Genomic DNA, 72,089 nt, shown 5'->3' on the forward strand with positions numbered 1-72,089 from the left:
AAATAAATGATTGAAATGACCTATTGTAATTGCCTAACAATCCAGCAGTGATATGTTGAACAACCACTGATTAAACGTATATTCTGTATCAGGCTATGAGCTAGGTATTGGAGAATTTAAAAAAAAAAAAGGAAAGTGGACCCAGTCCCTGCCCCAAGGACTTTATAATCTAATTTGGGAGATGACAAGTACACAAGTGATTATACAAGATAGGGCGATTGCAAAGGAGGGATAAAGATATATAAAAACAGATTAAATATTTAATCAATTTGTTTCTCCCATCTTGGATCAGAAAACATGGAAACCAAGACAGACACTTCTCTCAATCTCCCCATATTGTCCTTTCTGACTTATAATCACCCACATACTTTGATGATTACAATCATTTGTCCATGTTTACAATCAGGCCTTTCTTTTTAGACTGACCTATTCTCCTTCTCCTGTTACCCTCAGGGACATTGGGACCAACAATATAATTAGCAACACCAAAAAATAGCTTTTCCTCTGCCTTTTACAATGAAGAACCAAAGCAGGGGATAGGAGATCTGGAAGTTCAGTTTTTCTCCTGCCTGCCAGGGCAGCAATAGTCTTTTCAAGGTGAAGAACTCTTAGGAAGAATAACAAATTGCCTTTAGCAATCCATACCATGTAAGACAGGAGGCCTTGAAGAAGCAGAAAGACAGCCCCTACTGCACCCTACCTCCTTTCCTGAGGTAAGAATTTTTAGGTTGGAGTTTCCCAATAATGCCCTTGGGGGTGGAAGGCTGCCTTATTATTCATGAACATAGAGTACTGACATGGGTTGTCCTTAAAAATAAGAGGAGATAATCCCATTCTTCTGCATTCCTAACAATGGTAGTCCTTCCTCAAAGCTTTGTGAAAGGCCCTTGTGAAAAAAAAAAAAGACAAAGGACTGATGAGACTGGATGAAAAGAGGAAGGATAGTTGTGTTGTGTAGTAACCTGGAGTGGAGAGAGAGAGGGTCCATAGTCACTCATATTTTATATTTCTTTGTAGGCTCTGAGTCAGACCCTGAAGCTACTATACCTGGCTAAGGTGAAAACACATATTCCCCTGAACCATCAGTTGACTAATCTGGCATTGTCTGTAATTCATGGCTGACCTGGATCGAGAGACCTTCTGTCACCACAGTGCCATCTACAAAAATGCTGGTGACGAAAGTATTGTGGGAGAGACCACTGGAGAAGTGACCCAACACGGAGCTAATACGGCTAAACTCTGGGCATGCCACTCCAACTGTCTATTCTTCCTGGGTCCCCAGGGGACACTGGACTAGGATGGCTGATGGGCTTATGACAGGACGTGCTCCAATCATCCCCTTCTGGCCCCATGGAGTCCTCCCCAATCCCCCAGCCATCCGGGAACTCCTCTACTTTGGGGATGCTCCCTCTACCCCAGGGCCTCCCAAGGGTCAATGGTAGCCCAGAGGCAGGGCATCGGGATATGGCCTCAGAGTCTGTGGCCCTTTTCTTCATGCTCCTGTTGGACCTAACAGCTGTGGCAGGTAATGCAGCTGTGATGACAGTCATTGCCAAGACTCCTGCCCTCCGCAAATTTGTCTTTGTCTTCCACCTCTGCCTGGTGGACCTGCTGGCTGCCCTGACCCTTATGCCATTGGCCATGCTCTCCAGCTCAGCTCTCTTTGACCATGCCCTCTTTGGGGAGACCGCCTGCCGCCTCTACCTGTTCCTGAGTGTCTGTTTCGTCAGCTTGGCCATCCTTTCGGTCTCTGCCATCAATGTGGAACGCTACTACTACGTAGTGCACCCCATGCGCTATGAGGTGCGCATGACCCTAGGTCTGGTGGCTTCAGTGTTGGTGTGTGTGTGGGTGAAAGCAGTAGCCATGGCCTCTGTGCCAGTGTTGGGGAGGGCCTCACCAGAGAGTGGGCCCCCCGATTTCCCTCCTGGCTGCTCCCTCCAGTGGAGCCACAGTGCCTATTGCCAACTCTTTGTGGTGGTCTTTGCTGTGCTTTATTTCCTGCTGCCCCTGCTCCTCATTCTTGTGGTCTACTGCAGTATGTTCCGTGTGGCCCGGGTGGCTGCCATGCAGCATGGGCCCTTGCCAACATGGATGGAGACTCCACGCCGGCGATCTGAGTCACTCAGCAGCCGTTCTACTATGGTGACCAGCTCAGGGCCCCCACGGACCACCCCCCATAGGACGTTTGGTGGGGGGAAGGCAGCAGTGGTCCTACTGGCTGTGGGGGGCCAGTTCCTACTTTGCTGGCTTCCCTATTTCTCCTTCCATCTCTATGTTGCTCTGAGTGCCCAGCCCCTTCCTACACAGCAGGTAGAGAGTGTGGTGACCTGGATTGGCTACTTCTGTTTCACGTCCAATCCTTTCTTCTATGGCTGCCTCAACCGACAGATCAGGGGGGGAGCTCAGCAAGCAGTTTGTTTGCTTCTTCAAGCCATCCCCCGAGGAAGAGTTAAGGCTACCCAGCAGGGAGGGCTCCATAGAGGAGAACTTCCTGCAGTTCCTTCAGGGGACTGGCTGTGCCACTGAGCCCTGGGCTCCTCACACCCCAATCAGCCCAAAGCAGGACCCACCAGCTGTGGACTTCCGAATCCCAGGCCAGATTGCCGAAGAGACTTCTGAGTTCTTGGAGCAGCAGCTTCCTAGTGACATCACTGTGTCAGATGGCTATCTCCATCCGACTCTCTCTCCCCAACCTGAACCATGATGCACCCCAGAGCACCTGGAGGGAGATGGGGTTGGGGGGCAGGGGATGAGAGCAAAGACTGCTTTGCCAGATAGTCTTCTTTTAGCCAGCTGTGGCCACTAATGGGGTCCTGCATATGACCTATGCCTACAGCTTTGTGGAACAGAGAGGAAAGCCTTTGGCTTCAGTGGGAATGAGCTAGGGGCTCTCTAGAGGAAGGGGCTTAGGTGTGGTTACAGCATGTAAAAAGACATAAAGGGAAAAACCTTCTATTAGTGAACTCCTCCTTCTGCCTCAGGACAGGGGAAACTCTAGCAGTCAAGCTTGAAGGGTACAATATGGTATACATACCAGATGACTTCCAGAGTTACTCTGGGCCCAGCTGAGCTAATTTCATTTGTAGTGGCATTTTCTGGTGCAAGAACTGCACCAAGGGAGGCAGGGAATGGCCCCTGGCCTCCTTTCATTTCCATATTAAGTCAAAAAACAACTGTAGCTATGTGTTCCGATTTCAGTTTTTAACTTTTTAGTTTAATATCTAAGATTTATCTCCCTCGGCGGACTAGTCAGAGTTATCCCCTCCAAGACTGAATGGAGCCAGAGCCAAATAGAAGGCTGGGAGGGATGGAGGGAGCAAGGGGTAGAATACAGGGGAAAAAAAGTGGATCTAGACCCCAAACCTAGGTTGTAAAGAGGGTACTGGAGGAGGCAGAAGAAAAATCTAAACCCTCTGAATAATAGAAAAGAGTAGGATAGATACTCTCATACTGGTCCTGCAAGCTTTCCCCAAACCCTTGGCTCCCTTCTCTTCTATCCCTTGGAAACAATCCTTTTGCTCTCCCTGCCCTTTTACCATGAGGATAAAGAGCTTGGGTGTTTATCTAACTAAAAGAACATAGCATAGCCTGAACCCCTGAAGGTTTAGGTAGGGAGACTGGGAATCTGGTAAGTTAGCAGGTAGGGGTACTGGGAGGCTGGGAACTAGATACTGGAGAGAATGGGAACCAATAAATGAGGGAATAATTGTAGGATTAGTAGCCAGGTGGTCACCCTGACCAGTAACATTGATGATCTTTCCCTTCCAGGACTGGCCTCTCTGATCTCCCTCCTCATGGCAGTGATCCACCTCCAGCCCCCTGGACAATCTGGTACAAGAGACAAAGGTGGGGCATGGGGGAGAATGGGGTTTCCAGACATTGGCATGGCCAGTTAGTTCTCTACTTCTGCCCATCAATCTCAGAACCCTCTTCAGTGACAAAAACTTAAATGTCTCTCCTACCAAGAGCCCTGGGCGGGGCAGAGAAATTAGGACACTGAGCTCAGATGTCAACCAACTGGAACTTGAATAATAATGTGTTTGGTAGTCTCTACCGGTGGCCGGAGCATGGACCTGCCAAATCTTAGAGGGAGGGATAACAAGTGAAAACAGGGAAAAAAAAAAACTATCTGTAGCCTCCTGTGCACTCCATTCTTCCTGGTTTTACTGGTGGATAGGGTGAACCTACAGGATCTCAACATGGTCATAGGGCTCTGCCAGGTCCAAAGGGTGACCTGGCCAGCATCTGACCAAATTTCTGGCTCTTTCATCAAAATGGGAAAATGAGTTCATTCTTCCCTTTGAGTAGCCAATAAAATGTTTTCTCTTAAAAAAAAAAGTTATGTTGCAACCACCAATGATTCCATCAGTTCAATCCAGCACATATCTATTGAATACCCATAAAGTATTTTTGGGCAGGGGGTATGCTTGTGTTAATTCATGCCTGGGAGAAATTAAAGTTCAATTTGATTTATTAGTAAGTATATAGAAAGCATTTGGGAGATATACAAATGAATAGATAATAGTCCCTGCCCTCAAGGTGCTGAATGACCCAAATGTTTTTTTAAAGGATAACTACATCAGAGAATGCTGTATATATGACATAGATTTCAACAAAGCATTTCTTAGTCTCATGTTTTTCTTGTCATAGTCCTAATGCTATGTGGGCTAAATGAGACTACAGCTAGGTAGAGTCAGACTTTATTGAGCGATCATATCCAAAAGGTAATCAATCACGCTATGCCAACTTAAGAGGAAGATTTCTAGTAACGTGCCCAAGAAAACTGCCCTATTCAGTGTTTCTGTCAATTATTTGAATGAATCCCTAGAAGTTGTGCTTGTCAAATTTTCATTAATACAAAGCTAAGAATGACTAACAAGTTGAATAATGGTTAGAATCCAAAACACTTCAACAGGCTAGAACAACAGGCCAAATTGTGTAAAAAAGAAAAATCGAATAGAGATAAGTTTTATAGTTGGGTTCAAAAAAATGATCTTTTAATGAGTATTGGCTAGGCAACTGTTTATATGAAACAAGATCTGGGGGGTTTTAGTTGATTGCGTGCTATAAACATACATGGAAGCAAAAGAACTAATGTGTTCATAGTGTCATAGATCAAAGGTAGTGAGAATTTGCCACAAGATTCAGATGAAGTAAATGAGGGCATTTACACTGGGGAGAAAATGGGGTGGGAAGGGTACATTTGTAGGGTTGCCAGGTACAACTGATTAACTTGTTCTGCTTCGCCCCAAAAGGTAGCACCAGGAGCAAGGGGTAGAAACTGCAGGGGAAACTTCTAAATGGGTTTCTAAATGATTGATGCTGCCTAAAAAGTGCCTGACCTGCCTCCCAGTGTGGTGGGTTCCCCCTTGCCAGACATTCAGGAAGAGGCAGGAAAAGCCTAGATTCTTTTATCTAGGATTCTGAGCTTGTAGATCCCTTCAGACAACCATCTAAGGGGCTCTTGGGAGGGGGAAAGGGACTAGGTGTAAAAACTTGACAGGGCAGAACTCTGGGAGATGTCCACCAGACTGTGTGGCATTGATTAGGCACCTACTCCTCATCTACCCTCTGGAGGAACTCCACTTGGCAGGAGGCAGGGCCAGGGAGGGACTTTATAATTTTGGAAAACCATTTCTTTCTTCCTATGCCAAGAGCCGATACACCCCTCCTGCTCCAAATACGGCTTCCTCCAGAGCAGCCAGCTTGTAGCTCCCACAAAGAGTCAGCAGGTGGCAATGGAAGACACAGAAATAGGAAGCATGGCCTCCGCCCTGGCCCCCAGTGCCTGTCAGCCATTTTGTTAACTCATTTTGACCATTCAATGGGCAATTTCACCCAATTTTTTGGCTTTTGCATTTACCAAGCACTTAGTAAGTGGGAGGATTTTAAGGCACCTCAAGTTTTCTCATGCCACAATCCCCAATGGAGTTTTGTGAAAAGGCTAAGGGCAGCATTAGAGTCTTGTTCTTCTATTTGTCATGTGACCTAAGGAAATTTCTTTAATTGCTCTAAACCTTAGTATTTTCATCTGATGGGAGATGAGAGTTACCCTATCTGATATATTTATTATAAGAGTCCAAAGTGATGAGGCTATTAGTGCTAAGCTCCAGGATCAAGGAGCCAGGGCCTTTCAGGGCCTCCAAGGCAGAGACAGTTTAGGAACTCAGGTCCTCTGATTCTAGGGTTCTTCCCAGGGGACATGCCATAACTAGGGAAGCACACCTTAGAATGACATTTAGTCTGGCCCTGTCTGCTCGTTGTCTGAGATCCCCTGTGGTTTTCTGCCATGTCTCAGTGCCTTGATATAGGTTGTGCTTAATAAATGTCAATATTGCTTTATATCCTGTCCCAAAGATGCTCAATTAATGAAGAGGGACTGTTGTCATCTTCTATTCTGAAAGTTATTCCTGCCTCAGTCCCTGAATTCCTCAGTTCAACAGCTGCCAAAGGAGAAGGGACTGAAAAGCACAACTCTCAATACACACCTTTCTTATTTCAGTGTCTTAGTTACTCTCAACTCAAAATAACAACTCTCCAGGCAATGCAAATGCCTTATAATCAGGTCTCTTTTTGGTTTTATTCTCCTAGACCAGCTCTACCCAGCCTTGAGGAATGAAAGGAAATCTGTTTGAATACAGAGAAGTTGGTAGAATGGTCTTTGCTCAATTTCAGTTAGAGTAGATGAGGCTATGTCTCTGGCTGGTCTACAATATTTCTGAAGGAATCAACCTTCGCTGTCAGCCAGCAGAGTCCCTATTTAAATTTACAGTCTTGTTGGGGAGTTGAGACTGACTCGACTTAACAAATAAAGCTGAAAAATACAAAAGAAATGGCTCCTATACTTTAGTGGTCTGTCATGCCCTTAACTTTTTGGATGTCCCTTTTCCTCTCATCCCTAGGCTATTTCAGAGATATGTAGGAAGGGTATCTGCAAAGTTCTGCTTGTGCACCAGAAGTTGTAGTAGCGTTAACTGTAACTACCAGTAACAGAATGCTATGAAAGAAGTCTAGAACTTTAGTGGAGAGATTATATTACTTCACTGGAATCGCTCAGAATACCAAGCACACAAGAAGTTCAGCAAATGAGGATGGTGAGACATCGTTAACAAAAACAGCACTGGGATTGAGGTTCAGGAGCTATAATGTGCTTACTAGAGCTGGTGTGAGCTCAAGGGCAGGGCTGCAAATCTGGTGATCTGACTTCCAGAGCAGTTATTCATTTTTTTTATTTTTATTTTTTGCAAGGCAATGGGGTTAAGTGACTTGCCCAAGGTCACACAGCTAGGCTGGATTTGAACTGAGGTACGCCTGACGCCAGGGCCTGTGCTCTATCCACTTAGCCACCCCACATTCTTTTTTTTTTAAGGCAGTGGGGTTAAGTGGCTTGCCCAAGGCCACACAGCTAGGTCATTATGAAGTGTCTGAGGCTGGATTTGAACTCAGGTACTCCTGACTCCAGTGCTAGGCCTAGCCGCCCATTCTTAACTGGTCAGCACCAGCATCTTCACTGTTTGAAGGAACGATTTTCTGCCAGGGCTGAGTCAGGCTTGGTCTGAAGGAAGGATACTAAGTCATTGCTGTTTGTAATGTAGCAATGAAAGGTTTGGAAAACACTTTTCCTGTTTTTTTTTTTTTTTTTTTGGTTTTTGCAAGACCATGGGGTTAAGCGGCTTGCCCAAGGCCACACAGCTAGGTCATTACTAAGGGTCTGAGGCTGCACTTGAACTCAGGTCCTCCTGACTCCAGGGCCACCCCGCCATCCCGTACTTTCCCTGTTTTATAACAGCTGATTTTACAGAGATAGTGCTTTATCTGTGCACGCTCCCTGCTGAGAACCCCAAGGGGCGGTAAGGGAGGGTGGCGAGGAGGCAGGCTGGGCCGCCGAAGCGGCTTCACATCCGGGTCGTTCCTGCGTGGCCCGGCCGCCTCCCCGGCCGCGGCCCTGAAGCGAGCTCCAGGGTGAATCCCAGCTCTCCCTCTGCGAGCATCCTCGGGCCTGGGGCCGCCGCGACTTCCCTCCCCGGCCCTCGCGTAGACGAGAGCCGGCCACCGGGGCGGCGGGCGCCCTGGGAACGGGGCCTCCGGGGCCCGCGCGGGGCTCGGAAGCCCCCTGCCTCGGCACTTCCCTTTCCTCCTTCCGCGAGCCCAGTTCGAACGCCAACGGCCGCGGGGCGTCGCCGGAAGTGTCGTCACCGCCGGATATCCGGTTCCCCGGGGGCTGCGGAAGGGGACGGACGGGGCCTCCGCCCAGCAGGAGCAGCCGCCGCGGTAACCCCCCGCGAGAGCCGCCGCCGCCGCCGCCGCCTCTGCCTCTCCCCCGGGCCCCGAGCCGCAGCCGCGTGAGTGCCCCCGGGCCGGGCCCCCTCTCCCGCCGCCGCCATGGGCTGCACGCTGAGCGCCGAGGACAAGGCGGCGGTGGAGCGGAGCAAGATGATCGACCGCAACCTGCGGGAGGACGGGGAGAAGGCGGCCAAGGAAGTGAAGCTGCTGCTGCTGGGTGAGGAGGGCGCGGGCCGGGAGGGCGGGCCGGGGGCGCGCGGGGGGCTGCGGGGCGGGAGTCCGCTTCACCCCCGGCCCTTGGGGCGGCCGAGCGCTTCCTGCTTGACCTCCCCGCGCACCCCCAGGAGGAGCCGGACCAGTGGGGTTTGGCCGGCCGCTCCGAAGCGTGCCACAAACTTGAGAAGCGTGAAGGATGCTCTGGCAGCCAGAGAAAGGGCTTTTGTTTTGTCTTGTACACGAGGGTAAAGGAAACTTGGGGTCTTTTTGCTGCAAATGACAAAGAATTCCATTTGAGCTTCACAGACCACTGGCTCTCGTACCTACTCTTGCCATCTCTACGGGGGAGGAAACTGAGGTCCACGAATCCTCAGCAGTTTAAACCCAGCTCATTCTCGGCTTCTCTTACCTTTCTCTACCTTGCTTAATCGTATAGAAAACAGGAATTTGGGATAGTTAGCAAAATGAAAGGAATAGGGGCGGCGAGGTGGCACAGTGGATAGAGCACCGGCCCCTGGAGTCAGGAGGACCTGAGTTCAAGTCCGGCCTCAGACACTTAATAACGACCTAGCTGTGTGGCACCTGGGCAAGCCACTGAACCCCATTGCCTTGCCAAAAACCTAAAGGGAAAAAAAAAGTGAAAAGAATAGAAGAAAAATAGATAGAAGCACCTGCTTGGGAGAGAGAGACAGAGAGAGGGGCAGGACCCTCCTCAGGTAGAAGGTAGCGGCTTCCTAGCGAGGTTCTACTGTTCTACGTGTGTCATGCAATTGCTTGACACACTTGCCGTCAAACAAGTTCTTTTTTTCTTTTTTTTTGTATAATAGAGGGGAGGATGACTGAGTAACTTCACAGGAGTGGATCAGGAGATGTGAAAAGATAGCCTTCCTGTAAGAGTGGGTTGACCTAAAGGAAAGGGATGATTTACATAAATCAGTCATCAAAGCTGGCATAAACTATAAAATGATGGACATTTTTTTATTTGAAGAGTTTTTCTCTTATCTTTTCTGACAGCCTTAAAATAAGGTCTCAAATCAGTGGTCCTGATAGCTGAAATTTAGTTTTAGTGGTATTTCTTTGAAGTGAGATATATTTCTTCCTCAGCAAGATTGGATTTTTGAAGAATTTTTGTATCAAAAATTCTAATAATCATCCAGAGTATATTTGCAATTAGAGATCACATTAATTTTGTTTTTAGGTTGTTTTTTTTTTTTTGCAAGGCAAATGGGGTTAAGTGCCTTGCCCAAGGCCACAAAGCTAGGTAATTATTAAGTGTCTGAGACCAGATTTGAACCCAGATATTCCTGACTCCAAGGCTGGTGCTTTCTCCACTACACTACCTAGCCGCCCCAAGATCACATTAATCTAATATTGTTTCTACAGGTTCATGAGAGAGGAATAAAAGAATCTGAAGGTTTGGAATAGTTTCTCTTCCCCCCTCCCCTTCCCTTTTTTTTTTGAAACAGAATTACTCCTGAGAATGGAGTAATCTTCCTAAGGGAAATTACATAAATCTCATGATGTTGAAAAATAACTTTAGAGAACTCTCAGCATAAGGTATAATGGGTTGTATTAGACCTTCACAGATTTGCCAGAGACCTCAGTTGTACTTATGTTTTCATGGTTTGAATATTTTCAGGTTGCAAATGTAACCTAGACTATACTATACATTCCATTCACATAACTGGGTTCTCATAAATCACCTTTTGACTCATGTACTCATTCTGAGATTTTCCTAGGAATCTCAGGATTTGATTATGAAGAAAGATATGAAAATCAAGTCAACCTCTTTCCCACTGCACCTGTTCAGTAGTAGAGGAAAGGGTACATTGTAGATTGCTCCATGGTGTCGTGACCCTATCTCTTGCTGTTCTTTTAGTTACAAAGTCTTCATTATTATTGCTTTAATTTTTCAAGACCCTCAGTTCAGGAACTCTGCTGGGAATCCTCTTCTGTGCTCCAGAAAGCTGCACAGGAGTACTTAATGTTTTACTATTGCCTTGGCTAGAGCCATCTCTTTTGCCATGAGTCACGTGGTTCCCTTAACACATCTGCTATACCTGTAGTGGACTTCATGAATAAACTTTTTCTCCAAGGGGACACAATTTCATTTCATTGTCTCTGCCCTGGCCCAGTTTTATTTCCTGTTATAAACTCATTTGTTTCTTTTTTATGAGCCCATATCTTGACCTGTGGGTCAGATCTATGACTATATGAAAGCCTTAATCCAGTCATTCCTTTCTCTTTCCCATCCCTTCATGCAGTTGTTATTCAGCTTCAATGAACTATTAATGTATACTCAGACTGAATATAAAAACCTGTCTGAATGAGGTGTCTATGGGGAATGTTCACACCTAATAAAGTCTCAAAATTTTATCTTTTAATATTGTATTTTTCCAAGTTTACTCTTGTTCACATCATCTTCACTATTTTGGTAAAAGCATTTTTCATCTATAGTGTTAACAATAAGTATTGTATCTTAAAGTTTGAGTGCCTAAATCTCAGATTTAATATAAAAAGTATTAAGCGTTTTACTCTCTCCCTTTTTTTAAAACAACTGTTTGGTAGTAAACTATATAGTTTAACATGGGTTAGCTGATGTTGGACATTGGTCTCTAATCTTTAGTTTTTATAGATTATACAAGAAAAAAAAACTTCCCTATTCAAGATGTAAGCAATTTAATTCACCAGACTAATCACAGAACTCTAGAACCTGGTCTTCAGTCTTAACTGAAGTCATGAATTCTTCTGCAACATGCCTAATAATAACAATAGTAATAATAACTGACAAATATTACATTTTTTTCAACAAAACTTTTAATTTATTTTTTCCAGTTACTTGCAAAGAGAGTTTTCAACATTTGTCCTTTTGCAAACCTTTTGAGTTCCACATTTTTCTGCCACCCTCCTTTCCCTTCTCTCTCTTGATGTAGGTTGTAAATGTAGTCTGTTTAATATATTTAACTTCTTAAAATAGAGCATGTTACATGTATTATCTTATTTGAGCCTCCCAAAACCTTGGAGAGGGAAGCTCTATTAATACGTATGACTTATCTTCATTTCACAAATCAAGAAAATGAGACTGAGAGAGGTTAGAAGAACTTCGCATGAGTACTAGACATAGTACTCATTGGAACCCAGATTTTTTTTTTTTTCCTCAAGAAGAGCAGTGCTCTATCTACCTTTCAACAACTTCTGAAAGATTTCTAGTGATAGAACAGTCCTGAGAAAGTCTATTCCAATTTTTAATGTCTATATTATGGTTTTTTTCCCTTTTTTTAGGTGTTTTTTTTTTTTTGCAAGGCAATGGGGTTAAGTGGCTTATCCAAGGCCACACAAACTAGGTAATTATTAAGTGTCTGAGACCAGATTTGAACTCAGGTACTCCTGACTGGGGCTCTATCCACTGTACCACCTAGCCACCCCATTTTTCCTTATGTTGAACTGAAATCAGCTTTCTTCTAACTACAATTGATTGTTTCTAGTCCTGCCTTTGGGGACCTAGCAGAACAAATATAATTCTTTCACACAGCAGTCTTTTAGATATTTGAAGCCTGATATTTTGTTCAAATTTTTTCCCTTTAGGCTAAACATTTCCATTTTCTACACCTGATCCTCATCGAATGGTTTTGAGTCCCCTAATCATCCTGGTTTATCCTCCTCTAAAACAGCACCTAGAGTTGGTCTGATCTAATAGATTTTTGAGCCACCACAACACATTACTAACATATATTAATCTCATAGGTCACTACATCTTTTTCACATTGTGTTTTAAGAACACCTTCCCTTTCTCTGCTTTTTGGTTCCTTTTTTTAATTGAGCAGATGCAGGGGTTACTTTTATCTCTATTACATTTCATGTTATTGTCTCCACCTCAGCATTTGAACCTGTCAAATACTTTTTGAATCCTAATTTAACCAGGCAGTATATTTTACCTCCCTCTGCAAATTTGATAAGATGTATATGTATATGTATATGTATATGTATATGTATATGTATATGTATATGTATATGTATGTAAGTGAAGGACAGATGTTTGGTATCTATATCTTTCTCTTAATTCATTAATCTGGTAACCCTGTTTTAAAAAAAATAGGTAGCTTGATTTGTTCTTAATAAATCCAAGTTAATATATATTGGAAAGATCATTGGATTTGGAGTCAGATGTTGTAGATTCAAATTCTGGACCTTTTGTTCACTATTTTTGTGACCTTAAACAAGATGCATTGCTTCCCTAGTTCTCTGTTTCCTCATCTCTAAAAGAATGGGATTGAATTAGGTGATATCTCTTCCAACTCTGTCTTATTTTCTAGATTCCTTTCTAAGTGTTTACAAGTTGTCTCATTGATAATCTGCTTGGGAAATTTGTCTGGAATCAACTTCAGACTCACAAGACGTAATTTTGATACATTTGAGTTCTTCCTTCTTTTGAAAATTGGGATAGGATATAACTATGAGTCCCTGGTGTCACCTCTTCATTGCAGGTGTTGAGAGGTCTTTGGCCTGCTGCTTGTTCTGCACTCACAGCAATACATAGCTCCTTTCTCCTGTCAACTCCCAGGCCCAGCATGACCTCCTTCCTTCCCAGCCTCCATTTCTTGACATCCCTGGTTTCCTTCAATGGTCAGTCAAGCACTGCCTTTGATATGAAACTTTAATCCCCTCAGTGGCTCTTGCATTTGTTTATGTGTGCACTCATGCACACACATGTTCTTTCCCATTAGAATACATGCATTTGGAAGGCTTACCTTTATTTTCCTTTTGTCTTTGCGTACTCAATGTGGAGCACAGGGCCTAGCACATAGTAAAGGCTTAAGAAATGCTTTTTGGTTAGTTGATTATGATAGTGGGCAGTCCTTTCTAACCGTTCTTTGAGAACTCTGGGATTTAATTAATTTGGGTCACCTACCCATCCAAGTTGTAACCTAACCTGCTATGTACCCTCATTATCTCCTCACTTATTTGGGGTTTCAGTTTCTGTTAATTATTTTTGTATTGCGCTTCTCAATCTGAAGATCATTTCTTATGGGAAAGCAAAGAAAAGAAAAAAGCAAATTGAGTAGAGATATAGATGTCTGTCCATTTTCATCTTCCCTCTCCAGCAAAAGCCCCCGTCTTCCTTGATCTTCTTGCTCCTCACACCCCTCATCCTCCTAAAAAAAGTCCTTTTGTAGTCTTCAGTATTTATTTAACCTTCACACTGAGCTTAAGGCTTTATTTTCTTTTTACAGCATCTTACTACTCTTTTTAAAATTTTTCCTCTGTTAGTTTTTGCTTCTATCTCTTGAATCATTAAGCAATATGTGCCCTGCAGACCCTGTGCTTGGATATAAAGAAAAAGAAACATGGTCCTTGCTCTCCAGGAGCTCACATTCTGATGATGAGACAACATGGAAACAGCTCTGTACATAAAAGGTGTAATGAGAATAGCTTCTAGAGGAAGGGACTGAAAACTAGGGAGAGAACAGGCCTCCTCAGGAGCTGGGCTTTCTGCTGATTTGAGTTTTCTGTTGCAACCATTTCTCTTTTCCTTTTCTCATCTGAATCAGTTTTGACTATAATGATAGAATTTTATTCTAGAGTCTTAATCCATGTGGTCCCACTTTTCCTATTTCTGAATCTAGGTTGTGAAGCTGCTGATACTCATCTCCTTATTACCATATACTAAGATGGAATGGTCCCCGACTTCCAAGGTTTTGGTCATTCTTTACTTTCTTACTGTTAATTAGATCCAGCTTAGTAGCACCACCTCTCATGTTTTCTTTTGAAAGATCATCAAGGAAAGTAAAACATTTGTCATCTTCAGTTTGAGCAGAGAGATCTCCAGCAGGATAACTCATATCACAACCCCCATCACAACTATGTGTGCTACTAATATTGAGATGACTCAGGCATTCCTTATCCAATCATTTCCTCTGGGTTGGATGGTTTGTAATAGTCTCACTATTAATCTTTTAAAAAATTTTTATTTTTTAATCCTTGAAATAACAGGTCATCTCCATTATCAGCAAATTAGGGTGACACCCCCGTCCCTCAATAATATATGGCTGCTGAGTCCTTCAAGATTCCCAGTTAGGTACATCTGAAAATATTTGACTCTGCATTTGAAGTTCATTACCTCTTTATCAGAAAGTGAGCAGAGCATTTCATCATTCTTTTGAACTCATAGTTTATCATTGCCTTGATAGAGTTTTAAGTCCTTTCAGAGTTGTTTGTTTCTGTAATGTTATCAGATAAATTGTTTTCTTAGTTCTGTTCACTTTTCTCTTTGTCAGTTTATAAAGGTCTTCTCAGTTTCCTCTCTCAATAGCTAGATGTGATACAAACTCTATGACCCTGAACTTAACCTGACTGCCTCAGTTTCCTCATCTGTTAAATAGGGATGACACCCACCTCCCAGGGTTATTGTGAGGATCAAATGAGGTATTTTAAAAATGTTTTGCAAACTTTAAAATGCTATATAAATGCTAGCTATTAATTATTTATGACACATTAATAAAAAGTTAATTTTACCATTATTTACTTAGCCATTCCCTAATAGCTGGTATCATTTGTCCTCCTTTAATCCTTACCCAAATGTTTCCCAGCATACCTCTTTATCTTCAAGTTTGTCACAAAGGCAAGCTTCATCTTCTTCTTGTGCTGGCTGTACTTCACTGGCTTCCATTCCATCTTTTTTTTTTTTTTTTTTTTTAGGTTTTTGCAAGGCAGATGGGGTTAAATGTCTTGCCCAAGGCCACACAGCTAAGTCATTATTAAGTGTCTGAGGCCGGATTTGAACCCAGGTACTCCTGACTCCAGGGCTGGTGCTCTATCTATTGCACCACCTAGCCGCCCCTTCCACTGCGCCACCTAGTTGCCCCTTTTCCATTCCATCTTATCTGTTCCTTTGGAATACAGTGTACCCTTGTTCAAAAAAAATGTAATGGGAAGAGACTGTATGTAAAGTTCAGAGATCTGGATTCAAATCAGAGTTGTCTCAAGAGATCTTGGACAAATCTCTAACCTTTCTGAGTCTTAAAATCTTTAGCTGGGGCGTCTAGGTGGCAGAGTGGATAGAGCACCAGCCCTGGAGTCCGGAGTACCTGGGTTCAAATCCGGCCTCAGACACTTAATAATGACCTAGCTGTGTGGCCTTGGGCAAGCCACTTAACCCCATTTGCCTTGCAAAAAAACCTAAAAAAAAAAATTTTAACTGTAAAATGCACATATTACCTGTACTGACTTTGCAGCATCATAGAGGGTCAAGCACCTTTGTAAAGCTTAAATTCATTACTTCTTAAAATTCATTACATTGCTTCTAAAATTAGGTGAAGATAATGAAAAACCTCTGAAGTTCATATTTTTGTAAATGAAATTTATTTTGCTCTATTAAAAAATTTTGGGGGGGCAACTAGGTGGCACAGTGGATAGAGCACCAGCCTTGGAGTCAGGAGTACCTGGGTGCAAATCTGACCTCAGACACTTAATAATTACCTAGCCTTGTGGCCTTAGGCAAGTCACTTAACCCCATTTGCCTTGCAAAAACCTAAAAAAAATTTTTTTTCTTTATCATTTTAAAACTCTTAAAATTTGGTTTTATTTGGATAGGTTCACTTGGTTAATTTGAAGATGGACTGATCAGATTCTCCAGTGTTTTCGCATTGTGTCTGTGTGCGCAAAGTCTGCCCCATACAGACAGGAGGGAGCTTGATTTGCATTGTTGTATGTCTAGGATAATAATAAAATGTTTCACAAGTAGATAGATGGCTAAAGCTATTGGTATGGAAATTTCAGAGGTTTATAGTGGGTCATTTTGAATGTACTAGGGGAAAGCTGGGAGGGAAAGCTGGAACTTCTGCTTGGGGCTGCACAGATTCAACACTGTCTTTATGGTTACTATTAATTGATGAGGTATTCAAGGGAGATATATAGAGTCTCCCCCCTCCCCCCATAGTGGACTAAAACATCTTTTAAATTTGTTTCTTATCTAATAATCATGGACACACACACATATACGCTTATGTTTATCTCCACGTTGAATTAGCTTCACAGATCACAGATTTTATTTGTTAAGTTTATGCTTTTGAAATAGTGATGCCAACAAAGCGGAGTAGAATGGTCTGGTTAGTTTGCCACTGTAGTGGGTAAAAATCCTCTTGGATATGGTGAAGCATATTAAATCCTCTAAACATAATAGTTCTGTATTGTGGAAAAGGCTATAGTTATTCTGCACTGATTTGAGGATTGTAGATTCAGTCATTCTAGGGATTAAGAGAATTCAGTTCAATTAAAAAAGGTAGTGAATCAGTCTGACAAAAAAAGCTAATTTAGTTTAAAATTTAGATTTCTTCTAAAAAATGAATAATAACCATGTCAGAAAGCAAGGTTTAGTTATGCAGATAATTCACTAAGTTGGTTAGCAGCCCTCAAGTCATTTGCTAGACAAACATGTATATATCATTTGTAATTTAGTATTTTTAAAAGAGAATTATATTACTCAGTTTTGCCATTCCACTAAAATCATACTCTGATAATGTCTCATCATTATGTACAGGTGATCTTTACCATACCTGTGGAGCCCTAACCTTGGTGGGGATTGCTGTCCTGGAAAGTTTAGAATGAGTGTGTTCCTGTGGGGAACTTATTGGATGTTTGTTGCCTGAGAACCAGCCTAAGTCCTAAGAGTGTTGGCTACTACAGAATGAGGTGTTTTTTTTTTTCTTTTGGGGGTGAGTGAAGGTATTTACTACAATTAAGGCTGTCTACAAAATTATAGAGAGTTTGTTAGTGGAGGGAATCATAGCAAGAGCTCACATTTACATAGTGCTTTTATCTTATTTACTCCATACAACAATCCTGTCTTACAGGAACTTCAGATATTATTATTTTTATTTCACGAATTAGAAAAAGCATATCTTAAAGGTTAAGCAACTTTTCCAATGGCCCACATGTCATGTTAAGAGGCAGAAGTTTCAACTTAGGCCTTTCCTAACTTAACTCCAGCATTCCTTCCACGATACCACAATGGTTTAGTTAAATTATAGATCCTTGAAGTTTTAAAGTGTTAAATAGTATAGTTATTACTATTGATTTTAAGACAAACAGGTTTCATTATTTCATCAGTGGTGCTTTGAAATTTCTTCTGATATCAAGAATCCTCTTATCTTGGAAGCCAATGAATTAGATACCTCTATGAAGACTACTTCACTCAGAAAATTAAGTAAAACTATTAATATTTTTTCAAAGTCAGGAAATATAAGAGATGTGATAATTTGGTTGTTACCAGTATCAGTAAAATATTGCTCAGATGTTTGCACTTCATAGTATGGATCTTTTAATAAAATTTAAGGCACTTTTGGAAGAGAAACCTGACTTTTTATTTATCTCTTCAATATTTTTTAAATTTATTTTTATTAAAGATATTATTTGAGTTTTACAATTTTCCTCCCAATCTTACTCCCCCCCCCACAGAAAGCAATCTGTCAGTCTTTATTTTGTTTCCATGTTGTACCTTGATCCAAATTGAGTGTGATGAGAGAGAAATCATATCCTTAAAGAAGAGACAAAGAAGTCTTAAGAGGTAACAAGATCAGACAATAAGATATCTGTTTTTTTTCCTAAATTAAAGGGAATAGTCCTTGAACTTTGTTCAAACTCCACAGCTCCTTATCTGGATACAGATGGTACTCTCCTTTGCAGACAGCCTAAAATTGCCCCCGATTGTTGCCCTGATGGAATGAGTGAGTCCTTCAAGGTTGATCATCACCCCCATGTTGCTGTTGGGGGGTATGGTGTTTTTCTGGTTCTGCTCATCTCACTCAGCATCAGTTCATGCAAATCCCTCCAGGCTTCCCTGTATTCCCGTCCCTCCTGGTTTCTAATAGAACAGTAGTGTTCCATGACATACATATACCACAGTTTGCTAAGCCATTCCCCAATTGAAGGACATTTACTTGATTTACTTGATTTCCCATTCTTTTCCACCACAAACAGGGCTGCTATGAATATTTTTGTACAAGTGATGTTTTTACACTTTTTCATCATCTCTTCAGGGTTTAGACCCAGTAGTGGTATTGCTGGGTCAAAGGGTATGCTCATTTTTGTTGCTCTTTGGGCATAGTTCCAAATTTCTCTCCAGAAAGGTTGATGAGTTCATAGCTCCACCAATAGTGTAATAGTGTCTCAGATTTCCCACAACCCTTCCAACAACGATCATTATCGTTTCTGGTTATATTGGCCAGTCTGAGAGGTGTGAGGTGGTACTTCAGAGAAGCTTTAATTTGCATTTCTCTAATAATTAATGCTTTAGAGCAATTTTTCATATGGCTATGGATTGCTTTGATCTCCTCATCTGTAAATTGCCTTTGCATATCCTTTGACCATTTGTCAATTGGGGAATGGCTTTTTGTTTTAAAAATATGACTCAGTTCTCTGTATATTTTAGAAATGAGTCCTTTGTCAGAATAATTAGTTGTAAGGATTGTTTCAAGTCCTGTAACCATTTGGATCTTATCTTGATATAGGGTGTGAGGTGTTGGTCTAAATCTAAGTTTCTTCCATACTAACTTACAATTTTCCCAGCAGTTTTTATCAAAGAGACAGTTTTTATCCCAGTAGCTGGACTCTTAGGGTTTATCAAAAAGCAGATTACTATAATTGTCTCTTGCTTTTGAACTTAGTCTATTCTACTGGTCCACCACAATACCAAAGTGTTGTTTTTTTTTTGCAAGGCAAATGGGGTTAAGTGGCTTGTCCAAGGCCACACAGCCAGGTAATTATTAAGTGTCTGATACCGGATTTGAACCCAGGTACTCCTGACTCCAAGGCCCGTGCTTTATCCACTACGCCACCTAGCTGGCCCCTACCAAACAGTTTTGATGACTGATGTTTTATAATATAATTTTAGATCAGGTAGGGATAAGCCCCCTTCTTTTGTACTTCCTGGCAATTCTTGACTTTTTATTTCTCCATATGAATTTACTTACAATTTTTTCTAACTCCTTAAAGTAATTTTTTGGAATTTTGATTGGTAGGGCACTAAACGGGTAGTTTAGTTTTGGTAGAATTGTCATTTTTATTGTATTAGCTCTACCTATCCATGAGCAGTTGATATTTGCCCAGTTATTTAAATCTGATTTAATTTGTGTGAGAAGTGTTTTATAATTGTTTTCAAAAAGTTTCTGAGTCTATCTTGGCAAATAGACTCCCAGGTATTTTATATTGTCTGAGGTTACTTTGAATGGGATTTCTCTTTCTAGCTCTTCCTGCTGTATCTTGCTACACATATATAGAAAAGTTGAGGATTTATGAGGGTTTATTTTATAACCTTCAACTTTGCTAAAATTGCTAATTGTTTCCAGTAGTTTTTTGGATGATTTCTTGGGATTCTCTAGGTAGACCATCATGTCATCTGCAAAGAGTAAGAGTTTTTGTCTCTTCCTTCCCAATTCTAATTCCTTGAATTTCTTTTTCTTCTCTAATTGCTGAAGCTAACATTTCTAATACAATATTGAATAGTAGTGGTGATAATGGGGACACTTGTTTCACCCCCTGATCTTATTGGGAATTCTTCTAGCCTCTCCCCATTGAATATAATGCTTGTTGATGGTTTCAAATATATACTGCTAATTATTCTAAGGAACAGTCCATTTATTCCTACACTCTTTAGTGTTTTTAGTAGGATTGGATACTGTATTTTGTCAAAAGCTTTTTCAGCATCTGTTGCTATGATCATATAATTTCTGATAGGTTTGTTGTTGATATAATTGAGTATACTAACAGTTTTCCTAATATTGAACCAACCCTGCATTCCTGGAATAAATCCTACTTGATCATAACGTATTATCCTAGTGATAACTTGTTGTAATCATTTTGCTAAGATTTTATTTAAGATTTTTGCATCTATATTCATCGGGAAGATAGGTCTATAATTTTCTTTCTCTGTTTTAACTCTTCTTGGTTTAGGTAACAGCACCATATTGGTTTCATAGAAAGAGTTAGGCAGAGTTCCATGTTTCCCTATTTTTCCAAAGAGTTTATATAGAATTGGAACTAATTGTTCCTTAAATGTTTAGTAGAATTCACTTGTGAATCCATTAGGCCCTGGAGATTTTTTCTTAGGGAGTTCAATGATGGCTTGTTGAATTTCTTTTTCTGAGATAGGGTTGTTTAGGTATTTAATCTCTTCTTCATTTAACCTGGGCAACTTATATTTTTGTAAATATTCATCCATTTCACTTAGATTATCAAATTTATTGGCAGAGTTGGGCAAAATAATTTCGAATTATTAATTTCCTCATTGGTGGTTGAGTTCACCTTTTTCATTTATGATACTAGCAATTTGGTTTTCTTCTTTCTTTTTTTAATCAAATTGACCAGAGGTTTATCAGTTTTATTGGTTTTTTCATAATATCAACATATCAACTTTTGGTTTTATTTATTAATTCAATAGTTTTTTGCTTTCAATTTTATTAATTTCTCCTTTAATTTTAATTTCTACTCTCCTTACTAACCCCCCCCCCCCATTTTTATCTTTTTCAAGATATACAGGGAATTTATTTCCCTGTTGTGGCAATTCGAGTTTTATGCTCCTGGAATTTTTTTTTAAACTATTCTGGATGTGAATGAAATTATCCTCTTTCTATCTTTCCAGTGTCCTCTAACTCAGTGTTATTCTGCCTACAATGAGATCTGACCTGTCTCCCATCTTAATACTTTAAGGTTGGCTGTTTTCCATGCCTGAAATGCATAGAATTCCTCCTTTAATTCATCTCTTGGAATTCAGATTTTCTTTCAAGACTAAACTCAAGCAACCAGTTTCTGGGAATCCTTTCTTGAACCCTCCTCACTGCCTGTATATTTCCTTCCAAAACAACCTCAGGCAATATTCATTTCATAGATATGTTATGTGCTTATTTACCCAAGATTTCTACCTCCATTAGCATGGAATCTTTCATTAAAAAATAAGTAATGAGGGCAGCTAGGTAGGACAGTGAATAGAACACTGGCCCTGTAGTCAGGAGGACCTGAGTTCAAATGCGGACTCAGACACTTAATAATTACCCAGCTGGTGTGACCATGGACAAGTCACTTAACCCCACTGCCTTGTGAAAAAACTAAAAAGAAAAATGAATGGAGGGAAGGAAGGAGGAAGGGAGGTAGGTGGTACAATGGAAAGAGCACCATTCCTGGATTCAGGAGGACCTGAGTTAAAGGTCCGATCTCAGATACTTAATACTTGCTTAATTGTTGTGACCTAGGCAAGTCATTTAACCCCAGTGCCTTGCAAAAACCAAAGGAAAAACAAAATGAATGAATGAATGAATAAAATATGTAAGCCCCTTATGGCAAGGATTATTTTGATTTTATCTTTCTGTTCCCCTTTGCTTGTTTATGACAGCATATAGTAAGAAATGCTTAAGAAATGTTGATTGGTTGTAGATTTTTTTTAAGATAATGGAAGCATCTAGTAGTTGTATATATATGCTAGATACTCAGCTCTTGAATTCTACATCTTAAATTCTTTTTCTTTTCTTCCCCCCTTACCTTTTGTCTCAAAAAACATTACTATATGAGAACCATAAAAGTAATGGATAGTTGTGTGGGATGTTGTTGTGTTGGACTAGCTTGACAAAGTGAAGAAATATATATACAGAGAATCTGAATCCTCTGACTCACTTAAATCATTGTATTGTAAAACTGGTTATGCATTTTTAAATTTGTAAAACTTAATGTCCAGTTGTGCTTGCTATTCTACATATCATCTATTAAGGGAAATAATTTTATAATTCCATAACAATGATGTCACTTTTTGTTTTATAGAGTGACATTTCTTTAGTTGAATATCACAAAATCTTTTTTTTTTTTGCAAGGCAAGCGAGGTTAAGTGGCTTGCCCAAGGCCACACAGCTAGGTAATTACTAAGTGTCTGAGACCAGATCTGAACCCAGGTACTCCTGACTCCAGGGCCGGTGCTTTATCTACTATGCCACCTAGCCGCCCCTATCACAAAATCTTAAAAGTTGGAAGAGATCTTTAGGAACTCTAGAATAGTTTTTAAACTAAGGTGCTAGACACGAATAGATTTCAAGTGGTTTATGAACTTTAAAAAAATTACATCTTTATTTCATTAAGGATATGATTTTTCTCTCAACACATTCAATTTTGATCATTGTATAGCATGGAAACTGTAAAGTTTATAATCCCTTTATAATCCTTTGTTATTTTTGTTTTATGAATTTAACTGTTATTCTGAGAAGAGGATCTTTAGCAAAGATGTCTATGACAAAAAGACACTCCAACTCAACATACAAGAGTAGTTGTTAAATCCAACTGATTGAGAATTCCTCTGGGGCAGCTGGTTTTACTTTTGATTAGCTCTAATTGTAGGAAAATTTTAAGATTCTAAATGTTAAGGACCTTTCCATGCATGAATTGTTTTTTTGTTTAAGAATGTGTTGTTTGGGGCAGCTAGATGGCAAAGTGGATAAGAGCACATGCTCTGGAGACAGTAGTACCTGAGTTCGAATTTAGCCTCAGACACTTAATAATTGCCTGGTTGTGTGACCTTGGACAAGTCACTTAACTCCATTGCCTTAAAAAATGTGTTTGTCATTAATTATGGAAAAGTTCAATGGATAGAAAACATTTTTTAATTGTTTCTGAAGACATATCTTGCATTGATGAAGAAAGAAGTTTGAAATCTCTCCCAGAATTTCTTTTTTTGCTGCCTTTTATCCTTTTAAATTTTTTTACTGATTCTAGAATTTTATAATTTTTCCCCCAATCTTGCTTCCCCCCACCACAGAAAGCAGTCTGATAAACTTTACATTGTTTCCATGCTATACATTGACCAAAATTGAATATGTTGAGAGAGAAATCATATCCTTAAGGAAAAAATAAAATCTGTTATCCTTTTCTTGATCTTTTAATGTAGGATTCTCTGAGGATCCATACTTAGCCCTCATTTTTTCTCTAAGCTCTGCTTGTAATCTTTTTTCACAATTTCAGGTATCTTTCTTTAGTTCTGATCTCTTGGAATTCAAATTCCACATTTCTGATTATTTGTCCCTTGAATTCATCACATTTAAAATTGAATTCATTTTTTCCTATCCCTCTTTCTAGAGTATGACCTTTCACCTTGTCTTCTTGTTTAAGATATTCTCTTTGTCAGTGATTTTTCTTTCCCTTACCTTTTATATCCAATCACTTATAAAATACTTTCAACCTATAACATAAATTCCTCCAAGGTAGATACTAACTCACATTGATCTCTCTTGAACACTTCTAGCATATTATTTGTGTCACTTCCATTAACATTTATTCATATAATGCTCTTGTTTTATGTGTATGTCTTATTTTTTCATTTATAATGTTAAATAGAGATATGATGAACAAATAATTACTCAATAATTATTTGAATTACAGAAAACCCAAATATGTTTAATAAGTTGTGAACAGGGTTGCAACTTTTTTTCTGGAATGCTAGTTCTTCTTTCACTTTTTTGCAAAGTTAGAAAATTAACTATATCAAGATAGATTTAACATATTAATCTTGACACAGAAGTGTCCCTATTTTCCTCCCAAAAAAGGTGCTTTCTAGGGAGATAGACACTTATAAAAATTTCCACTTTCCCCATCTTTAGCCCAGCTGTTTCTCCTCTCTGCTTGTGAATGAAAAAGAGAGAAATAGGGCTTCTGTAGGTCTTCTTTCTCCCCCCCCCCCTTTCTTCTCTTTCTTTGATTATATCTCATTTAATCTTCTGTTCTCTAGCTCAAACTATCTTTGATTAGGGAAAGATGATAGCAACAAAAGGCAGATAAACAAGGAGACACATATGTACTGACATACATGATCCATCATATGCCTGGAGAGAAACTACTTAAGTTTAAGAAGTTTTACTTTTCATTTGATAAGATGGTGATATTATCGAATTGTACATTATAGAATAGCCCTAATTTTCCCCAGGTAATAAGAACAGAACCAGTAAATCGTGAGCATTATATTGTTATAATGCATATATGTGACTAAATTAATTTCAGTCAAGAGTATAGAGGTGTTTACTGATTGTGTCAGAATGGCCAGCACAGAAGTGTTAAAAGTTGATTTTTCATATTTTACAGAGTTTAAACCCTTTGTTATACTTCTTTGCTGTTCATTTTTTTAATCTCATTGCTTGTCATCAAGAAGAAAAGGTGGGCTAAAGAAGTAAGTCTTAAACCTCTCAATTTTGCTATCTGTTAGCCTTGGTGAAAAAATTTTATGGAGGAATAATTTGAATTACTTTCCAATATATGGAGTTTTATTTTTTTTTATTACCTATAAATATTAGTTGTCCAGATACCCTGTCATCTCTGACCTCAGGAAAGAAAATCTGTAAGTAGTCAAGGAATATATGTCAAATAAAATAGCAGTATAGAATGAAAAGAAAGTATTTATAGGTATAATTCTAATTCTATTCGGAGCAAAAGAGATTATTTCTCAGGTTACACTACTTTGTTTTCAAAACTTTCTGCCAAATTCAGTAAAATACAGTAGAATAAGACAGTCTGTTGAAACTCAAAACTCAAAGACTTAATCTCTATTATCCTCTAAATGAGGGATTGTCATATTGTAGTGGCTTTAACTGACATGCAAGTCCGAAGGTTTCATTTTTTACAACTCAGCTATTAATTAGCAGTAAGACTGAACAAGTCATTTAACCTTATGGCCCAGTTTTCATATATAAAGAGAGGGGATTAAATCAGATCTCTAAGACTCCCCTTCACTGATAGAATTCTGTGATTTTTATAAAATTAATATTTATAACTAGTTGGAATGATTTAGCTATTAATGAAACCTGTTTTGTGGTGGTTTATTTTTTTTATTTTTTTAGGTTTTTGCAAGGCAGTAGGGTTAAGTGGTTTGCTCAAGGCCACACAGCTAGGTAATTAAGTGTCTGAGGTTAGATTTGAACTCGGGTCCTTCTGATTCCAGGGCCAGTGCTCCGTCCACTTGTGCCACCTAGCTGCCCCATGATGTTTTGAGTCTGAAAATTTTCCTTGAATTTAATCTATAATAACTGACATATACATAGGCCCCTTAATTTTCAAAGTACTTCCTATCGAATAAATATCTCATTTGAACTTAATAAACTTGTTTTAAAAAATGCTAAAGAATTATATCCATTTCATAAATCTGGAAAAGAGAAACTAGGCTGGGATTTGCCCATAATTTCATATCTTGGAAGTATCAAGTCAATCAGAATTTTTTAAGTGTCTATTTTGTGCTTAGCACTGGAGATAGTTATATATATATATGTATGTATAAAATAAAGAGTCAAAAACTCAAACTTTTCCCCAAGAAACTTACTTTTTACATACAAAGAAGATAGAGAAAGATGAACTGGAAGGATTAAATCAACAGAGGAAAAGTACCAGCATTAAGGAATTAGGTCTTATGGTCTCTTTTTTTAATCAGTAGTAATTTCCTTAGAAAAATCCTCATTAAGCATTATTTCTAAATCTGGTGCTAAGTATTTAAGACAAATTCATAAGAGGAATGCCTTTCTTTGATTTATAGGAAAAGTATTCTATGATTGTTCTCTCATTTTTCCTTCTATTTTTCAGTTTGTGTGATCTTATTTTGGAACTCTGCAACTCAGTCATCTTTAAACCCTTCTATCTATCTCTCAGGCTATCCTATTACCTGCTGAGTGACCAATCATATCATTTCTGTAATTCAAGCTGTTTCAACTGAATAACATTGTGTTAGGATCACTGTTGAACTGTTCTAGTTTTGGTACAGTGCCCTATGTCAGTGAAATGCCCTATTTTCCAGAACATGTTGTTAGGAGTTAATAGAGCTGGTGAACTAAGCTAAGGATTCCAAAGGAACTTTAATTATATTGGGCTTGTTCTTAAATTAAAACATCATTTTTAGATGTTTCAAGAGGATTCAGCCTTTAAATCTGACTTCTTTTGTTTAGTGGGTTTAATTTAGATTAAGGTCAGTGTCTGCATCAGGTATAAAGTAGTAAATGTCACAAAATACTAAAAATAGTAATGGTACTAAAAGTCAAAAATTCTTATATACTACATATTAGTTATTATGTTATAATTTTTTTAAGTCATTTGGATATTGAAGTAACATAGTCCCAAGAGTCAAACAAAAATTCTTAAGTGGGAAGAAGAATTTTCAGTAGGAATAAAGTACTTTTTGCCTTTCTTTAAGTGTCAATTCCTAGACCACTTCCCCACCTTGTTTTGGTTTATTCTGTGGTGCTGAAATCAGCTCCCTTCCCCTCACCCTAATTCTTAAACTTCTTATTTTTCCTGTTTTCATTGCTTTGAAAATCCACAAAACTTCCTCTGAAGATCCTTATAATTTTCATGCCTTTTTTTTAAAATATAGAGCTTTCTCTGGCTAATATCCCTTCTGGTTACTTTTCAGGTGGCCCAATTTTTGCTTAATTTCACCATGCCAGTCAGAATAGGAGCTGCACAGGACTGATACATGCCATAGCTCCCAAAGTTTGGGTTTGGAGTATTCTGGGAGACTTGTGAGTTTTTAGGGTCTTTCCTTAAATCTTATCCTGAGACTTGCAAACTTTGAAAAAAATTTTGGTAATATAATTCTATGTATATTTTCTACATTTAAAAACACTACTGGGACAACTCAGTGGATAGAGCACCAGCCTTGGAGTCAGGAGGACCTGAGCTCAAATCTGACATCAGACATTAAATAATTACCTAGCTTTGTGGCCTTGGGCAAGTCACTCAAACCCCCTTACCTTAAATAAAAATTTAAAAAAATTTAAAAATAAAAGTGAAATAGGACTTTTAACTACTGTAGAAGGGATTATCTAGAAGAGTGACTAAGAAAGTGTGTAGCAGAACATGGTATATAGTGTGGGCTTTTTACTTCTGGATGGTGAATAGGAAGGTGGGTGGCTTTGTGGCTTACATGATGACTTTTTTAAGGGATGTGATGTCATGATGTTTGAGGAAGTTTTTTCCAACTTGATTGCATTATGACAGTTTTTCCAAGCAAAAATTGGATCTGTACAACTTTAGGCTAATATGGGCTTTCGTTGTCTGGAAGAAAGTCATTGAATTGTCAGTGGCTGCTTTAAAGAAACTAAAAATACCTTCTGTGCTTTAAACATACAACTGACAGTGATATTGTGCCAATTTGGGGAGCATTTTAGACCTTTTTCAAGCACCCATGTTTATATCCTAATTCTGTGGTTAATTATCCTCAACATTAGCTTTTCTTTCCTATGGGTGCCATTTTTGCTATTTTACTTAAACACTTAAGAAATTAGAGTTCAGGTTTAACTCTTAAGTAACTAAATGCTCATCAAATTATTATTTTCTTCAGATGATTTACAAATATAAAAATGACATTTGCCTTTTTGGATTGTCTCAGTGAGATTGTGAATACCCTGGGTTAAAGGGAGCAAGACTTTGGAAAAGTAATATCCCACACAGGTTTCAGAACTAGGGACTTCATTTTTGTTTTGTTTTTTTTCTGCTGTGATAGTAAGTACTATTATTATCCTCAATTTACAGTTGAGGAAGCTGAGGTTAAAGTCATTTACCCAGTGTCTGAGCTTGGATTTGCACTCATATCCATGGCCAGCTAGCTGAATTGTGAAGAAAGTGTGACCAGTGTCAGTTTTACCTCAGAGAGCCCTCTGAGTACATAGTGGAATCATTGCTATTGGCTTGACAGTACTTAGTGAACAGTAGCTCCCTTTAAAGGGTGCTCAAGAGAATTGTCTCTGATATTAGCCATGTGACCTTGAGCAAGTCTCTTAATTAACCTCTTTGAGGCAGAGTTTAATTGGATTCTATAAAATGGATATAGTATCTGTAGCACTGGTCTCATGGAACTGTTATGTCTACCTTGCAAGGTAGTGTACAGAAAATGCTTTACAAACTTTAGTTATATGAATGTTAGTTATTTTAGTTATTAAAAGTATTCTTGTAACAAATATCATTTCCTCCATTAGCTATGTTCCAAAAATATGTTGTATTCTGAACTTTGAATCAGGAGCTGGGCAAAATGCTTTTTAGAGCCTCTGTCATCACATTGAGTCATTTAGTTTATCTGAGTATTTGTAAATCTTTCATAGTATTTGACTTTACAATTATATTATTATATAAATTATTTTTATTTCTCTGGTGTATAATCCTAGTTTGCACAACTTAGTGAGTCTATAGCCCCTCAAGCAATAGTAATTTTCCTTTTTTAAAAATCAGTTTTGGCAATCCGATGAGTGTTAGAATTGCTTTAATTTGTATTTTTCTAATTATTGCTTGGGTACATTTTTCATATAAATAATTGCTAGCATGAATTTTCCCTTTAGAATAGCCTGTTCATAGCTTTTTACCATTTATCAGTTGGGAAATGACTCTTTTCTTATAAATTAGTTCTTCATAAAGCTTGGAAATGAGACTTAGAGAAACTTGGTACAAGATTTTTCACAATGACCCCCTTATAATTTTAGCTATAAAAACTTTTAAAATTTTTGTAATAATAATTCATCTTTTCTTCTGAGTTCCTCTTTCCATCATTTCATGATCATGAACCCCTTATCAGTAGACCCAAAAGATAATTTATCACCTTTTATGGTACGATTAGAGACATAATTTTAGGACCTAGTCAATGTAGAAATTTCTTTTGTTCAAAAAAAAAAGATTTTTTTTTTCTCTTGTTTTTTTCCTTCACTGAGCTGGGGAAGGAGGGCAAATAAATTTTTGATATTTAATAAAATAATAGAAAGAAAAGAAAACAAAAAAACAGATCTCACTCAATATGTCTCATATTTATCCATTTGGATCTTGTCTTGGTAAGAGATGTTGCTCCATAACTGGCTTCTAGCAATTTTCTTTTCATTCTTCCTGGTAATTTTTATCAGAAATGAATCCTTACTCCAGTAGCTGGGGATCTTTGAGTATATCAGACACTAGACTACTGTGTTTATTTCCTTTTATATGTTTTGTACCTAACATGGATCTCTCCATTTCATGAAATCAATTTGATGATTAATGTTTTATAATATAGTTTGATAATTGCTACTGCTAAGTCAGTCCCCTTCACTTTTTCCTTTCTTTTCCTTGGGATTTAGTTGTTGTTTTTTTTAAGAAAAAAATTCAGTGATTTAATTGGTATGGCTTGACATACTCCTTAAATTTTAAAGGCATAAAAGGTATTTTGGGGGATCAGAAAATTATTTGGTGATTGGAGCAAAGGGGTACTTAGTGGGGCTCAGAACTGAGGTGTGAAACAAGGTTAACATTTTAGAATCAACTTTAGGGTCAGATTGGGAGCAAAGCCTAAAGTGATCTCAAAGGTTCAGTAAGAACCAAAAGCAGAAGAAAGGAATTTTTTTTGTTTCTCTTTCAATTAGCCAACTTCTAAGAATTCCATTTCATTGGCTTTTTATAAAATGTTAATTTATTGCATAAAGAAGAGATCATTGGAGCCTGATCGTTAATTTAAATCTTTTAGTTGCAAATAATTTAATTCACATTTTAAAAACTACATAATGTTAATTGTTATTTATTATGAAAATAGGAAAAAATTTCTTCTGTAGTATAAGTTTCTTTTCTTTTATTGATTAGGGAGTTACCCTTTGTATTAAGTATAGCACCTTGTATCTTAATATAGTGCAAAGCAGATAACCTTTAAATGTTTGGTGTATGATAGTTTTTTACCTTAATCGAAATTTCTGCTTTATATACTCTATTCCTTTGAATGGGAAAATAAACATTGAAGGTATTGTAGTCTTGCCATCATCCAATTCAGCAGCCACTTATTAGTTGCTGGGTGTTAAATGCAGGGAATATGCAGATAAAAATGAAGGTCTTTAGTTAAGGATCCTCAGGTTCTTCTGGGGGAAGTTGGGAGGAAGATCAAGAATGATGGATAGATTTATACATAGAGGAGTAAATTCAAGATAATTTGATAAGGAAAAACACACCATCTTCTGGCATCAAGAAAGAATTCACAGGAAACAGGCAACTGAATTCTTGAATAAAGATAAGAATTGGGGCAGCTAGGTGGCACAGTGGATAGAGCATCGGCCTTGGAGTCAGGAGGACTTGAATTCAAATTCGGCCTCAGACACTTAATAATTACTCAACTGTGTGATCTTGGGCAAATCACTTAACCCCATTGCCTTGAAAAAAACAAAAATAAATAAAGATAAGGATTAGGGGAGGAAGTTGAGGAAGAAGTAGTGCTTTTAAGACATCTAATTCTTGTTGGTTCTACTTCTGAATATGTCTCATCCTTTACCTTCTCTATATTTAAATTGTGAACACTTTTGTTCAAACCCTCATCAGAATTCTCCTGAACTGTTATAATAACTTCTTGGTTTCGCCCTTCTCCAGATTTCACCCAGTAATCAGGTACTAAGAAAATTTGCCTAAAGTGCGTGCAAGTCCTACTTTGTCAATACACAATTCAAAAAAAGATATCTGAGTTGGAAGTCCAACTTGAACAAGGATTCCTCTGACATGTCCTCAAAGCTCCATTTGCCTCTTGGAGCAGAAATTCTTAACCTGCAATCCATGAACATCCATCCAGAGGAGTCAGATTTGTTTACTTGGGTGGGAAAGGTGTGACATCTTTCATTAATTAAAAATATTTGAGAAGGTGTCTGTAGACATTGCCTTGCTGTCAAAGGAGTCTGAAGCCCACAAAAGGTTAGCTCTTGACCTGCCAGACTCTTTGCCCAGATAGTTGAGACTTTCCACAGTTTAGTTCCATCCTACCTTTCCAGCTTTATTTTGCATAACTCCCCTTCATGGCCACTGTAGTTTTGAAATTGAACTATTGAACTTGAACTATTAGTGGTTCCCCAAACCCCATTGTGTGTCTCCTATCTCTGGGAGTTCCACAACCTGAATTCCATGAAGATTTAACCCACACTCCATGTCCTTTTTGAAGTTTCCTGAATGCTCAGTTTTAGTGCCCTGAGAACAGGTTAACTTAAATGTTCTACCTGAGATCAACTAGTTAGTGTCAGGACTGGGGCTATACCAGGTCCAGGGCACTCTCCATTAGTAACTTACAAGACATTCTACAAATAATAATATTCTTAAGTGTGAGAGGTCAGTCATAGCTTGTGGAGAGTAGTTAATAAATGTTTATTGATTGATCTTATTACTATCAGATCTTAGAGGAAGCCTGGTATTTACAGTAAAGGTTCTTAATGTGGGGTCTGAGAACTTGTGTTTTTGTTTTTAAGATTTTTGTCTTTCAGTATAATTGAATTCTTTTGTAGTCCTATGCATTTTATTTTATACATTTAAGAATATATTATATAGAAAGAATAGATATTTTTATCAAAGAAAATGACAATAGCAAGACACCTACCAAAACGTAGGAGGTGTGACTAAAAGATGAATTAAATTGAAAGGGGAAAAAAACCCCTCATTGAATTGATAAATAAAATGAGAAGTTTTTTAAAAAACTAATAAAGTAGTACAGAGCAAACTTGATTTAGAAAAGAGGAAAAGTTATAGGTATTTCCAGTAAAATCAGGAGTAAAAAAACAAAACAGTACTATATAATTCAGTGTTAGAAATGCTAGCTATAGAATTAAGGCCCCCCCCCCAAAAAATATGAGAAAATAAGCATGGGAAAAGAAAATCACATAAGATAAAATGTACAATTTTGTTTTCATAAAATTGAAAAGTTGTTACAGTTTAATGTAGTAAAAATTAAAAGGGGAACAGATGGAGGTGGGATTTTTTTTTCAACAAATTTCTCTGATAAAGGTCTTATTTCCAAGATATATTCCTGAATATACCAAATGAAACAGGTAAGAAATTAAACAATTGAACCCTATAAGTAAACATAGGAATTTATGTTTTATGCAGGGCAAGACTGATTATATTTAAGGGTAAGGAATGAGGTTATAAGTTATTGGAGTTTTATAGAATAGGCTAAGGGGGGGGGGGATGCATTTCCTCTGATTTGTTTTCAGAAAATATCCTGAAGAAGATGAAAGTTTTGGAACTGCTTGAAATAATGTGAAATAGAAAGGCAGAGAATAAATACATAAAATACAGTGAGTCAAGATTCAGAAGAGGGAACTGGCTAAATCTTTAAAGAGATCACTAAAGACTTGAGGAATAGGTTAGAGGCCAGGAAGTAAAAGGAGCCATGGAACAGGAGGATGCTCTAGTGCTGGGGTGGATTTCAAGAGTCAGATAAATAAATGAAATAGACATAGGGCAGGTGGCCTAGGCAGAGACTGGAGGTTGGAAGTGAACCTTGGAGGGGAAGCAGTGGAATTCTATAAAATAAAATAAAAATTGAGCCTGTATCTTGGACAGAAGATTTTGGAGGGACCCCTCAAAGAGTTTGGAGAATGATTATTTAAATAAAGTAGCTTTTAATTTATTTAATAGTGACATTATTGAAGTGATAAGGGAGACTTAAGGCAGGGAGATTTAAAAGATTGCAATAGTACAAAATATAATATAGCCAAAGCCTGGCTTAGAACTTGGCAGAGGCGATGGAGACGAGAAGATTGATATGAGAAGTATACATAAGAGTCAGGTTTTGTTAAAGTTTGGTGTAAGGAAAGAAGAGAAGTGAGGAGTCACATATGATTATTAGATTTCATGCTTGAAAGAAAAGGAATTTTATGGAATTGTTTTCTGTAAATTCCTGAATGAAGCTGAGTAGGTAAAGGATTTTGGAATAAAGGAAAAGACAAAATTTGTTACTAAATTGTCATGGGGGGGGGTGCAGCTAGGTGGTACAGTGGCTAGAGCACCAGCCTTGGAGTCAGGAGGATCTGAATTCAAATCTGGTCTCAGACACTTTATAATTAATTACCTACTATGTAACTTTGGGCAAGTCACTTAACCCCATTGCCTTGCCCCCCCCCCCCGAAAAAAAAAACTTAAAAAAATTGTCATGGGAGGGACTTTGAAAATAAATCCTTCAGGTAGTCTGAGATGTTGACTTAATAGCAGAAATGAACGCTAATAAATGGATAAAGAAATTTTTTAGACATTTATTAAGTGCTTATTGTGTGTTAAATACTGTCCTCCCTGCTAGTATAGTTCTGTTAAGCTATGGTCCCTGCCCTAATGGTATACCCTTATAAAGATATGCAATAACAAATAATGAATGTATTAGAGAAGTATACAACAAAGTAGTATTCAAGGCCAAGGGGGTTAGATAGGTAACTGGGAACATTGCATAGAAATGTGGCATTTGAGGATAGGTAAGGTTTCAACAGGCATTGAAGGAGAGGGAAGACAAACCAGCATGAGCCAAGGCAGAAGAGTAAAATCAATCAACAAACATTTATTGTCTACTATTATGCTCGCCATACCTCAAATACTGTGTTTCCCTTAAAATAAGCCCTAGCATGATTATTTTTTCAGGATGCTCATAATATAAGCCCTACCCTAAATGAGCCTGAGTTTAACATTGTCAGCCAGATGGACTTAAGTCCATCTATTGCAATGATAGATGTATTGAATTATAAATTAATATTATATATAATTAAATCTAAATAATGTTATTGACATTAAAACTTAAAATAAATGATACTTTAAATAATTACTTGTAAATACCTAAACCTTCAAATGCCTATGTAAACAGATGAAACTTATTGCCTTAATCTCTACTTCCATTCACTCAAGGCAAGAAAGATAAGATTGAATATCTTTCAGATATTTATATTCTTGAAACTGAAAAAGCCTGGTGCACAAGCAATTATAAGGAAGTGAGTTGATTTGATAGGATTAGAGAAGAGTTTGTGCAGAAAATGATGCTTTCCTGAAGAAGCTAGAGATTTTAGGAGGTGGGAGTGAGTGCATTCTGGGCATAGAGGGCAGCCAGGGCAAGTTCACTTAGATGGTGAGATCAGTGTTTAGAGTGGGGAGGACTTGAGGCAGAAAAACCAATTAGGAAGCTTTGCAGTAGGCCAGGGGAGAGTTGTTGAGATCTTGGATTTAGGGTAATGACTGGTGATCTGGAAAGAAAGTGTTAGCCTTAGATACAAGAAAAGTAGATGTAGAAATAAGGTGTGGGGTGAAGGATGATGAAGAGTCTAGAATAAATTTACGGTTGTAAACCTTGGTGATGGAAGGGTGATAGTGCACTTGACATAAATAGGCCACATTAAGGGTAGTAGTCTAACATAATATAAACTATTTGAGAGGAAAATAAAATAACATAAATTGGAAAGGAAAGGAAAGGAGATACCAAAGAACTTGAGTACCAGGTAGGCATGGAAATTTTCACTTTACTTAGCAGACAGTATAGAAAGCTATTGAACATTATATTGATCAGGGGAATAATGTGACATTGTTCTTATTGTTGTTCGGTCATTTCAGTAGTTTCTGACTTTTCATGACTCCATATGGGGGTTTTTTTGGTCAGACATACTGGAGTGGTTTGTAATCTCCTGCTCATTTTACAGATGGGGAAACAAAGGCAAAGGGGATTAAATTGCCCAGGGTCACACAGCTAGTAAGTGTCTGAAGTTGAATTTGAACTTGAGTCTTCCTGGCTCCATGTCCAACCTTCTGGATCTGAGCCACTTCACTGCCTTAAAATAAAACTAGATCTATGCAGAAGGAAAGGTAGCCCATAAGAGGGAGTGGGTTGGAGGGTGACAAGAGTAGAGGTAGAGAGATTTTTTAGGAAGTTTTTGCAATAGTGTTATGGGTGTTGATGAGGGTTAGGTTAATGTTAGGTGGAAATAAAAAGAGATGATGTGGGTTGGGGTAGTAATTTTGGGAAAATAGACTTAATTGGGCTTAGTAGATATGAAATATATATAGATGGAGAGTCAGAGATAACACTGAAGTTATAAATGTGGGAGTCTAGGAAAATGACTTTACTACAGATAGAAATAGCAAAGTCATAAGGAGAACCAGGTTTGTGGGGAAAGATTTATAATAAGTCCACTTTTAGATATATGGAATATAAGATGCTGATGGAGTTTAGGTAGCAGAGGCAGCAAGGTGGTGCATTAGAGAGGGTTGGGCATGGTATCAGAAACACCTGAGTTCATATTCCACCCTAGATGTTAGCTGTCTGATCCTGAGCTTAACTGTTCCAGATTCAAGTTTCTTCTTCTGTCAAATATAATACCAGCACCTACCTCAACAGGTTATTGTAAGGCTCCAGTGAAATATGTAAAACCTTGCAAACCTTAAAGTGTTTTATAAATTCTAGTTATTTTTATTGTTATTAGATAAGAATTGGACATATTCAATGTAGAGAAGAGGAAGCAAGGGGAAATGCTCAGGTTAGCTGATTTAAAGTATTTGAAGGATTCTCATCTTGAGAGGAATTGCACTTACTTAGCATATAGAATTAGGAACAATGGGAACACGTTGCAGAACTATTAGAAGTATCTAACATTTTGGGGAGTTGAGTTCTCCTTCACTGAAGGTCTTCGGGTAAAGACTACAAGCAAATGTTGCAGAGGGGATTCTTGTTCATAGGTTGTCCTAGGCTTCTATAATCCTTTTGTCCTCTTATATTTTATGATTTAAGTCTAGAGTTTATGGTTAAAGAAAGCTACAGTTTTGGGAGGCTTCTGATTAGGACTGATACTTGAAGCTCTTAGAAAGGAGATTGTCATAGAAAAAGGGTATAGAGAAAAATGAGAAAGTACCCAATGCCCTTGGCAAGTCATTTAATTTTACTGGGTCTCAGTTATCTGTAAAATGAAAATAATGACACTGAGTACCTATCTTAGAAAGTTGGTATGAGGTAAGTGTTTTTTAAAACTTCAAGCAACTATTATTATTTGCTTATTTGAGGAAACATTTTCTAAGGAAGTATGTGTGAGTGTATTTGTGTGTGTGTGTGTGTGTGTGTGTGTGTGTGTGTGTATACACACACACACACACATATATATAATACATATGTATGGATGTATTTTGTTAGTAATACCAAGAGTCCTTAAGATACTGTGGCAAATTGAATTTCTTGACTGAATCACATATAATGCAGTCTAATAAGTATTGTTTTGTGACAGAGATGATTTGAATAAGATTTTCATACCTAAAATGTTTGATAATTGAGAAATTTAAAGTATCTTTTGTGTATTTCAGGTGCTGGTGAATCTGGTAAAAGCACCATTGTGAAACAAATGAAGTAAGTTAGAATGTGAACTTTTTAAAAGAAATTTTCTCATTTATCTGTGATAATTTTTTTCCCATTTTAGCAGCAGTAACAGGTTTTGGTTTTCTTTTTTTTTTATTTTTTAAGAATCATCCATGAAGATGGCTATTCTGAGGAAGAATGCAAACAGTATAAAGTAGTTGTTTACAGCAACACCATTCAGTCCATCATTGCAATTATAAGAGCCATGGGACGACTAAAGATTGACTTTGGGGAAGCTGCCAGAGCTGTAAGTGTTTCTTGCTTCCTTTGACCCTCCCTCTTGTTCACTAGATCCTGTTCATAGAGAGGCAAAACTTGCTTCATCTGTCAAGAAAAAGAATTAAAGCAATAGCAGAGACCATGTATGTGGTCAGTATGTGGCAACCCAGGAAGTGTTATTAGCAGCCCACCATAGAAAATGCCACAGCTTCAACTACGTAGAAGAGATTGAAAAGTGCAAACAGATGTTTCTATGCCCAGTGTCTGCCTCAAAAGTCAGTAACAGATTAGATGGAAACAAGACTCCCTGAACACCCTGAATTAACTATTTTTTTCCAACCTCTCCCCTTAGCTCGTGTTCGTTCTTTGTTTTATTTGAAGGGCTTCCCTTTAATAATTTTGTCATCTGAGGAAGTGTTGCCACTCTGTCTTCTGAGTGGAAACAGTGAAGGTAAAGACTGGTTTTCAAGACAACACAGATGGGACTACATTCGAAGTAAATAAATTTTTAGTGGAAGATTTTGGATTTTAAGAATCTTGTACTGTTGTGTATTAGGCATTCATAATCTGTTGATTGATTTATTAATGAGCTCTAAGACTTAAGCAATCTTCTACATTAATAAAAGAATAATGTTCAGTGGAGTGGAGTCTTACTATACTTTTTACTAGTCAAAGCACTCAAAGTATTGGGTTCAGAAGAGTCGGGGCAGGTCACATTTTTAAGAGGATATTACCTAGGAGTGGCTAGGTGGTACAGTGGATAGAGCACTGGCCCTGGAGTCAGGGGGACCTCAGTTTGAAGCCAGCCTCAGACAATTAATAATTACCTAGTTGTGTGTCCTTAGACAAGTCACCTAACCCTATTGCCTTGTTAAAAAAAAAAGATATTACACTGGAGATCTAGAGAACAATCATGTAGACAGGAAAAGGGAAGACCTATGGGACTTGATAGGTTATTTTGAGATATTTTAAGTTCTATCATGTAAGAGAGATTACTTATTTGGTGAGATAAAAGTGGGTAGAATTAGGACTAATGGGTGGAAGATGCAGAGACAGATTTCAGTTGCATGTAAGAAAAAAACACTTTCTAGGATTAGTTATTGAAAAAAGAACCTGTCTGACTTTAGGAGGTAGAAGGTCTCTATCCCTAGAGGTCTTAAAGCATTCTCTAGATGACCACTTGCTGGGGATGCTATAGAGTGTTTATGAATTAGACTATGGATTAGATTCTCACAGGTTAGACTTAATGATCTCTCTAACTGTAGCCCTATGATTTTGCAAATATTCTCATTTCATTGCAGGTCTTTGTTGACATCATCAGTAATTGCCATTTTCCTAGAAACAGCTTTTTATGGATGGTCAATCAGCCTTATTCAAGATGCTGCCATAACCTTGAGTCTAGTTGAAGGAGAGGGAGAGGGAGAGTGTGTGTGTGTGTGTGTGTGTGTGTGTGTGTGTGTGTGTGTGCGCACGCGCGTGCGCGCGCATGCATGTGAAACAACTTAAGGCTTTGTCCCCTACAAAGCACTGTGTCAAAAAGTACTATTTAATCTAGTTATTACATTGAAGGGTTGTAAAATTCAAGAAGTTGTCTGAATCGGGTTGGGCTAGGAGTCATTCATTCAGCAAGAATTTATTATACTTTTCTGTGCCAGGCATGAGTCTGGGCTCTGGGAGGACAAAGGCAGGAAGCTCTCAGGGATGCCTACATTCTGTTCATTAGGACAGGGCCACATCTGGGTCAGGGAGCCTAGTGAAGCCTCTGGATCTCTGCTTGGGGTAGTGCTTTTAAATCCATAGTATAAACTAATAGCATCACACAGGAATCTAAATTAAAGTACAGTTACCCAAATTTTTTTAAAAATGTATTCGTGGACTCCATTTTTTTTTTTTTTTTAGGTTTTTTGCAAGGCATTGGGGTTCAGTGGCTTGCCCACAGCCACATAGCTAGGTAATTAATAAGTGTCTGAGGCCGGATTTGAACTCAGGTACTCCTGACTCTGTACTACCTAGCCGCCCCCATGGACCCCATATTAAGGAGTTTTTAATGTTGGGGGGGCGTTGAGAGGGTCAGCGTGCCAATGTTTGTGGAGCAAATGAGAGGGAGCCGGACTGATTGTGAAGAGCCTTCTAGCCAGTGTCTGGTTGGGAGGAGGGAGAAAGAACCAGAAAGTGTAAAGTAGGAAGAACAGGTTTATGAATTTGAAGGTGGCAACCAGGTGCCAGGGGGAGAGAGCTGTTATTCTATCCCTTCTCTTACTCCCTGTTGACTGCCCCACTCTGCCTAAAAGAGATCAGAAGTTAGACTGTGTTAGGATTGGCCAGGAGTGAAACCAACTGCAGCAATAAGCTCCTCTGGCTTATCTATGTACAGGTAAGAGAGTTTATTGTACTGAAAGGGCACTGGTTGTAGTTAGAAGACTTATTTAGCCAGAAGGGGAGATCTAATTGAACTGTAAAGAAGAAATGTTTATAGCCAGTTTCTACAGTAGAAGTAGCTATGATTGTAATAATATATTTGGAACTGCTTTGGGAATAGTTCAAACTTTTAAAAAAAGGGACTTTTGCCTCAAGCCCTCATATACCTAAGAAGTATTTTGAGAGTATAGGTAATTTTTCAGCATTTCTGATGATTAATACTTTTATTCTAACTTTTCCCTATCAACACAAAGAGATGGATATATAACAAGTGTAAAAGAAGGGTGTTTTTTTTTAAGAGAAGGGCTTTGAAGTAATATTTGATAGAAGAAAGAGGAACTTCTCACACAGAAGGAAGTTATGCTAGATAGAAAACTTCTAGAAGTTCATTTTGATCATCTCTTGCAAGAAATAAGTCACATAAATTTCCAGACTTGATTTCATCTTTTCTGAATGCATCACTACTTGTTTGGTTTATTTCTATTAGAATTATATGAGTTATTAAATTGGCCTTTCTTCCATACCTATTCTTTTCCTAGTGCTTAATTTTTCTTCCTGTATATACTTTTTAAGATTAGTTAGATACTATTCTAGACACCTTAGATATTAGCTAGGGAAATAACTCCTGAAAGTCTGTGTTTCTTTAGGAAAGGAATGAAGCAGTAACGTTAAAATTATCATAGCAGTATTCTCTTTCTGGTCTAATTACTTTTTAAGTGTTCTAAAGTTCTACCTCTTTGAGGATAGTTAACTGTTTATATAGATCTGTTACAGTGATACAGTGTCTTATTTCTTATAAAATTTTCTGCTTTTCCCATTCTTGATAAGGGTTGTGGGGTCAGTATGGTGTAGTAAGAGATCACACATAACAAACCTCTCTTAGAAAGCAACCATAGAAAACACTGAACAGAATTCAGAGCAGAAAAGCCAAGAAAAAATCACATTGAATTATTTTTCCAGAGCAGGGAAACCTTAGAAAACCAGAAGGACAAATCTACAGATACTGGGATTAAGGTTAACCCTGAGCACAGCAGGGAGATTTAACCTCAGGACCCAGGAATGGTAAGGGATTCAAACACTTTCTCAGAAAGAGATCTTAGGGGACCCCTGTACTAGTACTGGGAATAGAATCAGGTAAATACATTTGGCATTTTGGTTGTCTGTTAACCAGTTCTGGGAGGAGGCCTACTTGGATAAGGATCAAAATGCCTACCAGAAAGGCAGGCTGCTCCCCAGATCATACCACTTTGGAGACACCAAAATCCTACAGGCTACCAAATTGAGCTGTGAAAGCAGAATGTAATAGAAACTCAGTTCAGATATTAATCTTCTTCCCTCTACCTCAAGGCAAGCCATCAAGAAATAGATTGGAAAAATAAACAAAAACAAGTAAAAATGACCTGATCATAAAAAGTTATTATGGGGGACAGCTAGGTGGCAAAGTGAATAAAGCACCAGCCCTGGAGTCAGGAGGACTAGAGTTCAAATTCGGCTTCAAGAGGCTTAATAATTACCTAGCTGTGTGACCTTGGACAAGTCACTTTAACACCATTGTCTTGTAAAAAACAAAAACAAAAAAAAGTTATGTGGTGAGGGAACTCAAGACAGTAACTTGAAAATATCTGCAAGCAAAAGCCTTAAAAGAAAAATACAGATTAGAAATAAGTCCAAAAAGAATTTCTGAAAGAGCTAGAGATTTTTTAAAAGAGGGGAAAAAAAAAGTTAAAAATCAAATGAAAGCAATAGAGAAAAAAAATTTTAAAAAGAAACAAGCAATGCTAGAAAGTTCTGAAAAATTGTTAAAACAGGGCGGCTATGTGACACAGTGGATAGAGCACTGGCCCTGAGTTCAAATCCGGCTTCAGAAACTTTGGTAATTACCTAGCTGTGTGGCCTTGGGAAAGCCACTTAACCCCATTGCCCTACAAAAAATAAAAAAAAAAATTTTTAAATTGTTAAAAGCACACACTCAACATGGAAGAAAAGAACTTAATCAGAATTGACCAAATAAATGGTAAAGAGGTACAAAACTTCAAGAAGAAAAATAAAAGTTAAAAAGTTGAAAAGAAATAGAAGAAAATGTGAAATATCTCATAGGAAAAGCAATTGGTCTGGTAAATAAAGAGAAAATTTAAGAATTATTGTATTATCTGAAAGCCATTACCTATTCTCATCTTATTAGAAATACTTGTCCATTTCATGAGTCCTAGAAATTCTGTTTCAGTTTTCTACACAGGTACCTGTTGCAAAAACCTGTTGCTCCCATTCAAACATTGGGAGGGAACACTGCACATTGAGCCTTCCATCTTTTGGTCTTTATTTTCTATACTATATAAGTAACTCTGAATGACCACAGGGGTATCCATGGGCCAGTCAAAATTGGGGGGGGGGCTCCCTCATCATTTCTCCACTTAGTCCAAGATTTTTCCCTATGACAATATATCTTCGAGGTAGAAATGCTAACTTCTCTTGAAGAAAGATAATCCACTTATTATTCTAGGAAAGGAGAAAAATTGCCTTTTTCTGATTTAGTGAGACAAATCTTATTCCAAATAGAACCTGAATCTGTCTTTGAAATGTTTTAGTAAATAAAAGACTCATCTAACATTTACCCCTCTGCCCTAAACCCTTTCCCTTAGGATGATGCTCGACAGTTGTTTGTTTTAGCTGGTAGTGCTGAAGAGGGGGTCATGACTCCAGAGCTAGCAGGAGTAATTAAACGGTTATGGCGAGATGGTGGAGTGCAAGCCTGCTTCAGCAGATCAAGGGAATATCAGCTCAATGATTCTGCCTCATAGTAAGTAATTTTCCTTGATGATGACATAGTAGGAAATAACTATGACTGTGAACCCTAGAGAGTTTCAAGAGTTCCTCTTTGAAGAGGAATCTGCATGACAGACATATAGAAAGTCATATAGCATCCATCATGAAAGTTGTTTCATTTTAGTGTTGTAAAACCCTTCCAGGAATTTGAGAGGAAACTTGTTGGCATAGTTAAAAATTACCATATTCTTGTGAACAAGTGGAGGAGGGGAAAACCCTTTGCATCAGGGTCTTGGCTCACTAAGGACTGCTGCAATCAGTGCTTCATACAGATAGCCAGCTATGGACTGAAACTAGAATTATATTTTCTTTTTTTTTTTCTCTTATAACCCACTCTCTGTGGCTGGCACTTCTGTACAGCCACTTCTATGTACAGCTACTAATCACTTGTAAATAAATTTTGTCCTTAATCCTAGTCACAGGTGGTTGATATAAGAAGAGAGCTAGTGGGTATTATAGTTGAGGCATTGTGAAATTCGTTTTTGAGATTAAAATTGATGTAAGATTTCAAAGGAGCTTTATTCATGATTTTTCCTCCCTTTTAATTCTGTGACACTAAAAATAATCATGTTGTGCTTCTGCCTTAGTAGAACATAAAGAAGGAATGATTTTGTCTTGTTGACAAGTTTGCCAACATTTTCTATTAACTTGCTTGGTATGTGATTGGTGTCACAAATTAAAAATATATTGTATTTTAATTCAGTTACCTAAATGACTTGGATAGAATATCCCAAAGCAGCTATATTCCAACTCAACAAGATGTCCTACGGACAAGAGTGAAAACCACGGGCATAGTTGAGACTCATTTCACTTTCAAAGACTTGTACTTCAAGTAAGTGACTTTTTTGTTTTTCTGAGTATGCTGAACTTACAAGTAGTTTTTATTTGGGGGCAAAGTTCTCCAAGGGATATTCCCACCTAGTTTGAATATTATTTTCATAATTATTTATCAATGTATTTCTCATTCTGTTCATGATGCAGAACAAAGCAAACCTTCATTATTCATTCTTTCTACCTCCAAGTAACTTCCAATAACTTCATTCATTAAATTTAGCTTGTAAATGTAATTTAAATACACCTATAAATAGAATTATTCAGTGAATACTAGTTTACTTTACTTTAATTTTAATCTTTTCAGCTGCTTTTTCATTGGAATCATCAATACAGGTATTGGATGGTTTGCTGTTTCACAGGGTATAAATATTAAAGGGAACTTTTGATTACCAGTTGTCTGATTTTTAACTATATAGCTTTCATTATCCTGCCTTATTGCTTTTATAAGATCAGTGCTTTTCTTGCCAGTTGTTTTAGCCTTTTCCTGTTTGCTTGGCATTTTTTCTTTTACTTCTAATGGAGCTGATACTGTCTTGGCCCTTGGACTGATATTGTGCACGGCATCATGTGTGGCAAAGTTCTCAAACAATGATCTGTTGAGATAGTTCAAGAATGGAGGTATTTGAGGAAAGGGAGGAAAATTGATGGAGAAAAATATATAATACAGTAGTTTTACATGAAGTAGGTTATTGCAAATAGTTTAGGGACTTTTAGATTCTTTAACATCCTTTATATAACGTTTTTTTATGTGTCAGAGCTAGATTTTGGTTCCTTCTTTATTTTCCATTCCCTCATTTCCAAAGTTGGGAGTCACTTTTTCAATGCCTTTTTCTTTCGTCCTTAATCCTCATTGCACCCCTGAATTAATTTCTTATTCTAATATACAGATTTTGATTAAGCTATTGTGTATTGGTAGAATCCTTTTTCTTCAATATCAAATGAATGAGAAAACATTTTTTGAGGCTTTACCATAACAATGGCTGATTTATAACACTTCAAAAGAATATACTAGGAAGTTATGGTTAGACCATCAGTATTTGTCTGAGAAAAGCTCTGTAGGAGGCAACAGCATGATGTAGCAGCCAAGAAAGTTCATGCTATTTTATCTGCATTAAAAGAGACAACTCAGGAAGGGTGGGAGGGAAGGAGAGAATGTGGAACTCAAAAATAAATAACATAAAAATTTAAAAAAACTAAAGCTGTCTTCTCTGTCTCTGTCTTTCTCTCTGTGTCTCTGTGTCTCTATGTCTCTCTCTTCTTTCTCTCTCTCTCTCTCTCTCATAATTTTATAATCACTCTCCTCCCCTACAGTGCCACCCCTCCCCTGCCATTTTAAAAAAAGAGAGAGGCAGAGCTTCTGGGAAGAAGGAGGTGAGAGTCCTTCTGTATTGTGCTCGGTTCTGAGTGCCAGTTTTAAAAGGCCATTATTAAACTAGAGAATCTAGGAGTTCCGCCTAAATGAAAATCATGAGTCCATGTCAGAAGAGGATAAGTTAAAGGAAGTGGGCATATTTTGCCTGGAGAAGAAAAAGCTTAGTGGAATGTTTAGCCTTTATTAAGTATCTGAAGGTTGTTTATATGGAAAAGAATTTAGACCTAGTCTGTTGGCTTCAACAGACAACCAATAGCAGAGGATAGAAGTCACAGAGAGTTATTTCTCCCAATAATGTCTGTCCCAGAGTTAGATGTGCTGCTTTGGGAGGAAATGGATTCTCCCACATTAGAGGTTTCTAGGCTGAATAACTGTTTGCTGCTGATTTATTGTATGGCTCCCTTTTTTAGGTATAGACTGAATTCAGTGACAATTTTGGACTCAAATTTAGACTTTATAGAAGTTGCTTATTAGATTACTATTAGTCATTAGTTGTGGTTTTGAAATGTATAAAATCTAGAAAGGTCCTGCTGGTAAGATTCTGGCTTATTTGAACATTTTTTGGAATAAGAAAGGTGTCTTTTCTCCTGATTTTGATTAACAGAATAAGAAAGTATATTGCTGCAATAGATTTGTCAGCTTCCAGGGAAAGGACTACCCTTCCATGTAAAATTAATCAGTAATAGAGGGGATGATGATAATATTCAGTAGAACCAGACTACTTAAATCTTTTTTGGTTCTGCTTTCTCTATATCTTTACACTGGAAATGACAGAACAAAAATGGTCAATAGAAAGTTGATTCCCAAGGCAAATTAGGAAATAGGAAGAAATATCCTAACTTCCCTAACCAGGACCAGATAAAGCCTTCTTTGGATCCTGAAGGAAGTGGCCAATATGATCATTGGGCCACTGACAGGATGTTTGAGAAATGGGAAAGGAAAAACAAGATTGGAGAAGAGAAATTCTACTGATTTTCACATTTAAAAAGGGAGTGGAATCTGTATACTATAGGCCAGTAAACTTTGATTGCTGGGAAAATTATAGAAAGGATAATTAGAGATGAATCATGAATATCCAGAAAGGGAAATGGTAATTGCAAAGAGCCTACATGACTTTACTGTGCCAGACTGACATTATTTCCTTTGACAGTGTTACTCAACTCCTATGGATGAGGGACATGCTGTCAATAAAGGCTATCTAGAATTTAGCAGAGCTTTTGATAAAGCATCACATTCTTTTAGAGAACATGGGGAGACTTGGACTAGATGAGAATATAATTAGATAGATTCAGAACTAATTGGATCTCTCAAATAATCATTAAGGATTCAGTGTCATTATGGCCAGAGTTCTGCATGATAGTCCAAGTGCCTCACCCTGCTTTGTTTACCATTTTTATTAAGGACTTGGATAAAGGTATAGATAGTATGCGAATCAAATTTACAAACAACTCAAAACTGGGAATTATAATTAACATAAAGGATAGTCAGAAGCCAAAGGATCTTGATAGGCTGGAGCACTAGTTAAATCTAATAGATGAAATTTAATAGGGATAGATGTAAAAAAATCAGTGCCACAAATATAAGATTCAGTGCCACAAATATAAGATTGAAGCTTGGATAGGCAGTATCTGTTCTGAAAAAGATGTAGTTTGTAATTGACAGTGAACTCACCGTGAGTCAGCATATGATATGACATCCAAAAAAGCTAATAAAATTTTGGGCTGCATTAAGAGGTGCATGGCTTCCAGGAATAGGCAGATGATAATCCCACTGTCCTTTGCCCTTCTCTGATCTCATGTGGAGAGTTTAATTCTGGAATTCTGGGCACCACAGTTTAAGAAGAACATTTATAAGTTTTAGATGATCCCGAGGCTGACAGTTAGAATAGTGAAAGACATGATTTAAGAGAAGTGGGTCAAAGGGTCCAGAAAAATTTTTAGTCTAGAAAAAAGAGTTTGATGGGCTATGATAAACCATGTTAAATTCTTTGAAGGGTTATCATGTGAAGGAGAAATTAGATTTTTTGTTGTTTGGATCTAGAGGACCAAACCAAGAGCAGTGGGTAGAAGTAGCCAAAATACCAATTTCAGCATGGGGATTATTTTTGTGTTTCATTTTCTTTTTTTTTTTTTAAGGTTTTTTTTTTTGCAAGGCAAATGGGGTTAAGTGGTTTGCCCAAGGCCACACAGCTAGGTAATTATTAAGTGTCTGAGACAAGATTTGAACCCAGGTACTCCTGACTCCAGGGCCGGTGCTTTATCCACTGCGCCACCTAGCCGCCCTTGTGTTTCATTTTCTTAAACAGTTTCCTTTTTCCCATAATCTTAGATAATTGGGATTGATTGTATTTCATTAGCTCATTGTTTGGTCTTCTTTTCCTTTAAATAAGGTTTTTGAAAATTTCAATGGGAAATTTTCCTAGCCATTTTGGACCTAGTAGACAAGGGTGGTTGTTTAACTATACTGAATTCTTTATCTTCTCTCAGGATGTTTGATGTGGGAGGTCAGCGATCAGAACGTAAAAAGTGGATTCACTGCTTTGAAGGTGTGACAGCAATCATCTTCTGTGTGGCCCTCAGTGACTATGACCTTGTCTTAGCTGAAGATGAAGAAATGGTATGTTACAGAAAATGGGAATAGGTTTCTAAGTAGAGTCAAAAAATGTAAGACTTGAGGAGTAGAGAAGAAAAGAATATTTTTAAAATTCTTTCCTTAGGTAGAATTTCTTTTTTCATATGTATAAATTTCTGACTGAGCTGGAAAATTAATGCCCTTATGTTAAACTTCCAAGATCATATAATTTTGCACTTTACTGCTTCCTCTCCTTGTGAGTGACCACATTAGAGAATCTCAGTCTGAATAAGTAAATCTCTTCAGTGCTATGCAGGGATACCTTTGAACAAATAAATATAGATAATGATGCTTTATTTATATTTGTCCCTTGTTTATTGTGAGACCTGAGTGAGGCTGATAATTCCCTTGGAAGCATCCTTTTCAAATTACCATTCTACACTGATTATGATACAGATCTAACAAATAGAATCAGGATCTATCTTTAGCTTTAATTGATTGTGCCTTAACCAATTATAGGCCTTTGTTAATTATTAATAGGTAAATAGTTTGTACATATAGTACTATAAATTCTTTTAATTGTAATGATTTTGGCAGTGATCACCAGAGTCCCTTTAACCTTTCCTTGAATCTTCCACTGAGTGAATGCTTCCCATGTTTTCTCTATATTTTTCTTGTATCTTCAGCTAATCAGCAAGGCTGTTGATGTTAGACTCTCTTACTGTTCTTCTTTTATACTTTTGTGGGCTTAGCTTCTTAATCTCTTCCCTTTTCTCTTTCATTAGTAATTTTGTGCCTGGGCCACTTGCTTCTTCACATAGAGCCCATAGTGTTCACTACTGCTAATAACATACTACAGTGCTTGCTTAAATTTTATAGAGTTAGAAACAATTTCACAAGTTATCGAGTCCAAAGCTGATTGGTTTTGCCTGTGCCTAGGTATAATATTCAGTGAGATACTTAATAGCATTCAGCATATGGACAAGATTAAATCCTATTTTCATGCAAAAACCATTAAGTTGCTAAATGGTTAATTTTTTGCCTGTTTTGCCAAGTAATACATTATCCTGTGTTTAATTTTCCAGAACCGAATGCATGAAAGTATGAAACTGTTTGACAGCATTTGCAACAACAAATGGTTTACAGACACATCGATCATTCTCTTCCTTAACAAGAAAGACCTTTTTGAGGAAAAGATAAGAAGGAGCCCACTAACTATCTGTTACCCAGAGTATACAGGTAAAGACCACTTGAAAGACTTGGTTCAGAAGAATAGTTTTAGGACAACCTTTCTGATCATATGAGCCATATCTCATTGTGAACTCTTTGTGTACTTTTGTATAAAGTCTCCTGGTCTGAAAGGGACAGCCCTTGATGTGATTAGAAGCACCAAGCACTTATTAAATACCTCTTATAAGTGTTATTTTAGACATGATAGAGTTTACTGGTTTAATTCATACTTAATCTTTACTTCCAACAAGTTTTCATCTTTTTTTTTTTTAGGTTTTTGCAAGGCAAATGGGGTTAAGTGGCTTGCCCAAGGCCACACAGCTAGGTAATTATTAACTGTCTGAGACCGGATTTGAACCCAGGTACTTCTGACTCCAGGCGCCGTGCTTTATCCACTGTGCCAGCTAGCCGCCCCCAATGACTCAGTCATTAGAAATTGTTCTTTTTTTTTTTGTTTGTTTTGTTTTTAGGTTTTTGAAAGGCAATGGGATTAAGTGGCTTGCCCAAGTCCACACAGCTAGGTAATTACTAAGTATCTGAGGCAGGATTTGAACTCAGGTACTCCTGACTCCAGGGCTGGTGCTCTATCCACTGCACCACCTAGCCACCCCTAAGTTTTCATCTTGAGGAGAAAAGTCATTGATAAAATATATAGACTGTATAAGTAAGAAATGTAGATTACCTATCACAGATGTCAGACACATTTATAAAATTAAAATTTGTTTTCACTTAAGAAGCACTAATGATGTTAGTAAACTAAGTAGAATTTATTTCAGACATTTTTATTTGATTATAGAAATATAAATATACTAATAATGGCTAAATTTTATAGTACTGTATGATTTTCAAATGTTACCTTATTTGATTATACTGTATGCAAATGATTCTAAATGTCAGTTGGTAATTGGTTTCTTTAGTAATTCAATTCAATTGAACATTTATTAAATATCTACTAAGTTTTGCGTTAGACACTGTTGATACAAAGACAGAAATGAAACATTCCTTGCTCTCAAGGAGCCTACTAACTGGGTCCAGGATGTTTAATCTGCAGAAACAAACATATAGTAAAAAGAAAATGGAGGGAGGAGAAATTTCAGAGAAGACTTTGTGGAAGAGATAATACCTGAAGTAAACTTGAAGGAAGCTGAGAAGGAAAAAAAAAAGAAGGGAATGCATTTAAGGTGTGGAACTGGCTTGTGCACAAAGAATATACTGAGATAGAAAATGGAATATTGAGTTTGTTGAATGAATAGTATTCTAGTTTGACTAGAATATAGAATTCATAGAGAAGAAGAATATGAAGTAAGACTGGAGAGGTCACAAGATTGTGAAGTCCTTAAATGCTAGGGCAAAAATAATTTTTTTTCCCTTTAAGTCCTGGGGGAAGCTGATGATGGTAAGATCTATGCCTTAGGAAAAAATGTTTTGAAAGCAATGTGGAAGATATATTGTAGAGGAGAGAGATTGCATCAGGAAGATGAGTTGTGAGGTTGTGACAACAATCTAGATGAGAACTATGAGGATAGCTAAGTAGAAAAAAAGGGATAGATGCTTGAGGTCTTGCAAAGGTAGCAGCAACAAGATTTGTCCACATTGTTGAGGGTTGGAGAGAGAAAGGTCAAGTCTGGTTCCAAGGTTAGAAGCCTAAGTAATTGGAAAGGTGGTGGTATCCTCAGCAGATATTGAAAAGTTTGAAGGAGAAGACTTAGTAGAAAAAGATAATAGGTTCCATTTTAGATCTAAATAAATTTAAGATGCTAACAGAACATCCAGGAAAAGATATGCATAGACAGTTGAAAGGATGTAGAGAGAGTTAAAGAAGGAGTCTCAAGCCTTTGAGTTTAGGATAAAGGTATGAGTAATTATCCAGGAAAGAAGACTGAGAAGGAATGATCAGACAAATAGGAGAAAGACCAAGAGAGGTCAGCATTATGGAAGAAAAAGGACAGTGTCCAAGAGGAGGTGGTGATCAACCATGTAAGGAGAGGCCATATTGAATTATTAGTGACCATGGAATAGGATGTTTTGATCAAGTGGTGGGGTCATTTTCCAGCTGGCTAGAATCCATTTCTTCCATTAGATCTAGATTTTTGAACTTGCCCATTTCACTATATCTGCCCTCCAGGAAACATGTTAAGACAAAGGCGAGGGACATTCATTCTTTGGGCAGATATCAGTCACTACATTGTTCAATTATTCTTGCCATAAAGTCTCCATATCTTTTCAAGAGTTTCTTTTTTTCCCTTTTTTTTATTTTTGAATTTTACAATTTTCCCCCTGATCCCACTTCCCTTCCCCCACCCTCCACAGAAGGCAGTCTGGTTTTTCATTGTTTCCATGGTATACATTGATCTAAGTTGAAGGTGATGAGAGAAATCATATGCTTAAGGGAAAAAATAAAGTATAAGTTACATATAAAGTTACAAATAAAAGTTACAAATAAAGTATAAATTACATAACGATAACTTTTTTTTTTAATTAAAAGTAATAGTCTTTGGTCTTTGTTCAAACTCCACAATTCTTTCTCTGGATTACAGATGGTATTCTCCATCACAGATGTCCCAAAATTATCCCTGATTGTTACATGGATGGAATGAGCAAATCCATTAAGATTGATTATCAACACTATATTGTTGTTATGGTGTACAGTGTTCTTCTGGTTTTGATCATCTTGCTCAGCATCAGTTCATACAAATCCTTCCAGGTTTCTCTGAATTCCCATCCCTCCTGGTTTCTAATAAAATAATAGTTCCATAATGTACATATACCACATTTGTTTGGCCATTCCCCAATTGATGGACATTCACTCATTTTCCAATTCTTTTCCACAGACAGAGCTGCTATAAATATTTTTGTACAAGTAATGTTTTTACCCTTTTTCATAATCTCTTCAGATATAGACCCAGTAGTGGTATTGCTGGATCTAAGAGTTTCTTTATTTCAGAATATGCATCTAATGTTTTCTTACATTTTGGGTAATAAATTATTTAATTCTACATTATGTTTTATATATTTTGAATGTGCAGCATGTCAAAGAGAACTGACACCAAGATGATTGTTGTGTTTTATGTAATTTTGGCTATCCATCAGTATGAATGACCAAACTTTTCAGGAAACTCTTTGAGAAGCTTTAGTTTGCCTTCTTTTAAGAAGCAACTGCTTGGGGTGGCTAGGTGGTGCAGTGGATAGAGCACCGGCTCTGGAGTCAGGTGTACCTGAGTTCAAATCTGGCCTCAAACACTTAATAATTGCCTAGCTGTGTGGCTTTGGGCAAGCTACTTAACCCCCTTGCCTTGCCAAAAAAAAAAGAAGCAACTGCTACAGACTTATCCTGGATCAAAAACTCTATCCCTCTCCTAACTCTAGGTATCCAAAACATTGCTCTCAAAATAATTTTCTGACTATGTCACTTCTCTCCTACATACATGTCAAAAGAAGTTGCCTACGGTATTAAATCCAAATTCCTTTCTTTGGACTTTAGCATTTAGTAAATATTGCTTACATCTTGTATGTGGACCCTCCTTGTTCCTGCCAGCACCTGTTAGGCATAGTATATGAGACATAGAGCTGCCTCTGGAGCTCTGACTGTTACCAGGCTCTTTCATACATTGAGAATTTCTTCCCTGGTAAATGCTTACCAGGATTTTTTCTTTTCTATTCTTGAAAACTTCTGTTTCTTCAAGCATTTCTGTCTTAAATAGAACTTGAATTCAATAAAAAGAAAAAGGTTATGCATACATTTTTAAAAAATCAATAGTCTATGTGAAACATTTAATTTAATACAAAAAATTGTACAAGAAAAACAAGGAAATCAGAATGTATGAACATATACCAAATAATATCAACTAAATTTTTAAGGGAATAGAATGTTTAGGAACATATAAAAAAAATGATGAATAATTTCAATATCCACTATCTACTATTGTAGTATGACAAATCAAAAGATAAATTCAAAAATTATAGACTTCCAACATGTTAAACAAACTGAATTTAATAAGATGGATGTAAAAATCTTAATGACATATTCATTTATTCAGATTCACATAGTACTTTCACAAAAAGAAAGATAGTCTATCATCATGGTATTGTGTCCTATATTCCAGGAATTACTATATCATAATAGTATTTAGAAGTTTTGTCGTCTTCTTCTCATCATCATTATTATTATTCAGTTATATAATGAATATGAATCAGAAATATCAAGTATCTCTTACTTTTTCAGGTTCTAATACATATGAGGAGGCAGCTGCATACATTCAGTGTCAATTTGAAGATCTTAACCGAAGAAAAGACACCAAGGAAATCTATACTCACTTCACCTGTGCCACTGATACCAAAAATGTGCAGTTTGTTTTTGATGCTGTTACAGATGTCATCATTAAAAACAACTTAAAGGAATGTGGGCTTTATTAAGTGGAATTCATAAAGGTAAAACTCCTACTGTTTGGTCTTAGTATTCATACTGTAATAATATTTTGACCTGTTCTGATAAACCTTCACTGGCTAAAAAAAAAAAATTTCTTTTTTATCAGGAATTACGGTGTGGAGTGTAAGAACCAGACTTCTTTTTCTGCCCTAGGGGCAGCTGTGCAAGCATGAACGGGACCAGGGGAATGACAGCAACATGCAGAATCTTCACATTCTTTAGCACAATCTTCTGTAATAAGGATCTCTTGATTGACATGAGATGCTAAAGTCAGTCATTGGAAATGGAGCAGCTCTAAAGTATGACTTGATCATCACAACATGAGGGTTTCACAATCTCAGGCGTGTATGGCTGGTGTAAATTTGAGGTGCTGCGTTCCACAACTTCAATATGTAGCTTATTCTTGTTTCTTTTTCTTTTAACAAACCACCACTAGTCCGTTTTTAAGATTTTTTTCCATCTAAAAAGTATAACTTTACTAAATTTTATTTCCTTGTTTGCAAAAGAAACTTTATTAATAAAAAACAAAACAACAAAAAAATAAACACTTAACTATGCACATGATATGACCAGATCATCTTGAAAGTATTTTTCTTAATAGGAACTCTTTGTTTTTAACTCTTGGGATGGTCAGAATTTAATATGACCACAACTGAAGGTTGTTTTCAGTTCTTTTAGCCATGATGACTTTTTTGAACGAAGTTTGTGTTTCCATCCTGTTCCCAAGGACCACGTTAATTTCTGGAAGGAAATGATATTGAAGATTTCTGCAGTAGGATTATAGCTTTTTTTTATTATTATTATTATTATTATTACGCTTATGGTTGAGGGTTGACCTGGATTATGCTGATTACCAAATTTCTACTTTTCAGATTAAGACTATTGTAGTATGCACATGCCAACTTCTTGGGCATAGGTGCACCCTGGACAGCTGCCATTTAGAGAGACAAATTGCTAAATTCCAAAGTGGTTGAAAGACTTTGTTGCTACACATCTACTAAATTGACCACTTTGATTCTTTATGTGTTTGTCTTAAGTCAGTGGGGAAGTTTTGTAAAAGGGGCGTCTTGTTTTTCACCCACCATGGCCTTTTTTTTTTCTATTGGGAGACATCCAATCTGTATTAACAATGCATGCCTTTGCTTTGTCAATGTGGTGCCAAATCCTTGTTTGCCATTGTTTTTACTGTATTAACGTTAACTCTAGTAAACTCGAATCGGTATCTTCTTTTGCTGAAACTTACAATTTGGGATTCCCCCATCCCCATTTCTGTTTTGTCAGTCTGTGCAGATTTCCATCTGTTATAGTTGTCAGCAGTATTAAAATGGTGAGTAAAGAGTCCAGCTTTGCTCCTGATATATAACATGTCCTTCTTGGGATGATTTTTTTTCTTTTTTCTCTTGTCTTTGCCAACTCTGACTTGACTAATGTCTGAGAAGAGCTTAAGTTGGATGTGGCCCTCTGCTAACCTTTGGGAAAAAAAAGGAAAGTAAAGGACAACTCTTGCTCACAGAGAAGAGACATCATGCAAACTACACAAACATAATGCATACAAGATAAATTGGGGATGCTCTGAGAGGAAAGGCACTAATGCAAGGGAGGGAGATCAAAAAAGGTTTCTTGTAAAATGTGGGATTTTAGCAGAGGAAATAAGCCAGGAAATTTAGGAGGTAGAAGGAATTCTAGAAATCAAGGATGGCCAGGAAAAAGATATTATAATCAGGATTTGGGGTGTCTTATGTAAGGAAGTGCAAGGATGCCAGTATCACTGGATCCTGAGAGAATGTGGAAGTGAACAGAACTAAGAAAGGAAGGTTTGCTATAAAAGACTTTATGAATCAAATAGAAGATTTTATATTTTATTCTGGGGGTAATATAGAGCCACTGGAGCATATTGTGGGGGTGGGGAGTGGGGGCAACACATGGTCAGATTTGTGCTTTAGGAATATTACTTGGTTGTTGAGTTGGGGGTTGGACTGGAGTGGAAAAGACTGAAAATAGGGAGAGCATCCAGAAAGTAATTATCACAATACTCCAGAGTGAGGTGATGAGGGAATTAACGGGCCTTAACAAAAGATTAAATATGGATGATGAGAGAAAGTGGAGTTTGACACCAAGGTTTCTAGCCTGAGGGACTGATAAAATGGTAGTGCTCTTGACAGCAATAAGTTGGGATGAAAGGGTTCAGGAGAAAAGATAAGGGGAATTTTGTTCAAACACATTAGGTTTAAATGTCTGTGGTATGTCCAGTTAGAGATGTGAGTCTAGAGGTTAAGGTGATAGAGAGGGAAAAGAGAGGAGACCCTGGGAAGCCTCAGGGTACACTCAAATTAGTGAGCATGACCTGGATGAAGATCAGTAACCAGAGAAGAGAATATCGAGGAGGAGAGAAGGATGAGGACAAAATAGACCATCCAGTTTGGCAACTAAGAGTGAGAGGAGAGGAAGTCGATTCACCAGCTCTAGATGGCTCTCTGATGTTCTAGGGATGTGTCTTTGTAGGAAGGCTTTCTGCATATATACCTTCTTGGGAAAAAGAAGTAATTTTAAGTGATTAGGGTTAAATGTTCTTTATTCACATCCCAACCAGAATATGTGGAAAGAATGTCTGACCTCAGTAGAATGAATGAATTCCTCAGGGAAAACTAATAACCTAAAAGACATTGAAAATAAAGTATGCTAGAGTGGTTAACTTTAATTGCCTAATATATTAGCCATAGAAGATTAGAATGAATATTTAAAAACTTTTTCTGAATGCCCTAACAGGAACAACTTCAATAATTTTGTTGTGGGCAGAACGATAACTAGGAATTTTTGCACCTGGAACAAAGAGGCAGAAATGGAGGGGTCATTTTCTGTCGGTAAAGCACTAGCCATGGACAGACACCTTAGGACACACAGGCATGAGACCCCTTGCAGATCATATGTTAGCTTCCAATCCAATCCAGAAATCACAATCTGTGCCTGCTGTGTAGGAAAATGAAAAGCAGGCCCTGCTCATAAGGAACTTGGGTTTTTCTCTTGTAAACAGTTAAAATACAATCATGGTGGTCTGAGGGTGGAAAATGTACTAACAAGGGGAATGAAGGAGGCTTCCCATGGGAGATGATACATGAGCTTAAGAAGAGAAGGACATTCCAAATACAGGCCCCTCTATCAAGGCAGAGATGTGGGAGAGCCTTTTCGAGTTTGACTGGAACACAGTATAGAAAGAAAAATAAGAAATGTTTTCTTGTTTTATTTCAGTGTGGTTGTTCCTTGATAAAGAGTTATTAGCAGGCTTCAGAATAAGCAGGGATTTACTTCTAACAGATGGTACTGGGACTGAGGACAGTTCAAACTTTCCCAGAAACTTAGAGAATTAACAATTTAATAATGGAAAGGTATTGTGGAGGGCTTTTAAAAAACACCAGACTAAGGAGGTGTTGTTTTTCTATAGCTTCTTGAATAGAGGTGTGAGGCGGTTTGACTTGTACTTTAGGATGATTGTTCTGGCAGCTCTGTGGAGGAGTGCTGAAAGAAAGAAAGGTTTGGAAGCTTTTGATTTCAGAAGTCCAGGCAAGAGACAATGAGGGCATGAGGTTGTAGGGTGGTAGCCATCTGAGTCCAGAGAAGGGTGTAAGTAGGTGAGAGATGTTGTGCATGTAAAACTTTACAGACTTGATATTTGTAGGAGGGATCAATGAAGAAGAGGGAGAAATAGAGAAGTTTGGGGGAAGAGAGAGAGTTCATCATTTAGCTAGGAGGAAGCAGTTTGAGTAGAGAACTCAAACTGGATTGCTGAGGATTAGTAGTGAATTGGAGAAAAAGAAAATCAAGAAGTCTAGTCAGCTTTTTCTAGGAATTTGGATGTGAACAGGAGTGCTAGTTTTAATTATTCCTGCCAATTAGACTAACTTTGGTCATACAGTTCAGGATGACTGATTTGACACCCTTCCTCACCTTCCTTTTCCTTTCAGCCAGTGTAACCCAGTGGTACTCCTCTCTCTTATGCATGCGAATGGTAGGTGAAGCCAAGCCCCCAGCATGGGATGGCAGAAGCCTTCACAAAGCACCAAGTCTATTAGATTAAGAGTTCTTTAGTTGACTTGACCCCTGCCAAATTCATGCTGGAGTAAATTTGTCCACAAGAGAGTGTATTTATGTATGTGACAGAAGAGAACACCATGACCTAACAAACAGGGATAGACTTTCTCTCCCCCTAGTGCACCTCCCCTCCACTCCCCTCTCACCCCGCCTCCTCTTTTGCCCTTGGACCTTAACCCACACTAGCTCCCAATATTGTCCAACAACAGGGATTTTGTGTTTCTTCTTTTATTTCAGTTTGTTTATTTTGGGTATGCTAATTTTGTCTTCAGCCAAAGGTTAAGTAGGCTTCAGAATAAGTAGGGATAAAACTTCTTACAGGAGTGGGAACTAGTCTGGTTCAAGCCTTCCCCAGCAACCTGGACACCAGAGAGTTAACTATTTAATAATTAAGAACTACTTAAAGTTGAAAGGGATCTCAGAGGTCTTTTAATCCAATCCACATCAGAACAAGAATCCCCCCTCTACAGCATCAGCAATGAGTGGTCAGCATTTATTTAAAAACTATTTCCTTTTATGGGGAACCTACTGCCTCTTGAGGCAACTTATTCTATTTTGGAACAACTAGGAACAACTTGGAAGTTCCTCTAGTTGTATTAGACTGTTTTTTCATTCTTGTTTAGAGTCAAAATATGACTGTTCCCTTGAGCCACACAGAATCATCTGAATACACCTATCACATCCCCCATGCTCTCTTCTCCGAACTAGATACATGCTCAACTCCTCATGTGACATGGTTTTGAATAAGGGAACCATCTTGATTGACCTTATTTGTCCTTACAACTTGTTGATGTCTCTTAAAATGACTTCCAGGACTGCTTTGACTTGTGTGGTTTGACTAACACAGAATTCACTGGGATTACTTATTTCCATTAATGAGATCTAATTGCCTAGCCCCAATCTATCAACTTAAATCACTAAATATTTTTGGACATTTATTACATGAAAGACATAGGATGGGCATATTTGCAACACGGAATATAGGGAAATGAACTATCAATTTTGTTTTTGTGTGCATAGTACCTAATGGTACACAGGCACTTGACAGATGCTCTTGTGGAATAAAATCATATACGATCTCAGAAAACAATTCACAGACAGCAACTTTTTTACAAAATGTAGTTAGCTCAAATTTTTATCCTTTTCAAGTTTATCTCCATTTTGGAGAGCAATTAATTTTCTCTTGTACACTATCCATGTAAGAGTTAATTCAAGGAGATCACTAGAAGCCAATAAAATATGCCAGTAACTAAAGGGTAGCCAAGAAGATATCAAAAAGACTACTAGGGGGGTGGCTAGGTAGTACAGTGGATAGAGCACAGGCCCTGGGGTCAGGAGTAGCTGAGTTCAAATCTGGCCTCAGACACTTAATAATTACCTAGCTGTGTGGCCTTGGGCAAGCCACTTAACCCCATTGCCTTGCCAAAAAAAAAAAGACTATTAGGCAACTACGTCCCCCAAGAATTCACTAACAAATAAGCTGCCTCTGGTTTGTAATAAATATGCTTAATACTATTTTTTCCACCTAAAGAATCAATGTAGAACCTGTTAGTGAAAAGTGCCTGCATTTTTGTTTCTAAAATATAGTATTCTTTGAGTGCTAGGTGGCCACTTTGAATGAGTACAGCTTGGGAGCCTGAGTTTGGAAGTTGTTTTTCAGTCTATATCTTTGCGACCCCATTTGAGGTTTTCTCAGGAAAGATACTGGAGTGGTTTGCCATTTTCTTCTCTAGTGTGTTGTCCTCATTTTCCTGAGATGAGTCAAATAATTACCCAGGGTCACACAGCTAGTAATTGTCTAAGACTGAGTATGAATTTGGAGCTTCCTAACTTCAGAACCAACTGCTCTATCTGCTGCACCATCTACCCCTGAGTTCAGATGTGGCCTCAGACACTTAATAATTACCTAGCTGTGTGACCTTGGCCAAGTCACTTAACCCCTGTTTATCTCATTTCCCTTGTCTATACAACAGCATAATATAGTACCTGCTACCCAGAGTCTTTGTGAAGTTCAAATGAGATCATTGAAAAGTTCCTTTCACAGAGTAAGCACTATCATTATTATTGTAGCTCTTAGCATAATGTAAACACATAGCTATCTAAATAATGTTAGCTGCTCTTATGCTTTGCACATAAGAAGTAAGCACTATACAGTATTGGTTCTTAGTTATTTCTGTTTTAGAATAGTACTACTTTAAGGGAAGAATAAATGAACGATTCAGTTTTTACTTCTTATTTTGGATTATTGACCTATTCAGGTAGAAACCTACATAAGAATAGAAGACAATTTCCACAGTAAACTTGAAAAAATCAGAAATTCCTATGGCAGATTCCCTGAGAAAGATAGAGGGGAGTTGATGTCTAAGGGCAATGCTTTGCTGCCCTCTTTTATTTTGTCTTGGGGGGAAAGGGGATGGTATGGATGAGGGAAGGCAAAGTGGGTATGAAGGACTTTGAAAATCCTGATGCTTACATTTTAGGGGATAAAAATAACTCAGTTACATACTACTTTCTATAGATTTATTACATGAATCTCACAACAGTCCTGTGAGAAAGGACAATTATTATCCCCATTTTATAGAAAGACTGGTTCTGAGAAGTTAGGACTTGCTCAAGGTCACAGCTAGCCAATACCAGTGCCAGAACTTGTGGCATCAATGCTATTTCTTATCTTATATATTTCTTAAATACAGCTCACTACACTGCTTGTAGCAAATCATTTCTGTACTTTAGTCTCCTAACCTGGAAAGATTCTCTTTGTTTGGTACAGATTTAACAGGTACAATTTGGTTTCTCGTAGTTCTCTGGTTCATCCAGCCTTTTACCAATAGGGACCTTCATTAAGGCTGAATAGTTAACGACCCTCTAATCTTTTCAGCTTTTCACCTCAATAAAGTCTTAGAATCGGGATCATAGACTAGAAAGGGAGACCATCAAGTACAATCATTTTGCTTACTGTAGGAGTAAACCAAGGCAGATGGAATTACTCAGAGCCATATAGCAAATAAACATCTGAGGCAGGATTTGAAGTCAGAACTTCCTGACTCCGTTACTAAGCTAAGCTGCCTGAGACTTCTTAGGTCAAGAGTTATTTCTTTCTGATAAATCCCTTAGGTCAAGAGTTATTTCCTTCTGATCAATCCAGATAATTAAAATAAATTGTATGTAGGCAAATGAACTGTTTGATTTTCTCCCCCTTTATCATACCATAAGTAGGAGGAGACTTAAATGGAATTCTACTTTAGTATGTTCTCCCTTTTTAAAATTTTTTTTTACTTAAGTGGAACAGAGAAGATTGATTTGCATTTAAATTCAGGTATTGATTATCTTCGATTCATATCGCTGTTGGCTTAAGGAACAATATATGTCTTCTTCCTCGACTTTTTGCTTATTTGTCTACTCGGGAAACCTCTTTGTCCTCTCTACCAGGTTGAACTTAGAAGTAGATTTAGGCATCTTGGTGGTTCAAGGTCCAAATTGAAGAGCTGTGATCGGCTCTGACCTTGGAGGCAAGTAGAGAAGGCAAGAGCTTTGCCTTGTTCTCTTAGTAGTTCATCCATCATGGTTGGCCCACCTTGAAATGGGCCCACCCACAATGTAGTCTCAGCTGTGTCTATTAGTTCCATAGGGTCTGGCAAGGCAAACTCTTAAGAAATTTGGTGGATTTCATGTCAAGACCAGGAACTGTTGCAGGTCAAGAATTTCTTGTCTTTTGCTTAAGATTCTTGATTTTCATTTCCTTCTGTCTTAACCAGAAAAACAGATTATTATTTCTAATATTTTAAGACTCTTTGGTAAAAAGATTTAAGCTTCACTTTTCTTACATGTAGTTTATTGTTCTCAAAAGCATAAAACATCTCTGTGCTTGGTGCTTTAAAGGATGGTCTAATTATAATTCTTCCACATAGGAGATTGTTATTACATATAATGATTAGAGCATAGATTAAACTGGAAGGGACCTTCATTTTGAACTGTTTGAACCGGTTCATTTTGAACTGTTTGAACAGATCTTTTTGATTCTACATGGCATATTATCTACTACCCCAGCCTGCTGCCACATAAGTAGTAATGTGAACTATTAAGTATACAATTAAAATAAACCTAAACTTTTTCATATAATTAAATTGCATACTCCTTTTTGATCAGGAATGGTGTCAGAGCAGCTGTGTTAAGCCTCTGTGTGTGTGTGTGTGTGTGTGTGTGTGTGTGTGTGTGTGTGTGTGTGTGTGTTTAAAGGTCACAGTAATAAAAAAAATAACTTAGAGTTTCATCAAAGTTCATGAAAAATTGGGAGCTTGCTTTGGGTGGATTTTGGTTTGGGGTTTGGAGGTGTGTATAAATACCGATGTCTGGCAAGTTGTAAAATAGTACTCTTGAGTATTTTTTCACTTCTGTGGTGATTCTATTCACAAATGTTTCTTTTTTGGGAAATGGAAAAAAAAGTAAAAGACCATTAAATATACAAAATTTTAACAGCTACAAATTTAATCTTCAGTGAATTCCAGGCTCATATGGTTCCATAGTATCAATATTGGTAGTAGCAGAGACAAAAGTGTGAATGTATGTTTCTGGCAAGATGCAGTTTTTCATTTTAATCAACACTTTCCTTTATATACTAAATCTTGCCTGCCAAGAACATTCCTCACTGGTATTTGCAATTGCTAAATCTGGATTTTACTTAAACACCTCCTGTCAAGTTTTTCCAAAATTTCTTACCCCCATCCCCCAAAATAAAAGGAGTTCAAGGGAGCAATTTCCTTGGCATGACTGGGGATATTATTTGTTTGTCATCAACATTACGTGGGCCCTATTATTGAGATTCTTGTTACTTCAGTCAACGCTTGCTGCCTTTTTGTTCTCTAGAAACATGCAGTAGTTGAAATGAAAGTTTTTCATGATTGGTCTATGAAAAGCCAGACTATAAAGCCATATTTCTTCCCAAGTCCTATCTAGATCACAGAATGGAGAGTAGGTAGCCCCAGGAACCGTATCTTTTGTTTTACAGGATAGGAAAAAAAGAAAGTTTGAGTACCAGCTCTGCCATTTACAAGCAGTGGGCAAGTTACTTAGATTCTTTGCCTTGTTCTTCTCATTTGTAAAATAAGGAGGACTGAACTTAGATGCACTCTTAAGTCCCTTTTAGCTCTAATTTCTGCTTCCCCTAGCATTCTGATGTATTTTACATAGTCAGAAAAATAATGTTCAGTTCAAGACCACTCTACATATTGTGAGAGGTAGAGGATATAATAATCTGTGGATAGCTTTGATTTTGTGATCCTAGACCTTTCCTAGGGGATTATTATACTTGCTATGTGGCTCTTTCATTATTTTCAGGACCCAGCAGAATAAATCTAATCCCTCATGAAAATCATGATAACCCTTCAGCTACTTGAGGATATCTATCATGTCTCCCTTCAAGGAGGTGCCATGCTAGCTGCTGGCTAAGGCAGAAAGACCCTTGGATTTGGAATCAGCTTATTTATTTAAGAATACTGTTCTGTAGTAGAGATCTGGGATTCAAGACCCATCTCTTAATACATTCTGATTTTGCTTCCATGAGCAAATTACCCTCTCATTACTCCAGATAACCAAATATAGGTTTGTTGCTTTGTATTAGAAAAAAATTATATACTCAAAACTTCACCCAAAGAATGAACCTATTTCTTGCCTCCCCCCAAAAGTATAGAAAACTATAAGATTTTTGACTACTGATGTCTCAGTTTCCTCTGTATTTAGAACTAGTTGGAATGCCTGTTTTAGTGTTTTATTTTTTTTTTTAAATGAGGACTATAGCTTCACATCTCTTGACTTTCCTGAGAGTGACTTTAAAAAAATCACCTAATTTCTTAGTGTATGCCTTGAAAACTAACAAATTTGCAAAACCTAGCTGGGGGCCTTGATCTCCAAAGAATGTAGTACATGGAAACATACTGTGTTGTGGGCATTTTGTAGGCTGTTTTGATTGAAGGATTTTTGCAGGGGGTGGGGTACCTCATCCCAATAAAACTGAATGGTGAATTTTTAAAATGGCACTATTTATCTGTGTTCTTCCACTGTGAAAGAATATGAGACAACTAAGAAGAAGTCCCAAAGGTCTGTTAGCTTCTAATAACCCTCACCCTCAGCAGATAACACCAAGATCTCTGCTCTGGAGAAGCCAATTAGGCATTCTCCATCGCTGATGGAGGTTCTCACTGAGTTCTGACTGGCCTAAGAGTTTTCTTTTCTTTTTTTTTAAGATTTTATTTTGAGTTTTATAATTTTTCCCCTAATCTTCCCTCCTCCCCACCTCCCCCTCCCTACAGAAGGCAGTCTGTTAGTCTTTACATTGTTTCCATGGTATACATTGATATAAGTTGAATGTGATGAGAGATCATTTCTTTTTTTTTTAATTACAGTTTTCTTTTTAAAACATTTATTTATTTTTAGCATCTAAAATTTTTTTGAGTTCCAAACTCTGTTCCTTCCTTCAGTTCCTCCCCTGCCCACTGAAAAAGCAAGCAATATGATACCCATTATACATTGGTCTGTCATTTCTAATGACTCAAACACCCCTTCATATGATTAAAATTTGCCAAATAATAGTTCAGTCCAGCCTGTTTTTTTTTTCCAGAGGGTACCTGCTGATTGATGAGAACTAGAAAAGCCCACAGTCCTTGAGGTTCTCTTTGATGATGATATCTGTAACTGCATCAAACACAAATTTGACATTCTGTGTGTCTGTGGCACAAGTCATATGACTGTATATTTCTTTGACGTCTTTTCGCATGTTTAGGTCAAGGAACTGGCTCTTTATGTAATTTCCTGCATCTTCGTATGAGTTGTTCCCTGGGTTTCCAGATAAGAAAACAAAACAAAACAGTGAAGGGATTACTAGAGGTTTGAAAAACATATTTTAACTTCCTCATTCCCATCTTCAGAAAGGAGTGATAATATCTAGCACCTTCACCTCTCTCAGGAGCAACTAAACAACATTTTCATACTTTCATCCAAGTTCTTTGTGCCTGCCCTAAGTTGAAAGTCTTAGCCTTTTGTATAAGAAATCCTCAGAGGACCCCCACCCCAGCCCAGGGTTCCCAGCATCACTGACCCTCCGTTTTGACACTCACCATCATACTCAGGAAAGCAAATGCTGAGATGAACCTTCTTGATCTTCTCCTCAAAGAGGTCCTTCTTGTTTAGAAAGAGGACAATGGAAGTGGCAGCAAAGAACTTGTGGTTACAAATGCTGTTGAACAGGTGCAGAGACTCATGCATGCGGTTCTGATGGAAGAAAACGTTAGGCAAGAAAATAGGCACTTTTCACACCTGGGCCCTGGCCCTCTTACAACAAACCATGAGGCCATGTCTTTACAGGCTAACACTGTCAGAATGGAGAGAAACCTCTGCAGTCATCTGGGCCAATCCATACCCGAACAGGAACCCAGCAGCATGCCTAATACCTGGTCATAACTACTGGGTCTTCTTAGGCAGTCCATTCTATTGGGGGAAGCTGTACTGCTGAAATATGTCTCCCCTCAGCTTATATTCACTTTTCTTCTTGCCTTTGGGACTAAGCAGAATGAATCTAATCCCTCATGAAATCATGTTTACCCTTCAACTGCTTGAGGATATCTATTATGTCTCCCTTGGGGCCCCCATGTAGAAAGACCCTTGGATTTGGAGTCAGCTGGGTTTGACTCTTGACACTTATTACTTTTGTGACCTTGGAAAAATTACTGATCTCTGGTCCTCAATTTCCTCATCTGCAAAATAACAGTTCAATTCAGTAGCTCCTGAGGACCTTTCAGATCTAAATCTCTAATCCTATGATCTTGTATTTTCCAAATGTGAAGGGAACAAGGAGATTTCTTTTTTCATCTAGATGATATGTATAAACTTATTGCTGAGTTTACTATATAATTTTGGATTCATGGAAAAAGCTGGACTTGATGTTAACCAGCTGTTTTGGACAACAAAAAAGATCTCATATAAATGGGGGGTGGGGGAAAGATGCTCCCTTACTGTGTTTTCAATAGCTACATCTCCATCTCCTACAGGGATTATTATTGGGGAAAGCACAGATGCTGTTGCTTCAGCTGTAGGGAGGAGGTCACGTCGTCAGCAGTCAACAGTGGTATTGCAGGTTGCTGAGTGGTTTCTCTCCTTGGGAACTCGGCTTGATGGTTGGGGAGGAGAAAAGATGCTGATAAACATGACTGTTACTATTTCTGCTTTCCATCCTTCCCCTGTGAATTGTTCAGAGCAGAGTTGTGGGCACAGCTGTGGGCTCACAGATCCAACCCTGTCCCTAAGTGGGGTTCTTGAGTATTATTGGGTCAACAAGTATTGCTGTCCGCTAGACACTGAACTGAGGTGACAGCATATATACGTTAACCCAGATACGGGTGGCGTTGAGGCTAGCACACAGTAAGTTCTCAATACCTGTATGATGAATTGAACACTTCCTGGATAGCCAATAAAAATGGCAGAGTGACTTCCCAGGCCTCCAGTTAGTAGGTACGTTCCTGGGGCCTTTTCTCCCAAACTTCAATAGCAGAGGAAAACTTTGGGGACCGCAGGTATTACTTCGATGGGGAGGTAGTAAAGATAGAGACCCTGCCCTGTACAAACTTCAAGTCTTCTGAAGGGAGACATTATGTACAATAGTATGACATAAGATAATCTGAGGAGGGTGAATGCTCTAAAAAAAAGAGGAAGGGAGCTCTTCAACAAAGCCTTGAAGGAAGATAAGGCTTCTGAGAAGCAGAGAGGAGGTCATTTCTGATTCTAAATAGAGTGAACCTGTGGTCTGAATTACATTGAGTATACATGCACACTGTGTCACCTCAGCCAGTTACAAACCAACTTGTATCCAAGGCTATAATAGTCATAATTTCATGTGCTGTTGATGTACGTAGTGGGCCAAGCTGGGTCTGTGCTCATCTACTACAGCCAGTTCAACTCTGCTTCAAAGCCCACTGAGAATCTTGAACTAGAAAATGAATTCAAAGTAAGGATGCAGTTTCCTTGAGAACTGATGTACTTTGAGGCCATTGAAGATAAAGAGAAGGAATGGGTTCAAGAGATGGCTCTCCTATTTCTGGAGCATACACTTAAGGGAAATCAACACTTCTCGGTGTTTTGAGTTTGGAATCACTCCAGTGTGAAGGCTGCTCTGACCCTGTTAAGCAGAATTCCAAAATTTTTAATAGGAATTAGCCCTGGGGAAGTCATTCTGCCACTGTGTTTGCTATTTAGGAAGCATTTAATTAAATTCAACAAGTAGTTATTGAGAACCTAGATACTTAGGTTACAAAGATTAAAAACAGAGCTCATTCTAGTCTTTTTAGCTCTTGTTCATCATGGGCAGTTCTGTTAGACCTCTGGTGGAACTGCAGCCTCTTCTGGTAAGACTGGACAAAGATGCAAGCTTTACTTCCTTTTTCTCTGGTTATCATTTTTAATCTTATCTTCTCTACCCTATTCCTTCATCCTCCTCCACTCCCTGGACTTCCCCTGTATCCAAAGGCAGACTAGAAAGGTTCTTCTAGTGATCTAGTAATACTCTGTCCTTGAACACTGTGATTGAGATTATAGTCTTTAGTACAAAGTGAACTAAAAAAGAGAAATGACTAGCTTTCTCAAATTCTAAAGTTCAAGGGCACCATGTCAAAGTCTACGGAGCAAGAGCAGGATATCTGTTTTTGTGGATGTGTAGAGAAGTCGAACTCTGAGGATGAACATCAGTTGAAATCACCCAAGTTGGGAAATTATAGAGAATTTAAAGCACCAGTCACTAAGGGGTTAGTTGAACTGGCTGCCCTTGAACCTTTAGACACAAATCCTACTCACCACTTCATCATCTTCCACTAGTACCATGTCATAGGCACTTAGGGCTCCACAGAAAATAATGCAGGTAACACCTTCGAAACAGTGGATCCATTTCTTGCGCTCTGACCTTTGCCCTCCTACGTCAAACATCCTGGGGGAAGAAGCCACTTGTCTCATGGATGCTGATTACCTGTGACCTGAAAACCCACGTGCTCATCCTGGAGGTCCAACCACCCCTAGAAAAAACATGGTAGCTCACCACCACATCAGGGATTAGGGCAGTGGATCTGCCCAAATGGGGATCTTCGCCTGGGGGATCATGTATGCCCCTTGCCTAAGGGGTTAGGAAATCACTCACTAACCTGAAGTTCAGGTCTTTAACTGAGAACTTGGTCTCAATGATGCCTGTAGTTTTGACCCGAGACCGTAGAACATCCTGCTCATTGGGAAGGTAGTCAGAGGCTGTTATTCGATCCAGCTGATTGAGATAGCTAGTCAAGAGATAATTGTTGCCAGTGTTACCTAATGGTCAAGAAGGGCTTCCTCATTTCTAGCACTTATTTCCAAAATGCTTTCTTTTTCAGTTCAGCTCCACCATCTCTGAGCAGTAGAGTAGATCTAATTTCCAATTTTAAATAGTACCTCCTCCAAGATCCTGAGAGATGGTGACATGTACAGAGCTAACAGGAGAAGCATAATACTATAGTAAAAATCATAAAAAAGATGGATCCTAATCCTGCGATTTTAGATAAGTCATTTCTCAAGCTCCCTGAACCTCAATTTTCTTATCCACAAAGGGAGGGCATTGCTTTAGACATCTTGAAGTCCTTCCATTTCTACCTCATATGATGTATTCTCCCTGCTACAAACCTTGTACTGTAGAGCCTCTGAAAGACATCTTTATTGTGCAACCACAATTTTGATCCACTGTCCTCACACCCACTACTTACACATAGGTTGGGTTCAAATTGTGGAGAGCCATGAATACCAGAGTAAGGAGTCTTTCAGAAGTCCTTCTTTTCTATGCTGCTCTCTCCACCCAAGCAGAAGGACATTGAGGGCACTGAGGGGCAGGACCTTGTTGGCTATTGGCCATTGGCCTCATAAAGTCAAAGCTGATCTCACTTCCCTAGAGTTGGCTAGACTTGGAACTTTTCTTCCTTCCATTTTCTAAGTTTTCTAAGCATTTGAAATAGGACAAAGGACTAAGGGGCAGCCCTGAGAAGGGAGTTCAGCTTAACAAATGTTTATTATATAAATGTATATATATATATATATATATATATATATATATATACACACACACACAGAGTGTCTAAGATACTATGCTAGATACAAATACAAAATTAGACCCAAACTTTGCTCTATAGAAACTTATGATCTAAAAGGGAAGAAAGACTATATAAGATATAGATATATATAGTCAAAGTGTAATAATAATTATTATTATAAGCTTTTACAGCTATATTCCTGGTCAAAGGTTAATTTTCTTAGCTATTGTGAGGAATGAAATGTGTCCTCCTTTAGACTTTGAAAGGAAGACTTGTCCTGCCCACATTAATCCAGGAGATAATTGTGTCTTCCTTCAGATTTAGAAAGGAATATTTGCCCTGCTCTCCTGGTACTTAAAACTCATAAAAAAAAATATTACCTTCCTCAGGCAAGATGGCAAAATAGAAGGTTTTGTCTACTCTTATTTTGTTCCCTTGCTGTGGTAAAAGTTTTCTGATCTCCTTCAGCTTGGTGTGGTCTTTATTAGAATGGCCTCCACCTAGAGGTTATTGATAAATCTCAGAAAATAAAAATGACTAACATATTTTTTTATCATTTTATTTTATCCTTATATTTTTAAGATTTTGTTTTTAATATTAACAATATATACTTACAACAATATATCTCTAAACTATACCTTCCCCAATTCCTTATCTATACCTCCTTTGTGGACTCATACTCTGAAACTACTGGGCTCTGATTTTGCCTGGATTCAGATCTCTGCCCCGCCCCCTTCTGTTGCTATCCATGAATCATACCCCATTAGAATGTAAGCTCTCTGAGGGCAGGATTGTCTTGTATTTTTATCCCAACACACTTGTGTTGTCCTTTCAGTTGTCCAATTCTATGACCCCATTTGGAATTTTTTTGGCAAAAGATGCTGGAGTGGTGTGCCATTTCCTTTTCCAACTCATTTTACAGATGAGGAAACAGGTAAAACAGGGTAAAGTGACTTACCAGGGTCACACAGCTAATAAGTATCTGAAGTGAGATTTGAATTCAGGAAGATGAGTCTTCTTGACTCCAGGCCCAGCATCCTATCTACTATTGATGGGGTCCTAATTAATGATCCCGATCTCTAACATTCAGATTTGCTCTAAGTGTTCTTCCTGGGTCCTTGCTAAACAGGAATTCTAAACTACAACCCCTATCTCCTATCTCTTGCCCAAGGCTTTTATTCTCCTTTGTGTTTGTAACCTGAATACACTGAATGCGGTTATCTTTTAACCTTATGCAAAGGATAGTGAAGTACCATTTGGAGTATTCTTTGATATACAAAAACCCTACAAGCATGTGGCTCTATTAGGTCTGTCCTTCTGGTGGTGCCAACTTCTGAAGTCTAGATGAACAACTATGAGATCATTTCTTCTTTCTTCCCTCTTCCTCCTTCCCTATATAAAGAAGGGTATGCCAGATGCCTCTTTGCTAGAGTATCTCCCAACTCTCAGCCTACCGTCCCAACACAGTGTCCAATAAAATGCCAATTTGCCTGGAAGAGCTCCACTTCTCATGAATTCTTTCTCAGACCAGTGCCAATCCCAATATTATGGAGTTGCAAACCCCAACACTATGGTGCCAACTAACTCCTTGCTTGGTTTACAGTAAACACTTAAATACTTAATTTATCTGTGTAATTTGAATTGAAGAATTTCAAACAAAGTTCTATGGGACATTCCAGGAGAGAGAAATCACTTCTAATTGAGGGAAATCAGGGAAAGCTTCAAATGAGTGACACCTCAGTTGGGCCTTGGAAGAATGGATTTTAACAGGCAGGAGTGAAAATATAGGAGAAGAAAAAAATCATAAAGAGAGTACATGATAATATCAAAAAGTAAATTTTGAAGACAGCATAATTGATTCCATTTTGTCCTTGATTTGCTGTTGTTATATTACTTTTACCTTCTATGTGATGCTTCATTGACACTACTGAATATCTCCCTTTATGCCTCCCTTCCCCCAATTAATTTACAATTAATTACAAAAAAAGAAAATTGAAACTGGGGAAATGAGAGTTGGGAAAGGAGCTCCGAATCACAGCAAGGCTGGGTCTTACATGCAGTTTGAAAGGCTTGTTCCTCCTCCTTCGTGTCAATCATTGGCCAGGGTCACAATCTAATTGATACATTCACCTCCATATGTTTTTCTCCATCCTGCTTATTATACTAATGAGCATAGAGGAGTGAACAGTAACCTCCTTGAGCAGGCACAGAGGAGAAGGACAAAGACACTAGGTTAACTCAGAACTAGATGGAGCAGATCTGATCCAATCTCAGGTTTTGATCAGGTTGAGGCTAATTATTTTGAATTACAATCATACCTACCGACAGGCACTGATATAGGCAGACCCCAGTCTTTATAATATAAACTAACAATCTCCTTTAAACATTCTAGTGGAAACCAAACATCCCCACATTCCTCATACTTCCTTTACATGTAGAACTTGGGAGAGTAGGAAGATGGTGACATGGGCCAGGTAGAAGTATGTATTAGTATAAAGGACAGAATATCAATCAGTGCTAGACTTAGATTTAAGGTTAATGCCTGTCTCTGCAGCCATGACCTTTGGAAAGTTACTGAAACTTTCTGGGCCTCAGTTTCCTCATCTATGGAGCAAGGAGGGTTCTGGGCATCTAGCTCTAATTGTATAACCCTATGACCTTAGCTTTGGGGTCTCAGTCCTACCATTTACCATTATAGAATCACTGAATCACAGTATTTAAAGTTGGAAGGAGTCTTAGAAGTCATATAGTCCAACCTATACCTAAAAGAAATCTCATTATTTAACATATTAGACAACTTGACATCTAGCCTCTGTTTATAGACCTCTAAGGAGGGGGATCCTTTTACCTCCTAAGGCCATTCATTCCACTTTGGGACAACTCATGAGTATGACCAAGTTCTTCCTAATATCCAGCTCAATCCACCCTCTAAGGCCTAGTCAAACAGGGCATGTCTAATCCTCCTTCCATAGGATAATCCTTCAGATGTTTGAAGACCATGATTGTATCTACAAATCTCCAAGCTTTAAGCCATCTCTCAAGTTTCTTGATTGACCTATTTGCTCTCTTCTGGCCATTCTCTCAGAGAACTTCTTAAATCACAGCACTAAGAACTAAATATAATAGTCTTAATGAGGCCTGACCAAGGCAGAATATAAAAGGTTTGTATTTTCTTATTCTCAGTTCAACCCAAGTCCATTATTTTGACCATAACATTATATTGTGAGCTCACATCAATATTATGTTTAGACTACATTTTTTTAAAATCCTGCTTGTGAAGTTGACTTTTCTTAAACCCCAAATAGGACTAAATCCGGCAGCTCCTCTCAGCAGTTCAGAGACCTGCTATGGACAAAGCCATCCACAAAAAACTTTGGAGTCTGAATGCAGAGCAAAGCATACTATGTTCAATTTTTAAAAACTTCTTTTGTGTTTTTCCTTTCTTTCTCACAGGTTTTCTTTCCTCTTGGTTCTTATTCCTCTTTCACAACATGACAATATATAAATATGTTAAACACGAATGTAAATGTACAACTATTACCAGAGTGTTTGCCTCTTATGGGGAGGGGGGAAGAGAAGGTAATAGAAAAATGTGAATCTCATAAATTTGCAAATAAAATTTCAATTAAAAAAAAAACAAGACTGGGGCAGTGAGCACTGGCCCTGGAGTCAGGAGTACTTGAATTCAAATCTGGCCTCAGACACTTAATAATTACCGAGCTGTGTGGCCTTGGGCAAGTCACTTAACCCCATTGCCTTGCAAAAAAACCTAAAAAAAAAAAAAGACTAAATCCATATGGAATTAGTGATGCCAGGGACAAGTCCTGCGATCAACTCACAGCATCAGAGACTTACTAAGAGGCAGAGTCATTGAGCTGGTACTCTGCAGCACGTTCAAAGCAGGCCTGCACCCCTCCATCTTGCCACAATCTTTTAATGATGGCCACCAGCTCAGGAGACATAGTTCCTTCCTCCATAGAATCAGCCATGTTATCAAGCTGTCGTCCATCATCCTGCCGGTGAGAGAACCGGGGGGAAAAATGCTTAATGGGGAGGAAAGGTGCTCCTGCTGACTTCAAAGTTTTCCCAACCACTGAGACTGCAAACGGTTCTTCCAAGTCCGTGGTCTATATTGGTAATGCCAATTTAGGTTCTGTTTTTAAGTTCCAGCTAGGGCTTGCATTCAGAATATTATCTCAGTGATGCTTCTAAAATGACCTCTCTCTCAAGTCAGAAGGTGGCAAAGATCTGGCAAGTTCTATGTCTGATGGCTTGTAGAAGCTTCCTGTGCCCTCCTTGGTGCTACTTCCCACCTTGATTAAGTCTAAAGAAGGAAGCCAGGAAAGGGGAAAGTGGGATCCTTGTAATAGACAGTCAAGGATCTATAGACTATTTCTTCTA

General features: G+C 38.0%; 3 protein-coding genes across 3 annotated transcripts in view; 2 read left to right on the plus strand and 1 right to left on the minus strand.

Annotated features, from left to right (window-relative positions):
- The first annotated feature begins 1,210 nt into the window (after nt 1-1,210).
- Nucleotides 1,211-2,707, plus strand: GPR61 (G protein-coupled receptor 61). The gene is given in 2 exon segments (XM_074190312.1): nt 1,211-2,397; nt 2,399-2,707. Coding segments are annotated over 2 exon segments (1,356 nt in total). The 5' UTR covers nt 1,211-1,350.
- A 5,498-nt stretch (nt 2,708-8,205) lies between these two features.
- GNAI3 (G protein subunit alpha i3) lies at nt 8,206-53,071 on the plus strand. Its single transcript, XM_074188351.1, has 9 exons — nt 8,206-8,503; nt 36,574-36,616; nt 36,731-36,872; nt 41,902-42,059; nt 42,789-42,917; nt 46,778-46,907; nt 47,948-48,101; nt 52,315-52,520; nt 52,625-53,071. Exons 1-8 carry the CDS (start codon nt 8,386-8,388, stop codon nt 52,503-52,505), a joined length of 1,065 nt encoding a protein of 354 aa, XP_074044452.1. The 5' UTR covers nt 8,206-8,385; the 3' UTR covers nt 52,506-52,520; nt 52,625-53,071.
- A 9,935-nt stretch (nt 53,072-63,006) lies between these two features.
- The window catches only part of GNAT2 (G protein subunit alpha transducin 2), a 12,005-nt gene continuing 2,922 nt past the window's right edge, over nt 63,007-72,089 (minus strand). The window contains exons 4-8 of the mRNA XM_074188352.1: nt 71,544-71,701; nt 66,780-66,908; nt 66,439-66,568; nt 63,714-63,867; nt 63,007-63,432 (exon numbers count right to left, since the gene is read on the minus strand). Of these exons, the coding sequence (XP_074044453.1) occupies nt 63,242-63,432; nt 63,714-63,867; nt 66,439-66,568; nt 66,780-66,908; nt 71,544-71,701 (762 nt within the window). The 3' untranslated portion in view covers nt 63,007-63,241. The remainder of the gene's footprint in view (nt 63,433-63,713; nt 63,868-66,438; nt 66,569-66,779; nt 66,909-71,543; nt 71,702-72,089) is intronic.

Source organism: Macrotis lagotis, chromosome 5 (assembly GCF_037893015.1).
Source record: "Macrotis lagotis isolate mMagLag1 chromosome 5, bilby.v1.9.chrom.fasta, whole genome shotgun sequence".
NCBI classification, from domain to species: domain Eukaryota; kingdom Metazoa; phylum Chordata; class Mammalia; order Peramelemorphia; family Peramelidae; genus Macrotis; species Macrotis lagotis.

Bases quoted from the DNA above. Each gene is read 5' to 3' on its own strand.
- GNAI3 (XM_074188351.1), top strand. From the start codon at position 8,386: ATGGGCTGCACGCTGAGCGCCGAGGACAAGGCGGCGGTGGAGCGGAGC. The intron at 36,873-41,901 runs GTAAGTGTTTCT...CCTTTCCCTTAG, and splicing joins TTGGGGAAGCTGCCAGAGCT to GATGATGCTCGACAGTTGTT. The intron at 42,060-42,788 runs GTAAGTAATTTT...ATTTTAATTCAG, and splicing joins CTCAATGATTCTGCCTCATA to TTACCTAAATGACTTGGATA.